The following is a 72,089-nucleotide window of genomic DNA, read 5'->3' on the forward strand; positions in this document are numbered from 1 at the left end:
TTGGGGAGCGGTATTATAACGGCCTCTCTCAGTGACTCCGGTAGGCGTCCCGTCTCGAACGCTTCGTTTAACATCTCTAACAGTGGGGGGAGGACCACTTCCATGTATACTTTGTAAAACTCACTTGGGAGTCCATCTGTCCCTGGGGTTTTACTAGTAGGCAGCTGCCTCACCACCTCCCCTAATTCTTTCAAGGTGATCGGGGTATCTAGTTCCTCTCTCTCCTCCTCGCTTATCTTGGGCAACCCCATGTCCTCAAACGTTTCTTCCATCATAGCGCGACTACTCTCCCCGTATAATACCTTATAATAATCCACAAACGCTTGATTAACTCCCTCCTGGGTGTCCACGCTACCGTCTTCTCTTTCTATAGTCCTGATTGTGACTCTGGGGCTCTCACTCTTATATAACTACGCCAAAAGTCTCCCCGGTTTATCACCTCCTGCATGCTGTCTCTCTACGTATTTTTTATAATTAAGGTTACACACTCTCTCCCAATATTCTGCATATTTTTGCTGTAGCCTAAGTGTCAATTCTAGCTTCTCTGCTGTATTGTCTCCGCCCCTTAAGGCCTCTTCTAATTTTTCTTCTGTCTCCTGCAGTTCGGCTAAAACCCCACCTTGTAGGCCCTTGGATTTCGCTATGGCTAGCCCCCTCATGACAACTTTAAAGGCCTCCCATAGTGTTCCCGCCGAATCCACGCTCCCAGTATTTGTTTCAAAATAATTTACAATCTCCTCCCTCAAGTCCTCCCTAAAAAAGGGGTCTCGCAACGCTTCCGCTCGAAGGCACCATGTCGGGATCCTCGCTCTCGGGGGGCAGTATTGCCATGCGAGAATCGGGGGCGAGTGGTCCAAAAGGACCCTAGCCTTGTACTCTATTTGTGGATTTCCGCTATCATTTTGGGTGATGTGAAGACATAATCCAGCCTCGTTGATAACTGCTGTGGGCAGAATAATGTGAATATTGCCTTTCCTGGGGGTGCCTCACTCTCCATGCATCCTCCAAACCAAAGTCATCCAGCAATGTCTGTAACGCCTTGGCTGCAGGGGCCGGTCTATCCATCTTCCCATCCGATCTGTCCACCCTCGGGTTCAATACGCAGTTGAAGTCCCCTCCCCAGATCATTGCGCTTCCTACGCATGAGCTCAAATTCGCACTCAATGTTCTAATGTACGCCGCTGTGTTCTGGTTCGGGGCATACGTGTTAACAATGCTTATCTCCCTGTTCTCCACCAGTCCCCTCAGTATAACCTCCTGTCTGGCTCAGCCACCACTTGCAATCGCTGAAAAGGGACTTGTGGCGCCACCCAAATAAGCACTCCTCTCGCATAAGCAGAGTACGATGAGCCCACCAACACTCCTTTCGACTTCCCAGCGATCGTGTCCATCCTCTCTCGTGTAAGGTGGGTTTCCTGCAGCAATGCAATATCTATTTTCTGCCTGCGCAGGTACAACATAACTTTGTTCCTTTTTAAGTAGCTGTTGAGGCCCCGCCCGTTCCATGTAAGTATCTTAAGGTCCCCCATGGCCTGTACAAGTTCCGTTCCTCCTCCCCCAGGTGCAGTCTGACTTTTAATTCCAATCCAATCTGTATAGGCTCGCATCCCATTCTAAATTCCCTTTAACCAAAAACACCCCAAACTTCCCATTCCCCCTCCCTCCCGCCTCCCGTCCTTTCCCCAACATCACTCCCCCCAACTGTTGCCCAGCTCCATCCCTGGATCTCGGGCTCCCTGTAACGCTCACCTGATTCCCACGGAGGCGCCGACCCGTTCTGGACTGCTACAACTTCTTCCACGGTAAAGCGTAGTGCTTGGAAGATGGACTGGACTGGACCCCTAAACCTCGTCTGTCTGGCCCGTAGAATAATCCTTCTGTAGATGGGAAAAGGGAGTTAACTGTCTGCTGGATTGTGTGTGAGATTTCCCCCTTTTTCCCCTTCTCACCCTCCTCGAACCCTAGCTGTGCCTTCCGCAGACTCTCACCTTAATTTCTGTATGGACGAGCTCTCCATCCTGCTTCTGACGCAGGGGCGCGTAGATTTCCAGTTACTTCACTGGATCTCGGATTTGGCGAGGATTCGATGTCTGCTTGCCTTTACCAAAATGCTGCCGTAAGTATATAGTTCAAAAGATCAAGTCTTATTTGTCCCTTGGCCTTTGTTTAATTTTCAGGGACTAGGTGAGGAATCCGTGTGGAGGAATGGATTCGCCGAGGTAAGCTCAGGTGAGTACCTTTATTGAAGGTGTGCCGTAGTGGTTTGCTCCGACACCTTAATGAGTGTGTCTTATTTCCCCGTCGGAGCCGGGGTACGGAAAAGCCAGAAAAGCCGCTCCGACCCGAAAAGGGAACTGAGGTCCCAACAAAATTCAGGTAAGACTTAAGGTGAGTAATCTGTCCTTTTGCAATTAGTTCGTTGCTCACCTTGTTTTGTCCTTTTTCTCTGTAGGTCTTGAATGCTGATGTCGCCTATGGGCGCTGAAATGGTTGCCGGCGCCACGTGAAGGTAAGTGGAAGCGGCGCGGCAGCGTGAGAAGCGGAGCGCTTCTAACTATTGTCTTTCTTTTCCGTAGGTGCTGGGATGCGGCCGATGTCGCCTATGACCGCTGAAGAGCTAGACAGCGCCACGTGAAGGTAAGTGGAAGCGGCGCTGCAGCGAGCGATGAGATGCGTTTCTAACCCTTGACTTTCTTTTGCAGGATCGACGGAGTGAAGAATCCGGATGCTGGATGAAGGTAGGTAATGTCCTAATGCTTGCCTTTCTCTCCTTGCAGGTGTTCCAGGTGCTGACGGGCGTGGCAAGAGCCAGGATGCAGGAGCCGACTCGGTGAGCGTCCTGCTGCAGATGCAGAATAACGCAAAGCACGTGTGGCCATCCGGGCGTGGTTTAAATAGCCTTGGAAGAGCTTCAGGTGAGTGTTCTTCCACTGGCCCCACCCGAGTAAGAAAAGAGTTCCTGAAAGAAAATAGTTCCTCCCCAGCCTTAGTTGGCTTGGAGCTTCAGACAGCATGGTCTGCCTCGGGTGAGTATGCAGCATGGTCTGCCTCAGGTGAGTTCACCAAAGCATTACCATATGTTCTGCCATGATGAGCCTGGCGCCAGGACAGATGCCTTTTATGAGCCTGGCGCCAAAGGCGCCAGGACAAGGTCCAAAGAGCCCCTATAGGGGTTTGCTGGGTCCTGCTTGGTGAGTATGAAGTCTGCTTCCGGGGACGCTGGGCCTGACCTGGCTCCTCGGGAGCAGGCATCATGACACTCCCCCGCTTCTAGCTCTTTCTGGCTCTCGCCTGTACTCAAAGCTCCGCAGGGTGAGGCCGCCCTAGTGGCCAACCTACTACTACTACAACTATAATTCGGGGGGTAGGGTGCTTTCGCCCTGCAGCTCCTATGTCACTTCGGGTTAACTACACATTGCTATACAATTTGCATATATGTATACGCTACTATATTCCAGTCCTTCAAGTCCGTTACAGTCAGCGGTATCTTATCAAAATATGAGCCTCCTACAGCCGTGCACATTAATCTTAATCTTCATCTAGGCACCCCTGGGGTGCTCACTCGATGCCTTAACAGTATGCATACCGTATCCCAGTTACATATCGTGTCCCTCTTGGGTCTCTTCCATGACTCGTTCCGGGCAGTCCTGCAGATCCAGCCACGTCGTTGCTTCTTCCGGAGTGTCAAAAAAATGCATTTTGCTCTTGTGCACCACCTTCAGTTTCGCGGGGCAGAAGCATACATTTTATCCCAGCCGCGCGCAGCCTTCTTTTGATTGCCACATTGCTGTACCGTTGCCTCTGGACCAACATAGTGTAGTGCATACACCATGATGGTGCTCGAGGCCCTTTCGATTGTTCCACCTATTCAGAAGTACTCAAGTATTTTCTCGCGGTCTTACTAGTTCAATATTTTGGCGATTATCGCCCGGGGAGTGGCCTCTGGTCTCGGCTTCCTCATAAGGGCTCTATGTGCACGTTCCACTGCGAATCCCTGCAGAGTTTTCCAGCCCCAATTCCTTGTAGGAGTAGGTTCTCGACGTAGTCTGTCGGGTCCTGTCCCTCCTCACCCTCCGGCAAGCCCACCACGCGAATATTGTTCCTCCTCGCTCTCCCTTTTGCTTCCTCCACTCGAGACTCCAGGTTAGCTACCTGTTGTTTGAGTACATGGATCTCCTTTGCGTTGTTAGTGCTTGTGTCCGTGTTGGTTTTCACCGCACCTTCCAGGCTGCTTGTTCGTTCCGCCAGCCCCCTGACATCTTGCCTCAACAGGGTAACTTCTATGCCTACTGCGTCTATTTTAGCCTCCAGGGAAGTGCGCAGGTCTGACATCGCAACCCCCCAAGAGTATTTCAGCTCCGTGATGGCATCTAAAATCTGATGGTTTTCAGCCACTATGGTGTCCTCCGCTGGTACCATCGAGCCTTTGGGCGCGATGGCCGCAGGAGAATGTTGCGTTTTGGCAAAAATATCCACTGTGGGTTGCTTATTCTTGTTGTTGCTCACGGCCCCTCGCACCGACATTCTGCGGCCTCCGTTATGCCTCGCTGTCTCGATTCAGCGTCCGCGTGCCTCCCCAACTGTCTTTTCCACCCTTATCAGCTACTGTAGTACTCTTCAAGCAGTCGTGCCGTCCGCTGCCTCTCACCGTGGCTTTCTGCTCATCGATGCAGAGCGAGCACTTCATATGTCTATCGTGGCGCGGCCTATCTATTCGCACCCCCGCTTCCCCCGGGCTCTTGCCTTCTGGGTCAGTACTCAGGCCAACGTGACACAAGGCTTACCGCCGCAGGGGTTTCGCTCCGTCTCCACTTCGCCATCATCATTCTTTCCCTGCCGGCGCCGTCTCTAGTCTGCCGCTCCGTGTGCTTCCGTTTTGTTTCCTTTGTTGTCGGCCATCTTGTGTGACAATGGACCAAGCAGCCGCCGTCTTCGCCGGGCGATTCCTCCAGAATTCCACTCACAATTCACTCGGTCTTTATACAGTGAGCAGAACACACGTTCCCATGCATGTATAGTCAATCGTGGAACCAGTAGCGCGTTTTTGTAGGTAGTTTTCACGGATCAAATGTGGGATCCTCCGGAGCTGCTCAGGAAGCACGTCCTACTCCATGGCTGCCCAAGCCACGCCCCAGACCATTAAATATATGTTAAAGAAGATCACTGAACCATCAGGAGCAAACTGGCATAGAGTCCTACCCTGGGCACTTATGGAGCTAAGAGACACTCCTCAATCATCCACAGGGTTTTCCCCATTCGAACTTCTGTTTGGACACAAACCTAGAACATTGCTAGACATAGCAAAGAGTGAGTGGGAAGACCAGGAAGAGGAAACACCACTTACAGATTATGTTATAGAACTACGAGAAAACCTAACCAAATTAAGGGAATTGGCCCAAGCAAATCTTGGCAAAGCACAACTAACCCAGGAGAAATATTACAACCGCACTACCCGGGTAAGGTCTTTCCAAAAAGGGGATAAAGTATTGGTGTTGTTACCTACCTCCTACAATAAAATGTTGGCCCAATGGAGAGGCCCATATAGAGTATTAGACATATTAGGCCCAGTCAACTACTTAATAGAACAGCCAGACAGAAAAGAGAAGTCCAAGAACTACCACATAAATCTGCTAAAAGAATGGAAAGAACCGAATGAAAACCCCCTGGAAGTCCAGACAATAAACATATCCCATGTCAATGATGTGTCCAAACAAACGGCACTGCAGTCGGTTCAATGGGGGTCTGAGTTGACAGAGAAGAAGAAAGAACTGCTGAAGGTAGTTACACCATTAGAACATGTATTTTCCTCTGTACCCGGCAAAACCAACCTAATAGAACATAAAATAGAGACCCTTCCAAATCAATTTGTGAGGGTAAGGCCATATAGATTACCCGAAAGCAAAAGGGATGCGGTCCAGCGGGAGGTAGAAGAAATGTTAAAGATGGGAATAATTGAACGATCCACAAGTCACTGGTCGTCTCCAATCATTCTAGTACCAAAACCGGACGGATCCACTCGGTTTGGTATGGACTACAGGAAACTAAATGGCATATCAACATATCAAGCCTACCCTATGCCCCGCATAGACGAATTGTTAGAAAAGTAAGGGGCTGCACATTATTTGACTACAATAGACCTTACCAAGGGTTACTGGCAGATCCCTTTAAGAAATGAGGACAAGGTCAAAACCGCCTTTGCGACACCATCGGGATTGTACCAGTTCACAGTGTTGCCATTCGGGCTACATGGAGCCCCAGCTACCTTCCAATCCCTAATGAATCAGATATTAGCACCGCATGGAGAATATTGTTCGGCTTACTTGGATGATATAATTGTATTTAGTAATTGTTGGAGCGACCATCTCGTACACCTACAGAAAGTGATAACAGACCTTGACACAGCAGGGTTAAAAATCAACCCCAAGAAGACAACTATAGGGGCCCAACATACCAGGTATTTAGGATACCTGGTGGGAGGAGGGGAAATTATAACTCAGTTGGACAAAGTTGATGCCATCCTAAAACTTCCTATGCCGAATAATCGCAAACAAATACGAGCATTCTTGGGGTTCGTAGGTTACTACAGAAGATTTATCCCCATGTTTTCTTCAGATGCAACTCCCTTGACGGAAGCCCTGAAATCCTCCTACAAACAGGATATTCACTCCGACCCTAAGGCTCTTCAAGCTTTCTGTTAGTTAAAACAAGCCATTTCCGCGCTACCTGTTCTCTGGTGTCCCAATTTTCAGGAGGAGTTCTTCTTGCAGACGGATGCCTCCGGTTCCGGCCTAGGAGCAGTACTTTCCCAGGGCACTGAGGAGAACCTGTACCCCATTGCCTTCATAAACCGAAAACTCTTGAGGCATGAAGAGGTTTATTCGACAGTTGAAAAAGAGTGCCTTGCTATTAAATGGACCATGGAGACTCTAAGATATTATCTACTGGGACGAACATTCACGGTCTTTACGGACCACGCACCCTTACAATGGCTGGCGCGTCAAAAGGATTCAAATCAGCGTATTTTGCAATCGTTTTTAACTCTTCAAGCTTTCCTTTTACAAGACCCTTCATAAACCCGCTGCCTTTCAAGTAGTCCCTGATTACTTATCCAGAAGTGTTGATCGTCCCGAACGGCTCGATTCTTCGGGGAGGGTTTGTGAACCTGAAGGTACAGAATGGCCTCAAACATCAGAGGTCGGCCGCGAGGCGGATAAACTCGGCCGCGAGCCAGAATCAAGGAGCGGCCGCAGTTCGAATGTACGCATCCGCGAGTCAGATAAACCCGACCGCGAGTTGGAATCAGGAGGCAGCCGCAGCTCGAAACGCGACCGCGAGTCGGACTTGGGCCACGAGTCTGATACACCCGAGGGGGAGGCCACCCTATGAAGTATGGCCACAGGGACTTGGGTATGGACAGATAGCACGGACGCCAAACAAGATTCAGTCATAATACCCGCTCCCCGCTCGTGCTTGAAATTGACAATCTCACCTGAAATCCATTCCGGCAGCAGTCAGGGCCAGGCAGACGGGATGGGAGAAAATACAGCATGGAAAATCACGAACAGAGAGAAAAGGGGCGAGGCTTGTGGGGATATTTATAGAGATGGCAACAAAGTCGCTTCTGATTGGTTAACCAGTCTCTGGCCGCGATATAAGGGTGAAACTGACAAAGGACTGTGTGTGCTTTTTCCATTCTCTTTCAGAACATTCGACCTGAGGGAGAGAGAGCCACACCAGGGACGCTCTGGGCCTATGAAGACTAACTGGAGGAATCTGAAGGTGCATCCATACCTAAGAAGGAACAGAAGACTGAATTAAGTTCTTCTTGAAAGATATATTTTTTTTACTTCACCTGAATAAAGGATTTTTATTTTCTTTATTCCCCCCTCCCTGCTTCATCCTTACAGTGTGGTATTGCATGACCTGCCAAATACTAGTAGAGGTGCATGCTCCCTGAATGGCCTCCAGAACTAAAACCTATGCAATTGTTTAGTTCCATCAATTAATCATGTGTAATGGGAGCTATTCCCAAGATGGTATTTGGGGTCTGTAGGGTGAAGGCAAGTTTATTGAGTGGCATCTAGATAGCAAGGGTAGTAGAAATGAGTTCTCAATTACCTCATAATGTACTCTATGGAGAAGGATCTAATAGGCATTCTGTCCCACTGATTGGAGGCCGATGCTCCTGCTGTTCTAGGCCGCATTCCAAGCCACCTGTTGGCCGGCTCCACAGCCTGCCATCTTCCCCACACCCTCCGTTCCTTCTTTTTATTTTGTATGACCCCCTTCCCCAGCCCCACTTAGCTGATTGTGGCAGCGATGGTGCCCACCACTGCAGCCGCAGCTTCCCTACCTCTTCCTTTTCTGGCCACTATGGTAATAGATGAAGGGCTACATACTACTACGGCGGCCATCTTGGCAAAGCATTTTCATTAATTGAACGGGACGCGCGCGGTGTCACATTCAATGAATAAAATTGCTTTTCTTTAACACCACGGATTACTGCTTTGGTAACCCGGGGTGGTAATGGCGTTCTTAATTCATTCCATGGGTCATACCGAGGTGACCTCTGGCTGCTGGGCATACCCCCGGTATGGCCCGTAGAATGGGTTAAGAACACCATATTATTGACTCTGACTTATGCTTCCCAATTTTAGAACCCTTTGTAATGTGTTATAGACCTCAGTAGAGGCAAAAATAGATATTTATGCATTCAAACATACTCTGTGTCCAGTCCCTCCTACTCCTCCATAACTTGTTCACAATCCTGCTCCTGCTGCAGGCCAGACTATACCAGAAAACAGCTCTAAAGATGCTGTATTATGCAGTTGTAGAGTTTGAAATCTCTGGAATGCAAGCTTCTCTTTGCACTCTGGCCCCCTCTCCCCAATATAAACTGACCCAGTGGCCTAACAACTAGCTTCTACTTTGGCACCTTACGGGCAGGTGAGGAGCTGCTCTCCTTTCAAATTGTCGCGGTCTAGCCTTGCTTTTCACTTATACCCATGATGCAAATGTTCGATCGCTGCTCCCATTTTTCCAGGTCATCCATTTTCAGTGCAAGGTCTCTCTCTCTCTTTGTTTGTTTGTTTGTTTTATTATTTATAATGCGCATCAGACCCGGGGGTATCAGGGTGCAGCAATTACAAGGATATGCGAAGCTTAGTTATAAGATACCTTACTTACAGAACATTAATTACAGGAAAGGGTATAAGTGTTACAGACAGCTTACAGAAAAGGTATATACAAATGTTTACAGATAATACAGGGTAGGCATAGGTATTTACAAATATTACAGGCAATGTGTAAAAGAGTTATGGTTACCACCGTGGGGGTAGCCAGTCGTGAGACGCGAGGAGGGATGCATTACATACAAGGCATAAATGTTGATTGTTTACCGATAGCAGAATGTCATTGCTAGTTGCTATACAGGATTCAATATCGTACATTTAGTGGTCATTGGATATCAGCCACGGGATGATGTTCTAAAATTTTGGTAAGATTGGTCTATTCTCAGTGTAGGAGGCAGGGAGTTCCGTAATTTGGCCGCTTTCACAGGGAAGCTGCTGCCTCCAATTGTGGAAATTTTGAATCTGGGGATGGACAGGCGATCTCCGTTTATTGATCTGGATGGTCTCAGGGAGGTCTGTTTGTGGAATCTCTCAGCAAGGTAGATGGGGGAGGATTTGTTAAGGGATTTGTGGGTGAGCAACAGGGTTTTTAGAAGGAGTTTGTCGTTAGTTCTGAGCCAGTTATTCTGACGACTGCTCTCGGAGATGTGATCTCTTCTGGAGATGCCTAATGCCTCTCTAAGGGCATTATTTTGTAGGGTTTAGATTCTTCTGATGGTGGATTTAGTCGAGCCTAGGTAGAGGGCGTTGCAGTAGTCCAGGTGGGACAAGATGAGGGCTCTAGCCAGGATGGTGCAACTACTGTTAGAGAGAAATGGCTTACCGGTTCGGATAAGTTTACACGTATAAGCCTTAGAGGACGCTAGCGAATTAACATGTTTGGCAAAAGAGAGAGTTGAGTTGAGATAAAAACCTAGTGTTTTTACCTCGTGTTCTACCTTGATGCTATTGCCGTCAATTATGAATGAGGAATAGTCAGATCCTATTTTTTTTAGGTTAGAGGGGGTGCCCAGGATGATGAGTTCTGTTTTATCATCATTCAGGCATAGACCATGTCATCGAAAAGGGGCTTGGTAAAAATGTTGTACAATGTGGGTGAGACACAGGATCCCTGAGGCACACCACAGGTGACACCAGGATGGCTCCAGGTCCTGGCGGGCCTCTGTTTTCGTCACACTGAGGTTTCCGGACAGCTGGTTGTTTTCTAAAGCCTCGATCTGGTCTTCAACCTTGACCATTCTTGCTTGAAGGTCAGTGGCCTTTTCAGTTAGGGTGGATTTAATTGATTATATTTCTCCTAGCAGCAGTCGTATCTCTGCCTTAGTTGAACTGTCTTGGTCTGCACCCTGGATGTCTGGCAGGGGTGCCGCCTGCTCCGACACCCTCTCTGTCAACCTTCGGAGGAAGCTCTGCCATCTAAGTTCGGTGAGTGGGTTCAGGTTGGGGGCCAGTACACTCGTTGGTGCCTTGCCCCTGGGCTAATATTCGCTGGTATGCTGCAGATCATCGCACGTTGTTTAGGTGGATTAGGGGCTGGTCCAGGCCTACCCTTAATGTGCCCTGTGCTGCAGTGCCGTCCTTAATTATCAAGTTACCCCTTAGTGCTCCACTCTTTTAAGCTGTTCCTCTGACTGGTTAGGTCCCAAACAAGGCTGCCAAGGTCTGTGTGGGGACCATCCACTTCTCAGGGCTGGACGGACGGTTGATTTCCCTTCTCCCCCACTCTTCCAATCTGTTTCAGAGTCAGAGTGTCAGGACTCTTTGCAACTACCAGGTTCTGAGGGACTGAGGCCTGGTGCTGCAGGCAGTGACAGATGTCTTGACCTTGTAGGCTTAAGCGTGCTGGCTGTGTTTTGCACTGGAACCTTTTTTTGCTGCTCTAGGCTGCCACCGAAACTACTGCCTCTTAGGTCCGTGCTGAGGTGGGTTTCTTTCAGCGGCATGCGCAGTCTGGTCGCAGTGTGTGGCTTGGAGCCTGGGCATGCTCGGGCCTTCCCTTCATGTGGCAGATGCAGAGGCTATCATGCTATGCTTTCACCAACTAGTTGCAGTGTGTCTACGGGTTGGGGGTTCTGCTGCACAATGGGGCCGCTCCCGCTGGGTCTGCTTTATTGCCAGTTATCTGTGGATCCGCCTTACTGCTGCTTTCTAGTCTTTATTCAAGGTCGGTCTGGCACCCTGACGGGGATTCTGCTTGCCATCCTACACTGTTACAGACCAGGCTGCTTCCTTCACTTTATAACCGCAACAGTCGTTGGCTCCTCCTTGTCACGGGCCGCATCTCCGTCCGGGCCGCGTTCGTCAGGACGGATGGCTCTGACTTGACTTTCTTTCGGTCCCAACGTGCTCGAGCAACTGTGGTACTATTTATGGTGTTTGCAGCAATCAGCACTTTGTTACATCCATTCTTCCATTTGTCTGCGCTCGGTGAGGGAGACGATGGCTAATGCAGCCATTACGTCTGCACCCCCGGTGGTCTGAGTCTTTGGAGTTTTAATCTTCAGATCAAAAGGACATAGAAGGGGATCCTGATGGTCTTCTACCGGCTCCTTGACCACCAGTACAGCTTTAGGTCTATAGACCATCTGTTCCGGTGCCAGTACAGCCTTTGGTACCTGGACTATCTGTTCCAGCACCTCCTGCACAGAGGGACTTGTCACAAGACATTTTGTCCACTTTGCAATCTCTCGTGACAGAATTGCTACAGCAACTACTGCCTCCATCCCTTCAAGGTGGAGCTAGGGGTAGTCCCTCCCAGCCCACATGAGGTTCCTCAACCTCGACCAGCGCTGGAGGAGTTCTTGCAACCAGTGGCCCTTAGAGACACGGATACTGGCCCAGACACTGGCACATCTCAAGGTACCTTGGTGTGAGAATCGTGAAGGTGTCTCACTTACAAGTCCCCGGGTTCTGTCATCCAGGTGGCCAGTACATGGCCATTGCTATTAGATCCAGTTCCCGGGGGTGGACCAGTGGGGAAGGATCACCTGTATGAGTGGTCTTCGGGGAGTAGAAGTGGGACATGGATGAGCGCGATGCAGTACTCCTTTCCTTGTAACACCTTTTCCCTATACTACCCTGTAGGACATTTAGAGACTCTCCCCACCCCCTTTTCCGACACAAACACTTTCTTACACCATAACAGAAAACGGATAACACCAGAGCCGTTTACCTGACATATCCCAACACACGAGTCTGGCAGAGTCAGGCAATTGACAATAACCACGCACACCAGACGGCCCTTTACCTTCCCCACAAAGATAAAAGGCGGAGCACGCTATGAGCAAGGCTGGACGCACAAGAACACAGCTGTACCGGACCGGCTTTACAAACGGAGGAGAAAGGCAGTGAGACCTGGAGGGACAACGAAGGGGGAACTTCCCTTGCCCTTTTCAACTCAGTCCTGCAAAGCCTCAGAAAGGGAAATCATAAGACCGGGAGTCACAGCTGGCGTGTGGAGAAACGGGTGCCAATGGTGCACCGGGGCCTCCCGCATTGAAAACACAGACAGGGAGGCACGTTGGCTACCATGGTACCGTCGACTCCAGTCCAGAAGCAAGACAAGCCAATGGGTTCAACACAGCCGGTGAGTCAGAGGAAGCTGATAGCAAACCGAACTGTGTTGAGCCCAATGTTGCAAGGGCAACATTATATGAACGTAAGGAACTCGAGAAGAGAAAACTTCTGTGTGTTTGAACTTTTGGAAAAAGCCCAGACAAGGGCCAGCTGCAGAGTGGTCAGGCACTGCAAGAGTGCTCATTCAAGGACTCTCGCTGGCCCCTTTTGCTTTGTGTTGAACTGCAAGTGCCATAGTGGTCCTACAGTGGTCACGTCAAATCCCTTGTACAATCAAACGTCTCTGACCCATTGTCGAGCAAAAGCTAGGGGAAGGGAACCCCGCTTTCTGATAAGATTGTGAACCCAACAGAGGAATGCCGAAAGAAAGCTAGGAGTAGGGAACCCACACTTTCTGATGACAATGAGCAAATCATGAACTGTGATACAAATTCATGAACTGTGTTAAAGATGGCTATGTGAACCCGACAGAGGGATGCCAAGGGGAAAGTTACTGAGAATCCTGCTTAGAGATAAAGTAAAGTGAATTGTATATGTGGCAAATGTGAACCCGGCTGAGGGATGCCTACGAGTTGAGGTGAAGAGTTATACATCCGGGAACAGTGTGTCGACGAGAGTGAACCTGGTTGAGGGTTGTCCACAGTGTTTGTTTGAAAAGACATTGAAGCTCCTGAATGTTATGAGCGATATTTGAGGCCCATTTTGCAAAGAGGATCCGTGCCCGGTGGAGGCAGGTCCTAGGGGCAAAGAGCAATCGCCCAAAGGTGCAAGATCACCAAAGGAACTTTCGTTTGTTTGATCCAGCAGACCTTCTAAGGCAAGAGACTTTGAGGGAAAGAGACTTGACCCTTGAAGTTTCTGGCATTGTGAAATAGACTTGTGAACCTTGTGCTGGAGAGGCCCAGGAGTGTGGTGTGCTCAGGAGTCCCGCCTTGTCCTGTGCTAAAAATGTGGGGAAGGCCATACCATCCTGACTTATCATTTATGTGAACACTTCTTTCTTTTTTGCTGAACATTGTCCCACACTCTTTTTTTACTTCGTGGTAAGGATTGGCAACATTTTCTTTTAGTATAAGCCCTTTTCATTTGACAAGATGCTACTAGGACTGCCTTATTATTTGATGGTCGTAGCTTGCTCCCATCTGCGCTTTAGGTTTAGTTTAAAAGTTTTTCTCACCCATGCATACTGTTTAATAAACACCCTTGAACTATAATCACTTGTCTGTCTTCACTGTTGCCACCATGAGTTCCTTACACTGGCTACCTATGAGTTTGACAGCTTGGTATCGGCAGATGGGGAAAATTCTGATGTGGATATACCCTCCACAAGTTCACCCCCTGATAAGGTTGGGTCTTTTCACGCCCTGTTGATGCGTGCTGTGAAGATTTTTAACCTCATTTCTGAGGAACAGAAGGAGGGGTTTCTGTTCCAAAGGAGGTAAGCTCCCAGGAAATCAGTTGTGGCCATCCCTCTGTTGGAAGACATCTGGGAGGATGAACTTGTGGTAATGCAGAACCTGTTTTCAGCTCCACTAAAGACAGACCACCTGGAAAAGAAATAGAGTTCCAGACGGTGCACCCAAGTGTCTGTGTTCACAACGATCACCTGAGTCAGTGGTTTCGGCAACAGCCAGAAAGAGATCAGCTAACCCTTCGTCCCAGTCTCTAGTCCCACCAGACAAAGATGGGAAGCAGCTGGATGCTTTCGGAAAATGCATTATTACCACAGTGGCTAGCACTTTCAAGGCCACAAATTCCCTGGCCATTTTCGCCAGGTATGATAGAGAGCTAAGGAACAAAATGAGGCCTCTCCTAGATTTCATACCTGACAACAAGAGGGAGGAGGGATTGGCCTTGCTAAATGAAGGGGAGATAGCGTCTGACCATGCAATCACTGTGGCACTGGATGTGGCGGACACAGATTTCCGCCAAATGGGGAACGGGGCTGTCCTATGGCATCAAGGCTGGTTGAACGCCACAAATTTCCACCCAATGTACAATCAAAGGTCATTTACCTGCCCATTGACAGTGTTGACCTCCTCGGTAAGAAGGACAATGAAACCCTCCAAGTGAATAAGACTGACACAGACACTGCCTGCTCCTTAGGTACCCTCCAGAAGCAAAGGCAGCCCTTTCTTTTTGGCAAGGGGAGACTCTCCAGAACCTGCAAGAGTTATCAACCGCAATCTTATCGGCAACTGTCTTGAACCACCTCACAGCAGGCCGAACGTGGGAGATTGCAAGCGTACAGGGGTATGCAGAGGTGGCAGGAAACGAACACCTGCACCCAGACTCCAAAGCAGGCCTGACCAGGATCCGTTTACGTACCCCCACTTCAGCACCCCAGTGGGAGGCCGTTTGTTTTCCGATTTGTTGACCAGTGGAAGAACATCACCACCGACAAATGGGTGCTCACTACTGTAGAGAGAAGACACACCCTCAAGTTTGTAGGAATGTGTCCCTCCATTCCACCCTTACACAAAAGGGAACTACAGCTGCCCATCTTACTAGAGGAAGTTCAGTCCCTACAAAAAAAAAGAGGGCTATAGAACCAGTTCCAACACACCTGCGGGGCTCCAGAGTGTACTCCAGGTACTTTCCAGTGAGAAAGAAAAGCAGTGGGTGGAGACCCATTCTGGTTCTCGGGGAGCTCAACAAATTCCTGAAATCCCCAAACCTCAGGATGGTCACGTTGCAACAGGTTCTAGAGCAGCGGGAACAAGGAGATTTTCTCGCCTCTCTAGATCTGGAAGACACATACTGCCATATGCCCATCCATCGGAAGCACACACGGTTCCTGCGCTTCGTGGTGCAAGTGAAGCACTACCAATTCAAGGCTCTGCCCTTGGGCCTAAAGTCTGCCCCAATGGTGTTCACCAAGTGCCCCAGTGGCCTCTCCTACACTGTACCCCTATCTGGACAAATGGTTGATCCGATCACCGTCCAACCAACTAGCCCTGCTGCATACCAACAACACCATTTGATGTCTGATGTCTCTGAGATTCACCAAAACCTTTCCCTGTCTATCACCATCTCTGAACGCTGTATTCCTGGGTTGTCAACTGAACACCTTACAGTGCCTTTCCACTCGTTCAGAGGAGAGATTCTCCAGCATGGGGTCTGGCATGGATTCACATGCTCGTGAATATTCCCTGTTGTCAGGCCGGGAATCCTCGGTAGGAAAATAAAAGCAGTATTGCTTTAAAAGCTTGAATACTAACTTTCACCTATTATCCAATCACTGAAGGCCAGGTCATACTGCACCCATCGAATGACGTTGTCTGCCTGAGTCCAGACACCGGCGGCCATCTTCAGATTTTTACTGCATGTTTCGGTGGAGGGAGTCCTCGAGTTTTGCTCTCAGCACTTTTTTCAATAAAATTCATTTTTTTCTATGTTCTTTTTGTAAAATTCCAAAGACTGCTGACGACTAGCCTGCTCTGGTAACGGGGCTTCGTTGCCAGTGGAGTTTCGAAGTCTACACAATGTGTCAAGCGGAAAGGCCTACCGAGGTCTACTTCATTCACGCCTCGCCATGTCGGAGTAAGGAAGAAGAAGTCTATTTAGGCTCTGTTCCCGGTGTGGCTTGCGAAACATCTATATGGAGGACAAGCACATGTCTGTACTGCCTGCATCCTGACCATGAAGAGGACCGATGCAACATCTGCTGACGTTTTTCAGCCAAGACAAAGAGGGACCACTACTGACGGTTGGTGGTATGGTTGAAAGAGGACGGGGGCCCACGTGTTGCCTCGGGCACACTTAAGCAATGCCCAGATTGGGCCGCACCCCAGAGCGCTCTCCACCTGGTAAGAGATCCAAATCGGCCAAGGAGGTACCCCCAGAGGTCTACAGTAAAGCCAAGCGCCATGCAGTTGGGGCGGCTAGAAACATCGCTAATGCAGGTCTTAGTACAGGGCACCAGTGCTCGTCATCGCCAGTCTACGGTGAGCTTGCCTGGGGCCGGCACTAAATCCTCAAAGCTTAAGTGGTTCGTCACGGGAAAAACCGAAGAGAAGACGCAATCCCGAAAGGAACAGTCTACGGCCATGACTACATCGACCAGACCATCGTCGGCTGTTGCTTCGTCATCGGCTGCAGTGGGCTCATCTTTGTCAAAGTCCAAATAAGGGAAAGAGTGGGCACTACTTCGTTAGTTAATTGGGTAGTCTATACTCGGTGAGGTATTTAGTCCTGTCGCCAGATCCCTCCCCGTTGCTTAGGGAGGTAAAAAATGTTAATATGATATTTGACTGGTTAATTGTCACCAGTCTACTGGAAGGACTCGTGTGGATATCCCACTAAATTTCTTCTTATTTACTTTGTATAGAAGTTGTCTTTTTGTATTTGATTTCTTCAATAATTCTTGAGAAAATCTTGATAATTCCGGTGAATTTATGGTAAAAATATTTTTATTCAATCATTTGTATTTTTGTGAGGCCTTTAGCAAACATTATACTGTTCAATGCATTTCGGTCAATAATAGACCTTCATCAGGAACTGTTAATAGTAAAGAAAAGAATAATTAACTAAAGTTTTTGTGTAATTTTGCATTAACAAAGAGATAATCATGTATTCTAAATTGTAACTATACACATTATGGAAAAAGTACCTGTGTAAAACGTTGCTTCAAATCTTTGGCCTGATTTACTATTTTTCCTTATTTGTAATTCCAATTTCTCTTCACTCAAGCACATTTGTTTACGTTAGCCGTTGCATGTCTTTTAATATCACTTCTTTAACTTCCTGGTAATATAAATAATAACCAAAATATATTCAAACCTTAACAAATAACCTATATGAATTATTCTGTTGGTTAAAGTTCACCCTCCCCACAGGGGGAGTCTTACCTGTTGTGTAGACCAAGGTAATAGCATCCGGGCACCTCGCTCGCGTGAAAACGCGATGCTGGTTGTCCCGTTTGCTTTTATATTAAAAAAATGGCGCCGGCACACAACGCAGTGACGTCATCAACGTGATGACGTCATCGCGCGCCGGCGGCCATTTTGAATTAGTCAAAAATCGTTGTTGGATGATTGTAAATGGTTATATTCATGTGTAAAGCTCTTTAAATAAATAAAGCCTTCTCATTGCTAAACTCTAAGGGAACTTCCTAAGGGAACTTCCTAAGATCCAACATACTTGATAATTCAATATAAAAATAAACATAAATTAAAGACATGATCTAGTAGCTGAATGAATATAACCATTTACAATCATCCAACAACGATTTTTGACTAATTCAAAATGGCCGCCGGCGCGCGATGACGTCATCACGTTGATGACGTCACTGCGTTGTGTGCCGGCGCCATTTTTTTAATATAAAAGCAAACGGGACAACCAGCATCGCGTTTTCACGCGAGCGAGGTGCCCGGATGCTATTACCTTGGTCTACATAACAGGTAAGACTCCCCCTGTGGGGAGGGTGAACTTTAACCAACAGAATAATTCATATATGTTATTTGTTAAGGTTTGAATATATTTTGGTTATTATTTATATTACCAGGAAGTTAAAGAAGTGATATTAAAAGACATGCAACGGCTAACGTAAACAAATGTGCTTGAGTGAAGAGAAATTGGAATTACCAATAAGGAAAAATAGTAAATCAGGCCAAAGATTTGAAGCAACGTTTTACACAGGTACTTTTTCCATAATGTGTATAGTTACAATTTAGAATACATGATTATCTCTTTGTTAATGCAAAATTACACAAAAACTTTAGTTAATTATTCTTTTCTTTACTATTAACAGTTCCTGATGAAGGTCTATTATTGACCGAAATGCATTGAACAGTATAATGTTTGCTAAAGGCCTCACAAAAATACAAATGATTGAATAAAAATATTTTTACCATAAATTCACCGGAATTATCAAGATTTTCTCAAGAATTATTGAAGAAATCAAATACAAAAAGACAACTTCTATACAAAGTAAATAAGAAGAAATTTAGTGGGATATCCACACGAGTCCTTCCAGTAGACTGGTGACAATGAACCAGTCAAATATCATATTCTCATCTTTGTCAAAGGCATCAACGGCCACCTCGTCGGCTGCTGCTTCGTTGACAGCCACCTCGTTGGTGACTGCTTCGTCAACGGCCACTTCGTCGGCGACGGCTACCTCGTCAATGGCCACCTCGTCGACGATTAAGGAAAAGCTGCTGGCAAAACCTGCAGCAAGGGTTTTGCTGCTGTCAAGACCCCCGATTACTGCTTAATTGACCGCCACTAGCCAGTCAATAAAGGTGCCAGTCATGTCTATAGCCCTGAGGGAAGTGGCTAGACCAAGAGACCAGTATGCAGAGAGCACAGTTGTTTCTTTGGCCATCCTGGCCCGGTATGATGGGGAGCTGTGGTTTAATGTAGGCCCACTCATGGAATTCTTGCCGGACGACAAGAGGACGGAAGCGTTGGTGCTATTTCAGGAGGGGGAGGTGGCCTTCGATTATGCCATCAGTGTGGCTATTGATGTTGCTGATTCTGATTTCCGCCAAATGGGAAATGGAGTAGCGCTCAGGCATCAAGGTTGGCTGAAGGCTACAAATTTTGGGCTAGATGTTCAGGCTCAGGTAGTGGATTTGCATTTCGACTGTGATAATCTCTTCGGGAAGGTGATGGATGAAACACTGCGAGCCATCAAAACGGACACGGAGGTGGCAAGGCCCCTAGAACCCTGCAGCAGCACTGCTCTTCTTCCTTTCGGTCCTTCAGGAGTATGTTTGGAAGATCCTCAAAGGGATGGGCCATCCTCTTCCTGCCATCAACCTTCCCACTCCACGGTGTAGATATCATACAGAGGTCGGTCGCAGGCTTTCGGTGGAGGCTTGAAGTGCCATCAGCGCCCGCAGGGAAAGCCGCAAGCAGCCCTGACTTGGGCTAGGGCCTGGGCCCCCACTTCCGCACCCCAGTTGGAGTCCGTCTGTCAAATTTCATCGATGCCTGGAGAACGTCAGCACAGAGGAATGGGTGCTGGACATTCTGCAGAACGGTTGCACGCTGGAATTCGAATGCAAGTGCACTCATAATCCACCGGTAAAGAGGAAGGAACAACACAGCTGGTGCGGGAAGTAGGATCCATGCTGGCAAAGGGTGCAATAGAACCTGTCCCGCTTGAACTCCAGAGCATACTCCAGATGCTTTCTAGGCTGAAAGAAGTTCGGGGGGTGGTGCCAATCCTGGACTTAAGACACCTCAACAAATACCTAAGGTCCCAAAAGTTCAGGATGGTCACGTTGCAACAAGTGCTCGGCAACTGGAGGAAGGGGACTTCATGACAACTCTCAATTTGGAAGATGCCTACTTTCACGTCCCCATTTCTCCAAAGCATCGAAACTTCCTTTGCTTTGTGGTTCTGGGGAATCACTACCAGTTCAAGGCGCTGCCTTTCGGCCTGAAGTCAGCACCAAGGGTGTTCACAAAGTGTTTGGCCCCGTTGGCAGAGCATCTGCGTCTAAAGGGCATTCACGTCTACCCGTACCTAGATTGGCACATCCAGTCACATTCTCTGAGCCTGGCAGCATAACACACACAGGACATACACCAATATGCACCTGCTAACAGAGCTTGGATTCTCTATCAGTTATCCGAAATCTTGCATAACGCCATCAGAGGATGTTCTGTTTTTGGGGGCACATCTGAACACAGTGGCGTCCCTAGCTTTTGTCTCGGAAGAGTGCGTGCTGCCTATTCTTGAGAAGTTGCATTGTCTGTCCTCCATTAAATTGGCAACTATCCGGGTCATCAAGTCGCTGCTGGGCATGATGTCCTCCTGCATACATCTGATCCTGTTCTGTAGGCTGCAGATGATGCCACTTGAGGAGTTTCTGGACTGCAGGTGGCACCAGGCCATGGGCAATTGGTCAGACAAGTTGAAGCTCAACCTAGAATTCAGACAAGCCCTCCAATGGTGGGGGGTGCACTCTCACCTTACAGAGGTTTCCCCATTACAGAAACCTCCTTTCCAGGCAACAGTCATCACGGATGCCTTGCTGGACGGATGGTGGGGCCCACAACCAGCAATCCCACGCCAGTGGCCTTTGGCTGCGGAAAGAAAAGGATCTGCACATCGTGTTCTGGGCCCTCAAGTCATTCTTGCTGTTGCTGAAAGGTCAGGTGGTGAGGATTTTCACAGACAAGACTACCACGATGTTCTACATCAGGAAGCAGGGCGAAACCTGATCCCCTGCTCTGTTGTTGGAGGCGCAAACCCTATGGCACTGGGTGATCCTTCAGAACATGTTGCTCGTACCATTTCACCTAGCGGGTGTAAAGAACACCATAACATATGCCCTCAGCAGAGAGCTTCGGTCAGATCACAAATGGGAGTTGCAGCAGGGCCAAGTAACCCGTATGTTCTGACAGTGGGGTTGTCCGGAGATCGATCTATTTGCCACAGCAGCAAACTCCAAATGCAAGCAGTTCGCCAGCAGGTTCCCTCAACCAGGGACTTTGGGGGAATGCCTTCTCACTCAGATGGGACAGTCAATTCCTGTATGCTTTTCCTCCGATACCCCTCCTGCTACGTATCATCAACACTTTGAAGAGATGCAGCTGCAAGATGATACTCATCGCCCCGACGTGGTGATGCCAGACAGGGTGCACGGACCTGTTCCGCCTATCGGCGGCACCAGACATCAGTCTGCCTCCTCTTCCCAACCTGCTCTCCAGAGTAAACTGAACCATCCTAAATCACAATCCAGTATCAATGAACCTTGCAGCCTGACTCCTGTGGCCTTAGATTTTGGCCACTACTATCTTCCGGTAGAATGTAAAGCTGTTCTTGCCAAGGCCAGAGCACCCTCTGCTCTGTCGTGCTATGGTCACAAATGGAAACACTTCACAGTGTGGTGCAGGATGCAGGGCATCACGCTGCTACATGTCTCTGCTCCTCAGCTCTTGCCATACCTGCTCTCATTGGCTAAATCTGGTTCGGCCCACACCTCCATCTAGGTGTATCTGGCAGCTATTTCATGATACGCCCATTCGACTACAAAGCCATTGTTATGGTCTCACAGACTGGTAAAGGAATTCATGAAAGGTCTCTTTAGGTCTTTCCCTCCAGTGAAAGCTCTGGCCCCGGCGTGGGAGCTCAATGTTGTCCTCACGAAGCTCATGGAACTTCCATTTGAGCCTTTACTCGTGCCCCTCGCAAGTTTCTTTCATGGAAGGCTACGTTCCTGGTGGCAATCACTTCAGCCAGGGGCATCAGGGAAATTCAGACTCTTTCTTGCAAAGCCCCCTACTTATCGTTACAAGCTACCACGGTGGTGCTCCGCGCTCACCCCTCCTTCATGCCGAAAGTCCCGTTTGAGTTACACCTCAACGAACATTTGCCGCTTCCAATCTTCTGCCCGAATCTGGTTTCAGCTGCTGAACGATCACTGCATACGCTGGACGTTGCTCGTGCCTTGAAGTTCTCTGTGAGGCCCGTTCAAAGGATTTCAGAAGACTTCTCAGCTCTTTGTGAACTTTGGTTGTGTGAATCAGGGGAAGGCACTGTCCAAGGCCTCCCTATCAGGTGGCTCTCTGGCTGCATCATCTGCTGTCTTCATCTGGCCGACCGACCCCTTCCAGGCCAGCCGAGAGCCCACTCCACCAGAGCCATCGCGGCTATGATGGCGTTTCTCTCTGGGGTTCCCCTGCTGGACATTTGCAGGGCTGCTGCGTGGAGGTCAACGCAAACCTTCACAAAATTCTACTGTGTCAACAGGGATTCCAGGGCGTAGTACAGAGTCAGCCAAGCAGTGCTATGCAACCTGTTTGCTTGAGGTGAGTTGGTCCAAGGGGCTAGTGTTGCACTTCTGTTGAGCCTTGCCACCGCCTGTGGTTGTGTTTATCTACTGCTGTGTAATAGTATTCATGAGCATGTGACTCTGTGCCAGACGCCATGCTGCAGAAGGACAAGTTACTTACCTTTAACTGTTGTTCTCCAGCATGGGTCTGGCATGGGGAAGAGTGACTAACAAGGAACGGCGAGTGCAGGTTATGGGACAGTGATAGGCTTACAGGGAACGTCTAAGTTTACGTTCCATTGTGATTGGGTCTCTAACATCAGGTGGACAACAAAGCCCTCCTCTAGTGCAAGTCATCTTCATAGTCACAAAATACACGACGATTCATTGGCTACACAAACTATAGGGCTCTCTGATATATGACCGTCTACAATTGGTTGGCATGCTTGTACCGTTCTAGAATATTCCACACGCTAGCAGCACACAGGCTGGTACCCCAGGTGCTGGGAGGGTCGGCCTGGTCATGCCTCCCCACCCATTAGCCCAACATCTATCATCACTCTTGCGGTCTGCCCTTCAATTAAGGCTTTGAACTTGGTCTTGCAGAAACTCTCTGTGCCTGAGAATAAAAGGAGTGTGGCATGGTCTTATCTTCTGGTTTCAGTGTAGCTCAACGCAAAGTCTATTTTCATCTGACCATGTGACTGGAGACCACGTTTTCGAGCTCTTAGTTGCATATAATACTATTAAATGATGAACTCTTGACTCCTTCAGTGTTTTTTATCACACCTCAACCAGAAGTTTGTTTCTTTCTCACATTCATGTAGCTACTTGACAGACAACCAGGCTCACGGTGGCCTTGACTCTTGGTGCTGGGCCTGCCAGCCTTTCTTGAAGTCTCCTTCGCCACTAGCTATTTTCCAACTGCGCCACACTCAAGCCCTTTCCATTCACAGGGTTCAAGTCTTGCTAAAGTGCATTGTGGAACATCCAGATTCTATACATTCCTATGTATATACATTGCGGCGATGCGCCAATCTATTCACTACGTAGCCATCCTCAGGATCACTTCGTCTACTTGCGTTACAGCATCTGTACAAGTGTAAAATGACTTTGCACTTTCGTCAACGTTTATTTGCAGAAGCATCTTCCTTTTGATCCCAAAACGTTGCTTATCCTCGACACCTCCTCTTTAGATCTTATAGAATGTCTATGTTCTTTCGTTTTATGTATCTTTTCAAGGTGCGTCAGTTCTGCTTCTCATGATGTCACCAGTCCTCTTTTTCATCCATTTTCACACTTCTTCCAGGACTCCGGCCAGAAGACCATCAATTCCTTGTGAATGCATATAGGCTTTTCTCAATGGATACCTTGTTTCAAGAATTCTTTGCGGTATAGGCATCCTCACTGGTACTGCACGTGACGCAATTTCCGGTTGCAACATATAGGCAACATGGGGGGCGGAGCTTCTGGAAGGGGTATTTGGCTCCTCCTCTACACTCCCCCTTCACATGCTCATCAATGCTCCAGGTCATAAAATTGCATTGTACATTCAAACTGCAGTAAATCCATCTTCCCACATACTACTTGTGGTTCTTCGGATACAGGAACTTCGTTCCCTCAGGTGCATGAATTCTGGCCTTCACGTAGTCTCTGATTTCTTCATCTGTCAGCTCTTTAGGTTGAATCCTGATTCGAGATCAATTACAATCTTCATTCCTACTGCTTTCTTCATTCGATTATGGAGTTCAGGTGAGCATCTGCTTTTGGAAACTCGCCCCGGCTGCACCCCAGCATAATCACACGTCAGCACCTTGCAATCTCTGGCCACACCCCACAGAAAACGTGTGCCCTCCCACGCAAGCCCAAGCCGTACAGCAGCAAAATCGTGCACCCCCTCGTAAGTGTAGGCTACACACGTTTAAAAAAACATGAATCCCCACACACCCTCTGGACCCAGCCTGCCCACATAACCACCCACAGCACATTTACCACTGTAGTGCACACACTATCCCAGGCACCCTCACCTGTGACACCCCCTGCATGCAGCCCCCTCCACAAGGGACTCCACCCCCTCTGCAGGCAGCCCCCCCACAAGGGACTCCAGCCCCCAGTTCCTGTCACAACCCCCTGCAGGCAGCCCCCGACACAAGGAACTCTACCTGCCACCCCCCCCTCATCTGTGACACCCCCTGCAGGCAGCCCCCTCCCCAAGGGACACCACCCCTATCCCCCCTCACCTGTGACACCCACCTGCAGGCAGCCCCCTCCCCAAGGGACACCACCCACCAGCCCCACCTCACCAGTGACTCCCCCCCTTGCAGGCAGCCCCCCTCCACAAGGGACTCCACCCCCTCCCACCTGTGACACCCCCCTGCAGGCAGAACCCCTCCACAAGTGACACCACCCCAGCCCCACTCACATGTGACACCCACCTGCAGGCAGCCCCCTCCACAAGGGACTCCACCACCCCTGCCCCCTCACCTGTGACACCCCCTGCAGGCAAACCCCTCCACAAGGGACTCCACTCCACAGCGCACTCACCTGTGACACCCCCTGCAGGTAGCCCCCTCCCTCCAAGGGACACCACCCCCCAGCCCCACTCACATGTGACACCTCCTGCAGGCAGCCCCCTCCACAAGGGACACCACCCCCCCAGCCCTTTTCACCTGTTACACCCCACTGCAGTCAAACCCCTCCACAAGTGACACCACCCCACAGCCCCACTCACCTGTGACACCCCCCTGCAGGCAGCCCCCTTCACAAGGGACTCCAGCCTCCCCTCACCTGTGACACCCCCTGCAGGAAAACCCCTATACAAGGGACTCCACCCCCCTCCCCAATCCTCCCCTCACCTGTTCCACCTCCCTTCAGGCAGCCCCCTCCCCCAGGGACATCACCTTTATACTGTACCCTGACATTTTGACACATCATCACTGCAATGATTGTGTGTTGTGCACATGGACCGATGTCTTGTGACATCAGCCAGAATATCCTCAGGAACATGCATCCTGCAAACCAAAATAAATGCATTCATCTGAGCCACATCCATGAGTGTGGCATCTGCTCACACACACACTTGCTGGCCGTAACCATCTCCCAACATACACATGTGACAAATTAATGTTAAAGTGCTGCCCATGTGACAATGTCATGTCATCAATCCCCAGGGACCAAATGTTTACCAATGACAGAAGCAAACATACCCTCAATGTGTGCCACATCAACAAACAATGGCCAGGTGTCTCACAGCCTGAGTCTCATTGAGCTGCTATTTTCAAAAGAGATTCCCTAACAAACACATCACCATTCCGGGCATGTGTGAAGGACATGGCATTCAGAGAGTACACGACTCAGAGACAGCTGCATTGTCGCCCCACCCACATCCATCCCAAACACAATGACGGCAAACAGAGTGATGCAGCACATGTGAAAGGAAATACCATTCAACAGTGCACAGCCATCCTTCCACTTCACACACCACCACCGGTCAGCCACATGTGTATACTGCCCTCCGAAATAAACCCAGCAACAATACACGCATGTAAGCAACAAGACACGTCTACCAATGGATAAAATCAGGGCTACTAAATGACTACCAAACAGGCACACAGCAAAAATAACTTCTACAATGACTGTGAGTAAATACAAAATTACAATATACAGTAGTATTAATGGCATACATACTGTCAAAAAATAAAAAAAGGTGTCCATGTACATTTTTCAAAAAAATATTCATCTACATGTCAAATATATGTACAATTCAAAAATAAAATAAATGTCCATAAAGTCTGGTTATTATTAATTCAAAAACTCACCCTAAAAACTATGTACAAACTAACCATGGAGGATTGTCCAATTAGTCCACTCCAAAGAAAAACAAATTTAAAGGAAACTTACACCTACAGAACTATGTACACAGGCAGAGGGCTAGTCCTCCTTGTCTCCAATCTCACTCAATGTCTGGACCAGAGCATCATCGAGCACTGTGCCCATTACCCCCAGGCGGGCCTCTGTTCATTACTGGAGGGCTTGCAGGGCCTCCAGCATGTTCCTCTCCAACCCCTACTCCACCCTGCATGTTGCCTCCAGGAGGACAGCCCGCCTCCTTGCCCGACGCAGTGCAACCTCCGCCCTGACCATTGAAACTTTTGCCTCCCGAGCCCGCTGCCTCTCTGCTCCGATACGCTGCCTGTAGCGCACGAACATGGAAGACATTCTGCTTCGCAGTTCCACATTTGCGTCCTGCCTGACACCGCATACCTGCCCCCTTGTGATGGTACGCCTGAGTAAAATAGCCTCCTCCTAAGAGCCTGCTGCTGCCATAGCGCCTGGTGCCTGCTTTGTCTGGCACCCTCCAGGATGATGAAATTACCTGGGGGTCTCTGGCTTGTGCCCTGCTCGTGGGTGTCTGCTCTCCCTCCATTGCCGGAGTGCCTGTTGTTGGCTGGATTGGCACGGTGACCACCTCCTCTGATTCACTGTCGTCTCCCAACTCATGCAGGGATGTTTGCTCCACCAGACAAGCCAATGTGGTTGGGACTGGTGCACAGGGGGCCGACTGGCACACAGAGGTGGAAGACAAGGAGGGGCTTAGTGGACAGTCCACGCAGCACAATTGAGACCAGGAATGGTGTTAGCCAGTTGAGGAGATGCCATACGTCATTATAATGTGCAAGCACACAAGTGCAAGCCTGCACTTCATCAAGTATCCTGCTGGTACACCCCCCCAACACCAACTAGCAGGGGTAGCACTCTATCCCAAATGGCAACAGCCCTCGGAATTGGGGTGTCGGTCTGGCTGGAAGCATCTGACACATGGGGCTGGGTCGGGGTTGAGGCATGCCGGCAGGTGCATACAGCTGTAACCTCTTGCCCAGGGACAGGATTTTGCACAGGCACCTCCATGGTGACCTGCACATCCTCATGCCCCTGGGGCAAGACTGCAGTTGTCACACCCACCTCAGCCCATGGGCTGGGTTACTATGGCCGCCGCCTCCCTCTCCACCCCAGCCAACCTGGATGACTCCTGAGCATCTTCCGCACTTGATGGCCTGTGTTGCCTCACCTGCCCCGCCCCTGCTGCTGAGGAGTCCACGTACACCTTCACCTTCTTGGGCTTCTCCTCCGCAGCTTTGGCCATTGGTCCAGACGTGGCACCAGCCTCCTTGCTCCCCAATGATGTTGTGTCCAGGGGGCATGGCTGGGCCTTGCCCCTCTGCCTAGTGAAGGCACCACTGCTGCCTTGCACCACAACACTGTCTGTGCCCTCTTCTTCCAACGCAACTGTGAATAAGGTGACATAGAACACAAACATCAGGGTACTGGACCAATGTGTGCATGGCAATACAAACTTGCACATCAAGTACACTGGTAAAGGGAACAACCATCATCCACCTCCGCAACACACATGTACATGCAATGTACACACATGCACATACATGCCTGTCCATCCCAACAATCACATCCAGGGGCATGGCACTGCCACAACCTCTCAATTGCGCATGGTACACACACACATGCATCATGTGCTCATACGCGTCATGCACACACGTCACCTGACAGTCCTCAAGCAGTGCGATGAGCAATCACATCCGAGTACCGTCAATGGCAATCCCGCCACATGACTACGTCACACATTGAAATGCACCTGTTTCATCGAGCCATGAGTGATGACCAGTCACACAATCACATCTTTGACACATACACATGAACACCATGCATGCAAATGGGATTGCCAACACCACCTCATCTGTCACACGGGCACATCTCAGACACATGTAACAAAACACGTGCACGTTGTGAAAGGCAACAGTGCAACACACAATGTAAATGTAATTGCATCAAAATTACACAGGGCTCACTGCACACATGTATAGCACTGTCTGGGTCATGCACACAGACATCCGTACAAGAGGCATACTTGCTGTACGCCTAAGGTTCACACTCCCAACATACATGAACATGCACTGTGGAGCCCAGCAATGCATGGACACTCACCTGACGACTCCAGACGTTGCTGCAACTCGCTGATCTGGGCGTACAGCGCCATTAGAACTTTTCCAAGACCCCCATGTTGGTGTTGTGGATCTGGCACCTGCGCCCCTCTCCGGTGGCACCGGCCTGGAGGAAGCGCAGGGCCTTGTTGTGGGTCCTGCATTTTAGGTCCTCCCAGCACTTGTGCACGTGTTTGAAGGTGCGGAATGCCACCCCCTCCGCGTTGATGGCATCCATGATCCCGTCCCAGATCAGCTTACGTCTTTCCTTGCCGACTTGCGTCTGTGCATTTAAGAAGGCATCATAATACCCAGGACATGCTCCACCAGGATGTCAACTTCCTTGGCAGTGAAGTTGACAGCCCTCTGCCTGACTGCCGTGGGGTTGCCACTTACCTCTGAAGATGTTGGTTGAGACATGACAACCCCCGAGGCAGGTGTGGGTGGGCAAGAGGGTCCTGGGGCTGGTCTGTGGAGTAGTGGTGGAATGGCACGTTGGGAGTCTGGTGAATCAGCTGAGGTGGTCACAAGGCCAAGGACAGGAGCACTGGCAATGGCTGGACAGCAGGCTCTCAAAATGCAGGGCAGGTGGGCAGCAGGCATACACAGTGGGCAGGCAGCAGCAGATGGCTCGGTAGGAGACAGCTCAGGGCAGTAGGAGGCAGGTAAAAACTCTTGTAGGCAGGAGCGTGGGTCTTCTGTGTCTATTGTGTGGGTAGCCGGAAACAGAGTGATGGTTACTGTGCGCGTTCGAAATTAGCGCGGACATGTGAAATCAGCGGAAAGGCCCTCAGCTTGTAATTTACATGACACGTGCTGGGCGCTGGCGTTCAGAATCGGGATAAAGAACTGTGTTGGAGCAAATTCGACCGTACGTGTGATTGGGAGTGGATGGACAAGTGCATTACAGAGATTTTTGTGGTGCCACGCAATTCGTTCACAACTGTGACAGTACAAAGTTCTTATTTTGGTGGGGGATTTGCATACATGCGTGCACGTTTCTTTTTTCAGAGGCTAATGGTGAGTCGCGTATGCATTATTCATACTCTGGGTGCCCCTGTGTATTGCGTACCTCCATTATTACCATTACAGTAGCTATCCGGGCTTCGTATACACATTTTTTGTGTTGCTAGGTGCCCCAGCGTATCGCATAACGCTTTTTCTTTTTACGTGAGATACCGAGGTGTCGCCTACACACATTTTTGATTTTTGGGATGCCTGTGTGTTACGCGTCTCGTATATTTTTTCACGTGGGGTACTATTGAGCCTTGCTGGACCACTGAAGTACGTTTACCATCACGTACACTGCCCCCTCACTCAGATTGCCCAGGACAATTGCTTGGTGTGCCTTCCACTGTACTAGTCCATCTGCACCATGAGTGGGAAGGCCCCAAGAGGGAAAGGTGGCAGAGGTGGCCGGGGTCTGGGACGTGCAGCAGAAGCTTCTGCCCCCACCTACAGGTGTAGGGGACTTGCAGGGAGAGCTGTGCTACCCCCCCATCAGGGTCAAGGAACTGCAGGGGCAGCTGCTGTCCCCACCAACCAGGGTCAGGTAGCTGAAGCAGTAGCTGCTGTCACCCCCCCAACCCCCCAGGTACATGGACACTCAGGGGCAGCTGATGTCCGTCCCTAAAAGGGGTAGGGCTGTACAGGTCAAGCTCCTGTCCCCACCACCCAGGGTCAGGGTACTGCAGGGGCAGCTGCTGTCCCCACCAACCAGGGTCAGGGAGCTGCAGTGGTAGCTGCTGTCATCACCCCCCAGGTATACTGACACTCGGGGGCAGCTGATGTCAGTCCCTCAAAGGAGAAGTGCTGTACAGGTCAAGCTCCAGCCTCCACCACCCAGGGTCAGGGAACTGCAGGGGCAGCTGCTGTCCCCATCACCCAGGGTCAAGGAGCTGCAGCAGTAGCTGCTGTCAACCCCCAGGTACACAGACACTCAGGGGCAGCTGATGTCTGTCTGTCCTTCAAAGGGGAAGGGCCGTACAGGTCAAGCTCTTGCCCACACCGACCAGTGTCAGGGAACTGTAGGGGCAACTGCTGTCCGTCCCTCAAAGGGTAAGGGATGTACAGGTAAAGATTCAGTCCCCAGCATCAGTGGGAGATGCCATGGTGCAGGCCACTAGTGGTCCAGCATCTGGTGCCCTGAGTGGTCCCAGCCACGCAGGGTCTGCACCATATGCCAAGAAGGCAAAGCATGCACAACAGGAAGAGGCTCAACCTGTATGCACGGCACAGGATACTACCACATTTAGGCAGAGGAGCTTCAATGATGATTAACTCCTGATCCTCGTGGACTACGTGGGCAGACACCACCATGTCATGTGCACGCAGCCAAGGAGCACACAGATGCCTGCTCAGTGTGTGGTGCACTGGCAGCGAGACACGGATGACATCAACGCCTTAGGGAATGAGAGGCGCACTGCTGCTCAGGTCATGAAGCGGTGGAATTACCTCCACCGTCGCACCAAACACAAGCTGGTTGCCAACCACAGCCTCTGCTCTGACAACGGGAGGGGGGTCACCACAGGGGCAGGAGCTCACACCACATGAAGAGGCCATGAACACAGTGCTTCATGTGGATCAGGTGCAAGGTGTGGGAGGCCTGCCAAATTACGAGGACACGGCCGGTGAGTTACCAACCGTGTGCATCCTGAGTATGTGTATGTAGATTAAACACAGAAGTATGATTGTGTTGCATTTGTGCCTGCATTTGAATGACTGCCCTGGGTGAACCATGTCATGGTGTACTGACTGGTGCACAGTGTCATGCAGAGTGGATACAACCCATGTGCCGTACACCAGTTGCACATGGCTTTGTGACAGTAATCATCACCAACCAGCATACACAAAAAACGTTTTCAGCATGCCACCACAACGTGGCATCTGGTTAGTTGCATCAGTGTTGTTAGTGACTCTGCTATGCCAGACAAGTGCTTGTGTCCATTAAATTGGCAACTATCCGGGTCATCAAGTCGCTGCTGGGCATGATGTCCTCCTGCATACATCTGATCCTGTTCTGTAGGCTGCAGATGATGCCACTCGAGGAGTTTCTGGACTGCAGGTGGCACCAGGCCATGGGCAATTGGTCAGACAAGTTGAAGCTCAACCTAGAATTCAGACAAGCCCTCCAATGGTGGGGGGTGCACTCTCACCTTACAGAGGTTTCCCCATTACAGAAACCTCCTTTCCAGGCAACAGTCATCACGGATGCCTTGCTGGACGGATGGTGGGGCCCACAACCAGCAATCCCACGCCAGTGGCCTTTGGCTGCGGAAAGAAAAGGATCTGCACATCGTGTTCTGGGCCCTTAAGTCATTCTTGCTGTTGCTGAAAGGTCAGGTGGTGAGGATTTTCACAGACAAGACTACCACGATGTTCTACATCAGGAAGCAGGGCGAAACCTGATCCCCTGCTCTGTTGTTGGAGGCGCAAACCCTATGGCACTGGGTGATCCTTCAGAACATGTTGCTCGTACCATTTCACCTAGCGGGTGTAAAGAACACCATAACATATGCCCTCAGCAGAGAGCTTCGGTCAGATCACAAATGGGAGTTGCAGCAGGGCCAAGTAACCCGTATGTTCTGACAGTGGGGTTGTCCGGAGATCGATCTATTTGCCACAGCAGCAAACTCCAAATGCAAGCAGTTCGCCAGCAGGTTCCCTCAACCAGGGACTTTGGGGGAATGCCTTCTCACTCAGATGGGACAGTCAATTCCTGTATGCTTTTCCTCCGATACCCCTCCTGCTACGTATCATCAACACTTTGAAGAGATGCAGCTGCAAGATGATACTCATCGCCCCGACGTGGTCATGCCAGACAGGGTGCACGGACCTGTTCCGCCTATCAGCGGCACCAGACATCAGTCTGCCTCCTCTTCCCAACCTGCTCTCCAGAGTAAACTGAACCATCCTAAATCACAATCCAGTATCAATGAACCTTGCAGCCTGACTCCTGTGGCCTTAGATTTTGGCCACTACTATCTTCCGGTAGAATGTAAAGCTGTTCTTGCCAAGGCCAGAGCACCCTCTGCTCTGTCGTGCTATGGTCACAAATGGAAACACTTCACAGTGTGGTGCAGGATGCAGGGCATCACGCTGCTACATGTCTCTGCTCCTCAGCTCTTGCCATACCTGCTCTCATTGGCTAAGTTTGGTTCGGCCCACACCTCCATCTAGGTGTATCTGGCAGCTATTTCATGATACGCCCATTCGACTACAAAGCCATCGTTATGGTCTCACAGACTGGTAAAGGAATTCATGAAAGGTCTCTTTAGGTCTTTCCCTCCAGTGAAAGCTCTGGCCCCGGCGTGGGAGCTCAATGTTGTCCTCACGAAGCTCATGGAACTTCCATTTGAGCCTTTACTCGTGCCCCTCGCAAGTTTCTTTCATGGAAGGCTACGTTCCTGGTGGCAATCACTTCAGCCAGGGGCATCAGGGAAATTCAGACTCTTTCTTGCAAAGCCCCCTACTTATCGTTACAAGCTACCACGGTGGTGCTCCGCGCTCACCCCTCCTTCATGCCGAAAGTCCCGTTTGAGTTACACCTCAACGAACATTTGCCGCTTCCAATCTTCTGCCCGAATCTGGTTTCAGCTGCTGAACGATCACTGCATACGCTGGACGTTGCTCGTGCCTTGAAGTTCTCTGTGAGGCCCGTTCAAAGGATTTCAGAAGACTTCTCAGCTCTTTGTGAACTTTGGTTGTGTGAATCAGGGGAAGGCACTGTCCAAGGCCTCCCTATCAGGTGGCTCTCTGGCTGCATCATCCACTGTCTTCATCTGGCCGACCGACCCCTTCCAGGCCAGCCGAGAGCCCACTCCACCAGAGCCATCGCGGCTATGATGGCGTTTCTCTCTGGGGTTCCCCTGCTGGACATTTGCAGGGCTGCTGCGTGGAGGTCAACGCAAACCTTCACAAAATTCTACTGTGTCAACAGGGATTCCAGGGCGTAGTACAGAGTCAGCCAAGCAGTGCTATGCAACCTGTTTGCTTGAGGTGAGTTGGTCCAAGGGGCTAGTGTTGCACTTCTGTTGAGCCTTGCCACCGCCTGTGGTTGTGTTTATCTACTGCTGTGTAATAGTATTCATGAGCATGTGACTCTGTGCCAGACGCCATGCTGCAGAAGGACAAGTTACTTACCTTTAACTGTTGTTCTCCAGCATGGGTCTGGCATGGGGAAGAGTGACTAACAAGGAACGGCGAGTGCAGGTTATGGGACAGTGATAGGCTTACAGGGAACGTCTAAGTTTACGTTCCATTGTGATTGGGTCTCTAACATCAGGTGGACAACAAAGCCCTCCTCTAGTGCAAGTCATCTTCATAGTCACAAAATACACGACGATTCATTGGCTACACAAACTATAGGGCTCTCTGATATATGACCGTCTACAATTGGTTGGCATGCTTGTACCGTTCTAGAATATTCCACACGCTAGCAGCACACAGGCTGGTACCCCAGGTGCTGGGAGGGTCGGCCTGGTCATGCCTCCCCACCCATTAGCCCAACATCTATCATCACTCTTGCGGTCTGCCCTTCAATTAAGGCTTTGAACTTGGTCTTGCAGAAACTCTCTGTGCCTGAGAATAAAAGGAGTGTGGCATGGTCTTATCTTCTGGTTTCAGTGTAGCTCAACGCAAAGTCTATTTTCATCTGACCATGTGACTGGAGACCACGTTTTCGAGCTCTTAGTTGCATATAATACTATTAAATGATGAACTCTTGACTCCTTCAGTGTTTTTTATCACACCTCAACCAGAAGTTTGTTTCTTTCTCACATTCATGTAGCTACTTGACAGACAACCAGGCTCACGGTGGCCTTGACTCTTGGTGCTGGGCCTGCCAGCCTTTCTTGAAGTCTCCTTCGCCACTAGCTATTTTCCAACTGCGCCACACTCAAGCCCTTTCCATTCACAGGGTTCAAGTCTTGCTAAAGTGCATTGTGGAACATCCAGATTCTATACATTCCTATGTATATACATTGCGGCGATGCGCCAATCTATTCACTACGTAGCCATCCTCAGGATCACTTCGTCTACTTGCGTTACAGCATCTGTACAAGTGTAAAATGACTTTGCACTTTCGTCAACGTTTATTTGCAGAAGCATCTTCCTTTTGATCCCAAAACGTTGCTTATCCTCGACACCTCCTCTTTAGATCTTATAGAATGTCTATGTTCTTTCGTTTTATGTATCTTTTCAAGGTGCGTCAGTTCTGCTTCTCATGATGTCACCAGTCCTCTTTTTCATCCATTTTCACACTTCTTCCAGGACTCCGGCCAGAAGACCATCAATTCCTTGTGAATGCATATAGGCTTTTCTCAATGGATACCTTGTTTCAAGAATTCTTTGCGGTATAGGCATCCTCACTGGTACTGCACGTGACGCAATTTCCGGTTGCAACATATAGGCAACATGGGGGGCGGAGCTTCTGGAAGGGGTATTTGGCTCCTCCTCTACACTCCCCCTTCACATGCTCATCAATGCTCCAGGTCATAAAATTGCATTGTACATTCAAACTGCAGTAAATCCATCTTCCCACATACTACTTGTGGTTCTTCGGATACAGGAACTTCGTTCCCTCAGGTGCATGAATTCTGGCCTTCACGTAGTCTCTGATTTCTTCATCTGTCAGCTCTTTAGGTTGAATCCTGATTCGAGATCAATTACAATCTTCATTCCTACTGCTTTCTTCATTCGATTATGGAGTTCAGGTGAGCATCTGCTTTTGGAAACTCGCCCCGGCTGCACCCCAGCATAATCACACGTCAGCACCTTGCAATCTCTGGCCACACCCCACAGAAAACGTGTGCCCTCCCACGCAAGCCCAAGCCGTACAGCAGCAAAATCGTGCACCCCCTCGTAAGTGTAGGCTACACACGTTTAAAAAAAACATGAATCCCCACACACCCTCTGGACCCAGCCTGCCCACATAACCACCCACAGCACATTTACCACTGTAGTGCACACACTATCCCAGGCACCCTCACCTGTGACACCCCCTGCATGCAGCCCCCTCCACAAGGGACTCCACCCCCTCTGCAGGCAGCCCCCCCACAAGGGACTCCAGCCCCCAGTTCCTGTCACAACCCCCTGCAGGCAGCCCCCGACACAAGGAACTCTACCTGCCACCCCCCCTCATCTGTGACACCCCCTGCAGGCAGCCCCCTCCCCAAGGGACACCACCCCTATCCCCCCTCACCTGTGACACCCACCTGCAGGCAGCCCCCTCCCCAAGGGACACCACCCACCAGCCCCACCTCACCAGTGACTCCCCCCCCTTGCAGGCAGCCCCACTCCACAAGGGACTCCACCCCCTCCCACCTGTGACACCCCCCTGCAGGCAGAACCCCTCCACAAGTGACACCACCCCCAGCCCCACTCACATGTGACACCCACCTGCAGGCAGCCCCCTCCACAAGGGACTCCACCACCCCTGCCCCCTCACCTGTGACACCCCCTGCAGGCAAACCCCTCCACAAGGGACTCCACTCCACAGCCCACTCACCTGTGACACCCCCTGCAGGTAGCCCCCTCCCTCCAAGGGACACCAGCCCCACTCACATGTGACACCTCCTGCAGGCAGCCCCCTCCACAAGGGACACCACCCCCCCAGCCCTTTTCACCTGTTACACCCCACTGCAGTCAAACCCCTCCACAAGTGACACCACCCCACAGCCCCACTCACCTGTGACACCCCCCTGCAGGCAGCCCCCTCCACAAGGGACTCCAGCCTCCCCTCACCTGTGACACCCCCTGCAGGAAAACCCCTCTACAAGGGACTCCACTCCCCTCCCCAATCCTCCCCTCACCTGTTCCACCTCCCTTCAGGCAGCCCCCTCCCCCAGGGACATCACCTTTATACTGTACCCTGACATTTTGACACATCATCACTGCAATGATTGTGTGTTGTGCACATGGACCGATGTCTTGTGACATCAGCCAGAATATCCTCAGGAACATGCATCCTGCAAACCAAAATAAATGCATTCACCTGAGCCACATCCATGAGTGTGGCATCTGCTCACACACACTTGCTGGCCGTAACCATCTCCCAACATACACATGTGACAAATTAATGTTAAAGTGCTGCCCATCTGACAATGTCATGTCATCAATCCCCAGGGACCAAATGTTTACCAATGACAGAAGCAAACATACCCTCAATGTGTGCCACATCAACAAACAATGGCCAGGTGTCTCACAGCCTGAGTCTCATTGAGCTGCTATTTTCAAAAGAGATTCCCTAACAAACACATCACCATTCCGGGCATGTGTGAAGGACATGGCATTCAGAGAGTACACGACTCAGAGACAGCTGCATTGTCGCCCCACCCACATCCATCCCAAACACAATGACGGCAAACAGAGTGATGCAGCACATGTGAAAGGAAATACCATTCAACAGTGCACAGCCATCCTTCCACTTCACACACCACCACCGATCAGCCACATGTGTATACTGCCCTCCGAAATAAACCCAGCAACAATACACGCATGTAAGCAACAAGACACGTCTACCAATGGATAAAATCAGGGCTACTAAATGACTACCAAACAGGCACACAGCAAAAATAACTTCTACAATGACTGTGAGTAAATACAAAATTACAATATACAGTAGTATTAATGGCATACATACTGTCAAAAAATAAAAAAAGGTGTCCATGTACATTTTTCAAAAAAATATTCATCTACATGTCAAATATATGTACAATTCAAAAATAAAATAAATGTCCATAAAGTCTGGTTATTATTAATTCAAAAACTCACCCTAAAAACTATGTACAAACTAACCATGGAGGATTGTCCAATTAGTCCACTCCAAAGAAAAACAAATTTAAAGGAAACTTACACCTACAGAACTATGTACACAGGCAGAGGGCTAGTCCTCCTTGTCTCCAATCTCACTCAATGTCTGGACCAGAGCATCATCGAGCACTGTGCCCATTACCCCCAGGCGGGCCTCTGTTCATTACTGGAGGGCTTGCAGGGCCTCCAGCATGTTCCTCTCCAACCCCTACTCCACCCTGCATGTTGCCTCCAGGAGGACAGCCCGCCTCCTTGCCCGACGCAGTGCAACCTCCGCCCTGACCATTGAAACTTTTGCCTCCCGAGCCCGCTGCCTCTCTGCTCCGATACGCTGCCTGTAGCGCACGAACATGGAAGACATTCTGCTTCGCAGTTCCACATTTGCGTCCTGCCTGACACCGCATACCTGCCCCCTTGTGATGGTACGCCTGAGTAAAATAGCCTCCTCCTAAGAGCCTGCTGCTGCCATAGCGCCTGGTGCCTGCTTTGTCTGGCACCCTCCAGGATGATGAAATTACCTGGGGGTCTCTGGCTTGTGCCCTGCTCGTGGGTGTCTGCTCTCCCTCCATTGCCGGAGTGCCTGTTGTTGGCTGGATTGGCACGGTGACCACCTCCTCTGATTCACTGTCGTCTCCCAACTCATGCAGGGATGTTTGCTCCACCAGACAAGCCAATGTGGTTGGGACTGGTGCACAGGGGGCCGACTGGCACACAGAGGTGGAAGACAAGGAGGGGCTTAGTGGACAGTCCACGCAGCACAATTGAGACCAGGAATGGTGTTAGCCAGTTGAGGAGATGCCATACGTCATTATAATGTGCAAGCACACAAGTGCAAGCCTGCACTTCATCAAGTATCCTGCTGGTACACCCCCCCAACACCAACTAGCAGGGGTAGCACTCTATCCCAAATGGCAACAGCCCTCGGAATTGGGGTGTCGGTCTGGCTGGAAGCATCTGACACATGGGGCTGGGTCGGGGTTGAGGCATGCCGGCAGGTGCATACAGCTGTAGCCTCTTGCCCAGGGACAGGATTTTGCACAGGCACCTCCATGGTGACCTGCATATCCTCATGCCCCTGGGGCAAGACTGCAGTTGTCACACCCACCTCAGCCCATGGGCTGGGTTACTATGGCCGCCGCCTCCCTCTCCACCCCAGCCAACCTGGATGACTCCTGAGCATCTTCCGCACTTGATGGCCTGTGTTGCCTCACCTGCCCGCCCCTGCTGCTGAGGAGTCCACGTACACCTTCACCTTCTTGGGCTTCTCCTCAGCAGCTTTGGCCATTGGTCCAGACGTGGCACCAGCCTCCTTGCTCCCCAATGATGTTGTGTCCAGGGGGCATGGCTGGGCCTTGCCCCTCTGCCTAGTGAAGGCACCACTGCTGCCTTGCACCACAACACTGTCTGTGCCCTCTTCTTCCAACGCAACTGTGAATAAGGTGACATAGAACACAAACATCAGGGTACTGGACCAATGTGTGCATGGCAATACAAACTTGCACATCAAGTACACTGGTAAAGGGAACAACCATCATCCACCTCCGCAACACACATGTACATGCAATGTACACACATGCACATACATGCCTGCCCATCCCAACAATCACATCCAGGGGCATGGCACTGCCACAACCTCTCAATTGCGCATGGTACACACACACATGCATCATGTGCTCATACGCGTCATGCACACACGTCACCTGACAGTCCTCAAGCAGTGCGATGAGCAATCACATCCGAGTACCGTCAATGGCAATCCCGCCACATGACTACGTCACACATTGAAATGCACCTGTTTCATCGAGCCATGAGTGATGACCAGTCACACAATCACATCTTTGACACATACACATGAACACCATGCATGCAAATGGGATTGCCAACACCACCTCATCTGTCACACGGGCACATCTCAGACACATGTAACAAAACACGTGCACGTTGTGAAAGGCAACAGTGCAACACACAATGTAAATGTAATTGCATCAAAATTACACAGGGCTCACTGCACACATGTAGAGCACTGTCTGGGTCATGCACACAGACATCCGTACAAGAGGCATACTTGCTGTACGCCTAAGGTTCACACTCCCAACATACATGAACATGCACTGTGGAGCCCAGCAATGCATGGACACTCACCTGACGACTCCAGACGTTGCTGCAACTCGCTGATCTGGGCGTACAGCGCCATTAGAACTTTTCCAAGACCCCCATGTTGGTGTTGTGGATCTGGCACCTGCGCCCCTCTCCGGTGGCACCGGCCTGGAGGAAGCGCAGGGCCTTGTTGTGGGTCCTGCATTTTAGGTCCTCCCAGCACTTGTGCACGTGTTTGAAGGTGCGGAATGCCACCCCCTCCGCGTTGATGGCATCCATGATCCCGTCCCAGATCAGCTTACGTCTTTCCTTGCCGACTTGCGTCTGTGCATTTAAGAAGGCATCATAATACCCAGGACATGCTCCACCAGGATGTCAACTTCCTTGGCAGTGAAGTTGACAGCCCTCTGCCTGACTGCCGTGGGGTTGCCACTTACCTCTGAAGATGTTGGTTGAGACATGACAACCCCCGAGGCAGGTGTGGGTGGGCAAGAGGGTCCTGGGGCTGGTCTGTGGAGTAGTGGTGGAATGGCACGTTGGGAGTCTGGTGAATCAGCTGAGGTGGTCACAAGGCCAAGGACAGGAGCACTGGCAATGGCTGGACAGCAGGCTCTCAAAATGCAGGGCAGGTGGGCAGCAGGCATACACAGTGGGCAGGCAGCAGCAGATGGCTCGGTAGGAGACAGCTCAGGGCAGTAGGAGGCAGGTAAAATCTCTTGTAGGCAGGAGCGTGGGTCTTCTGTGTCTATTGTGTGGGTAGCCGGAAACAGAGTGATGGTTACTGTGCGCGTTCGAAATTAGCGCGGACATGTGAAATCAGCGGAAAGGCCCTCAGCTTGTAATTTACATGACACGTGCTGGGCGCTGGCGTTCAGAATCGGGATAAAGAACTGTGTTGGAGCAAATTCGACCGTACGTGTGATTGGGAGTGGATGGACAAGTGCATTACAGAGATTTTTGTGGTGCCACGCAATTCGTTCACAACTGTGACAGTACAAAGTTCTTATTTTGGTGGGGGATTTGCATACATGCGTGCACGTTTCTTTTTTCAGAGGCTAATGGTGAGTCGCGTATGCATTATTCATACTCTGGGTGCCCCTGTGTATTGCGTACCTCCATTATTACCATTACAGTAGCTATCCGGGCTTCGTATACACATTTTTTGTGTTGCTAGGTGCCCCAGCGTATCGCATAACGCTTTTTCTTTTTACGTGAGATACCGAGGTGTCGCCTACCCACATTTTTGATTTTTGGGATGCCTGTGTGTTACGCGTCTCGTATATTTTTTCACGTGGGGTAATATTGAGCCTTGCTGGACCACTGAAGTACGTTTACCATCACGTACACTGCCCCCTCACTCAGATTGCCCAGGACAATTGCTTGGTGTGCCTTCCACTGTACTAGTCCATCTGCACCATGAGTGGGAAGGCCCCAAGAGGGAAAGGTGGCAGAGGTGGCCGGGGTCTGGGACGTGCAGCAGAAGCTTCTGCCCCCACCTACAGGTGTAGGGGACTTGCAGGGAGAGCTGTGCTACCCCCCATCAGGGTCAAGGAACTGCAGGGGCAGCTGCTGTCCCCACCAACCAGGGTCAGGTAGCTGAAGCAGTAGCTGCTGTCACCCCCCCAACCCCCCAGGTACATGGACACTCAGGGGCAGCTGATGTCCGTCCCTAAAAGGGGTAGGGCTGTACAGGTCAAGCTCCTGTCCCCACCACCCAGGGTCGGGGTACTGCAGGGGCAGCTGCTGTCCCCACCAACCAGGGTCAGGGAGCTGCAGTGGTAGCTGCTGTCATCACCCCCCAGGTATACTGACACTCGGGGGCAGCTGATGTCAGTCCCTCAAAGGAGAAGTGCTGTACAGGTCAAGCTCCAGCCTCCACCACCCAGGGTCAGGGAACTGCAGGGGCAGCTGCTGTCCCCATCACCCAGGGTCAAGGAGCTGCAGCAGTAGCTGCTGTCAACCCCCAGGTACACAGACACTCAGGGGCAGCTGATGTCTGTCTGTCCTTCAAAGGGGAAGGGCCGTACAGGTCAAGCTCTTGCCCACACCGACCAGTGTCAGGGAACTGTAGGGGCAACTGCTGTCCGTCCCTCAAAGGGTAAGGGATGTACAGGTAAAGATTCAGTCCCCAGCATCAGTGGGAGATGCCATGGTGCAGGCCACTAGTGGTCCAGCATCTGGTGCCCTGAGTGGTCCCAGCCACACAGGGTCTGCACCATATGCCAAGAAGGCAAAGCATGCACAACAGGAAGAGGCTCAACCTGTATGCACGGCACAGGATACTACCACATTTAGGCAGAGGAGCTTCAATGATGATTAACTCCTGATCCTCGTGGACTACGTGGGCAGACACCACCATGTCATGTGCACGCAGCCAAGGAGCACACAGATGCCTGCTCAGTGTGTGGTGCACTGGCAGCGAGACACGGATGACATCAACGCCTTAGGGAATGAGAGGCGCACTGCTGCTCAGGTCATGAAGCGGTGGAATTACCTCCACCGTCGCACCAAACACAAGCTGGTTGCCAACCACAGCATCTGCTCTGACAACGGGAGGGGGGTCACCACAGGGGCAGGAGCTCACACCACATGAAGAGGCCATGAACACAGTGCTTCATGTGGATCAGGTGCAAGGCGTGGGAGGCCTGCCAAATTACGAGGACACGGCCGGTGAGTTACCAACCGTGTGCATCCTGAGTATGTGTATGTAGATTAAACACAGAAGTATGATTGTGTTGCATTTGTGCCTGCATTTGAATGACTGCCCTGGGTGAACCATGTCATGGTGTACTGACTGGTGCACAGTGTCATGCAGAGTGGATACAACCCATGTGCCGTACACCAGTTGCACATGGCTTTGTGACAGTAATCATCACCAACCAGCATACACAAAAAACGTTTTCAGCATGCCACCACAACGTGGCATCTGGTTAGTTGCATCAGTGTTGTTAGTGACTCTGCTATGCCAGACAAGTGCTTGTGTCTGAAGCATGTGTTACACATCATGCACTGCATGTAATAGACAGTCCATCCACACATGTACATAGGTGGTTCCATGCTACAGATAACTTCAATGAACACTGGCAGCCGGCCTGACAGTGTGCCATGAGTGACATTGCATTTTTCTACAATGTGCACATCCCTGCTGCAGCTATTGCACTGACCCTGTAGTCAAATATTTGTCAGGATTCATCCCTGTTAACCTCCCACACTCAACACACACTCCAGGGGTCCATGCTCCTGTCCCTCTTGTGTGTCACTGTCTACTCTTCCTATCTCCCAGTGCATGTCATTACTCTCTCCACATCACACACCTGGGACTCTACATTCAGGTCATGTCCACATTGTGTGCACTCCCTGTGCCAGTGGTACACTGCTGTTTCATGTAATTGCAGTGGACTTGGCTGTGATTGTGTGTGCATGTGTTCACATGTACTGTAATGGCATGTTGGATAGCCACATGATGATGCACATTTAGCATGTTTTTGTCAACTGTTTGCTGTGCCATGGGACAGAATGTGCTTTCAGATATCCATGTCTGTTGGCATTGTGTCCACTGGCTACATGGTCAGGGACATGGGATGTTGTTGCAAGTCTGCATACACCATGATCTGAAAGCTTCTTGTACATAGTGTGTGTATGCAATGTATGGCCTGGTAACATGCACCGCAATGTGTTGCAGGACAGCATTGTGATAGCAATGTATTTTGTTGATGCAATTAACATGATTCTTCATGTCTTTATATGTCCTTGTGCAGGTGATGAGGCACTATATGCAGGGAAGGAGTTAGAGGAGGAACGGCAGTCTGAGTCGGAACAGACCACCAGTGGAGGACGTGGTGTGGCATCCCATGAAAATCCACTGATGCTACAGTCCATCTGGGGTATGGCTCAGTATGACACCGACTCCTATCAAACCAGTAGCTCTGGTGTTGAACCGGAAGTCCAGTCCTCTATGCTGTAGGAGGTGAGTGCACCAAGTGTTGGAGCTGTTGTTGCCCATGCGTCTGCAGGGTGTCAGGTGCCCTTACAGGGCCAGTCAGTGCTGTCATGTCCGTCAGTGTTGGTTACTGCTGCAAGGCCACACTCCACAGTATTGGTTTCTGGTCCTGGGCCAGATGTCCAAGGGAGGGATGCAGTCCTGCAGCCACACAGTGGCATCACATCAAGGGCCATGGGCCCCGCACACGTGGTGGACATGTGCAGGCTGGGGAGACAGTATGGGAGCAGTCGATGTTGCGTGTTGCAAAACAACAGGGTGCTGCCTATGAGATGTTGGCATGGATATGGTGGCCAATTCCAGGATACCACTAGAAACACAGGTAGAGCATGAGCTGCAGGCATTGCCGTCCACATGCCGCTCACACAGGCTACACATGGAGGCCAACAGCAGGAGCTGATGGGCCAATCTGAGGTCTCTGCAGGCATCCCTGCTTGCAGAGGGTCTGGCCCACAGGGAAGCCCTGAGACAAGAGTTGTTGACCCTCAGAGCTTCAATCGAAGTGCAAGAGGCAGCCCACATGACACAGTACCAAACGGAGATGCAACTATTGAGGCAGTCCATCTCAGAAGAAATCCATGCATCCCATGAGGTGTTGCATGAAGACCTCTGAGGCTTCATGTTGCAGATGCATTCATCTGTGTCCCACCTGGCCGCTGCCAGTGAGGACCAGGCCAGGGCACTACATGGCCAACCTCCCTTACCACTACCACCTTCTGATTCTACCCAGGAAGGTGGCCACAGCAGAGACATGCCTCCCAATCCAAGATAGCTGAGCTGTCCATGAGCCCATGAAGGGAATTGTTTTTTTTAACCTCCACCCATGTGGGAGTTGACGTGCACCCTGCCCCTCCTCCCTCCTGGGTGGGTACCCACCCCCCCCGGTCCAAGAGTGACATTTTTATTCTTGGTTTAATATTTTTTCCATCTTTTTAACACACCCCTGGCCAGATGTTGGCATATCATATTTTGTTTTGCACTTTCCTGGTTGTGTTCATTTTTCATTTTTATTTGGATTTCCCTTAAGGTGTGCCATTAACTACTCAAGGACTACACGTGTGCTGTGGTGTACATGCAGGCATGCCTAGTGAAGTCAACTAGCATGTTTGCATGGTGGTGCACAGGATGGCATGTGCAGGTAATTATAGATTTGTTTCATTTAGTGACTGAGTCTTGTGAGTTAAAGATGATTATTTATTTATTTATTTGCATTTGTCAAGCACGCTTGCAGCCATAAGGCATGGAGGCACTGTTACAGAAGATGAAAGGACTTGTGAGTTACAAACAGGTGATCAGAGGTCTCATGGTTACACAGTGGCAAGCAAAGGTAAAGGAAAGGACTTATACAGATTCACAATGAGGGGAGAGGCAATTTAAACAAAGACCCTGGTTTTGATAGCCTTGCGGAAGGCTAGGTGTGACTCAATCAGGCTAAGGTGAGGTGGCAGTGCGTTCCAGTGCGTGGCTGCTTGGGTGGGGAAACTAGAGCCATCAGCGCGCACCTTTCGCGTTATGGGCGTGACAATTGTGTTGGCATAGCACGATCTTAAGGGTCTTGTGGCCGTGTGTTTGTTAATTCTGTGTGTAAGGTATGGAGGGGCGAGTTCATGAACAACCTATTTGGGAGACTGCCTTGGAAAAATGAGATCACTATCACCAGAAGAATGGTGGGATCTGGCACTCTTGGGGGAAGGGGTTGCTTTTACTCTAGCTATATTAAACATGGTTAATTTAATTATATGAAGGAGGAAGGTTGGAGAGAAATGTCTTGGGACAGAAGATGTGGTAAACTGTATTGATAGAAACATTAAAGGAGACAACTGACTTGGTCACTGGCCTCTATGAAGTTATTGGCTAACCTAAAGATTTAGGGGTAAGAACAGCACCACAAGAGGATTTTTGAAGGGTATGCCCATACTAAAGCTGAGTCTCCGTTTACATTCTGTTTCCTTTAGTTTTACCATCTCTCTGCCTCCTTTTTCTTTTCCTTTTCATGGATTGATTTTTTTGATTGATTTTAGTGAATGAAAAATTAATGATGATGATGTTAGGATGTAAGTTAAATAATTACATTGTTAAAGGTCTATTTGCTTTCTACATATGTTTGCATAAAACCAATAAAACTATATATTTTTTAAAAGATTATAGGTTTGGTATTCTGTTGCACGGGTGTGCTGTGTCAATGGTACGTCACAATGGCTGTTTTAATGTGTTCTCCCATGTTGTTCCAGTAATCTGTGATGTGGCAGTGACTGCTGTCTGGGGGGGGGGGCACCCTGCACCATTTGAAGTCCATGCTCCTCATCCCCTCCACCAGACACTGTCCTTCCTGTACCAAATTAGGAAACACATGTAACGCTCACCTGATTCTCGCAGAGGCGCCGGTCTTGACTGGGCGACTACCGTATCTTCAAAGGTGATGTGTAGCACCCGGTTGGCTCTTTGGGCTGGACCTCTGTGCACTGTATGCCTGACGTGTAGAGTAAGATGTCTGCAGATAGAAAATATGGGGTTAATGAACTGGGGTTATTGGGGTGTCCCTATCTCTTTCCTCTTCTCCTCTCCTGTAGACCCCCAAAGGTTAACGCTCTCACCTTAGGTAAGTGAATGCCGAGCTCTCCATCTGCCTCAGGGCAGGGTGCTGTAACCAGTTTCTTCACTGGATAGGTAGCGCAGGCCTCTTGACTTCAGAGGACTGCTGTCTGTCGTTTACTGCACGAACGGTAAGTTTCGAGTCATTCAAATGTCTTTAAAGTCTTTAGTAATGATGTCTCTTGTTTTGCAGGGTTCCGGCGATGGCGGATGACGGGCTGAAGTGAGTTGAAGATGGAGCCCGTGTGATGAATAGAAGCGCCTGGAAGCACGTAAGTAAGCGCTTGTTGCCTGCTTCACTATGCGCTCTAACTGTCTTTTTATTTTGCAGGTACGAGTTCGGAGCGGCTGCAGGGTGCCGGAATACCCACTAGATTAGATGTGGAAAGGAGTAATGGCACGTGAGTATTAAAGTTCCCCAATGTCTTTAAACGCACCTTGTTTTGTCTTTCAGATGCGGGATGCAGCGCCGAAGGCCTCCGGAGCGCACAAAGAGTAGGTAAGCCTTTGCCTTTCAGATGCCGGAATGCTAACCTGTTCTTTCTTGTCTTTATAGGTGTTGCTGAAGACTGGATTCAGGATGGTAAGCCTTTGCCTTTCAGATGCCGGAATGCTAACCTGTTCTTTCTTGTCTTTATAGGTGTTGCTGAAGACTGGATTCAGGATGGTAAGCCTTTTTCCTTAGGCCCAGGACCGGATGCAGAAGACACGATGAGCGTTCTGCTGCAGAGGTTGCAGAATAACGCAAAGCAAGATTCATCCACCGGGTGTGGTTTAAATAGCCTCCTGTAGTGCTTAGGTGTCTCCTTCCACAGCCACGCCCAAGTAAGAAAAGAGTTCCTGGTAAGAAAAGAGTTCCTGCCTTCCAGAAGAGTTCCAGTGTTCTGAATCTAGGGAGTGGCTCCAGCCCCACCCAACAGGAAAAGTAGTTCCAAACAGAAGAGGATCAGAGGCTCAACTGGCAGGCAAGTAAGCAGCATGGTCTGCTGAAGGTAAGTCCACCCAAGCATTATGAGCCCGGCGCTTCCAGCGCTGGGACTGGGCATATTTATGAGCCTGGTGCCACTGGCGCCAGGACTGGGTCCAAAAGGTCCCAATTGGGACTGGTTGGCACTCGGAACCTGGGTTATGGATCTGCTTCCAAGGGAGTTGTGAAAACCCTGACCTTTTGGAAGCAGAGATCATGACAACACACTGTTAGGGAGAATTCTCATTCAATGGCTAATTTCCCTTACTTAGTGAGTCCCTCAGCAGCTTTGCTGGATTTCTGGAATTTACTTTTTTCCACTTGGTAAGAGTGTGAGCTTTTCCCCCGCTCTTACCTGTGTTTTGCCATGTGTATCTCATCTGTTTTTGTGATTCTGGACTCTGGATCACACCACTTCAGTGGCCCCTTTCTCTTGTATGTTAGACATCACCTTCAGTGCAGTGACACAGGGTTGTCTTCGAGACTTCCCAACGACTCAATTCTGGGGCTGACTATTGTCCCCCAGAAAAGGGTAAAGTTGCCATTAACTTTACATAGTCAAATAACCACAGATCCAGTACACTCCATCTTACATGGAGTATTGGAAAGGGTTAATCCTTAGCCCTTTTTATCTGTCCCTCCTGGAGCATTGTTTTGCTCTTTTAACATTTAGACTTGGCTAGTGGCAGTGGTATCTACCCTAACTTTTCTACCACGATTATACTATATAAACGTGGTATTGTTTTAGGCTATTATATTAGCCTCGAACATAAACCCGATTGACCAAATACTCTTTCTTTTGGCTCCGGTCTGGTTTATTCGCCATTTCTTTTTGTTAAAGTCCTTCTTGTGTTTTACTTTGTGCGGCAAACCAGGTTTGCCTTCTTTGTTCACCGTCTTTTGGCAGGCTTCTGCCAAGAAGCCCTCCTCTGGGCGCCTGGGTCTCTAGGTGGGCTGAATGTGAGGGAGGGGTGTAGTCACGACCTGCAAGGAAACCCAAGTCGCCTTTTGCCATGACTAGCTGAGGTGGTTGTCCGCGCTGGACAACCCCCCTGCTGCGTGATTGACATCCAGGCTGTGTGAATGGAGTATTTTCCCATAAAAGGTAGGACTCTTGGGCTGGAAGTCAAAGTCACCACACTACAAGGACCGAAGAGAAGCGGAGAAGAAGACGACTGCTGCAACTACCCCGTCCCGGTGAAGCCCTGCTGCAGTCCTGAGCTATCTACCCTTCGACGACCAGAGAAGATCCAGTCCGGAGTCTTCTTCCCTTGAGCCTGGTGGGGTCAACCAGCTCATCTTCCACAGCCAGAGGATCCTCTTCGTGGTCGAAATCGCTGCACACTGCTGTAGTGGTCCGGATAGCCACCTGAAGAGCCTCTCCTGTTTTAAAGGAGCGCACCTTTTATTCACCGTCGCTGCTGCTGGCTTCATCCCTGTGTGGTGCAGACCCCTCCAGACGTCCTCCTTCTTGCCGAAGCTCCAGGAACCGTGGGTCTCCAGGAAACTACCAGCTTCTTCCTTGAACAAGGTACTGTGTTCTGCTTTGAGGAACTAGGGTGAATCCCTTTTCGCCTCCTCCAAGTCTTGCCCTTTTCTTCCCTCCTTCTTATAACTTTTGCTTCCTCTCTTGACAATATCCAAGTACTCCTGGCAACGTTGAATCTTGAACTGTCTGACTGTGTGATCCTCGATAACAGGAACCCGGTTCCGTTTGACACTGGCTCCGGCCTATTGACTTTTGTATTTCTGTCAGTGAGTGTTCTCTGATTCTGTCTGCCTTGACAAAAGTATTGCCTTTGATTTTTGCCCCCAACTCTCTCTGGTTAGCCCAGGTGCTAAGTGTGTTTTTTTTCCCCCGGTAACATATCTTACCGCGCATACGTGTTTCTTTAATACGACCGAGTTGTCAAAAAGTGATTGCATATGTATTCCCGGTAACGTCTTTTGTTTCACAACACAGGTCCGCCAAAACCTAAGGTACTTACCTTGAATTAGTCTGTGCCGAGAGAATTGGTTGTTGGTAGTGTATTTTATGTGTGGTTTTGAATTATTAGAAATGTGCATTTTACAAATGGTTTAAAAATAAATGTACTTATATTTTTTACCTGAAACCTTGAGTCAGTGTTTGCTTGAGTCACAGTAATTGTGGTCCCTTTGTGTAATCTCTGCTAGCTCATATACTCTTGAGATAAGCCTGGCTGCTCCGCTTATGCTACCACCTTAACATAGTAGTACAGGCTTGTACCAAAGGTGAACTTGTATTACCACTTGTCTTAATGGTGTGTAGTGGTCCCTAAGGACCCCTCACAGGATTCTGCCTAACACACACTTACTGGTTAAGGTGATGTGGGATTCACACTATGCAGGCACAATCGGCGGGTAAGCTTTAGCACGGTCTTGCATGTTGAGCATGTGTCATTGGTGTGCATGTTTGCTGCATGTGTCAGTTGTCTTATGTCCTTTGCAAGCTCACATGCCGTTATGGTAATTTGAGTGGTGCTCATGTCACTGTGTAACCTACCTATGTGTATGCCTCTATGGGCGCACCGACTGTGCTGTGCAGCATGTCATTGTACATCTGAAGACCAGGCAGTGTACTCCTTGATCTGTCATTTCATTGTTATTCCCTCTCTGTGTCACTATGTCTCCCTCTTTCTGTTGTGGTACACTGTACACATGGACAAATCACAATCGATTAGCATTCACCGTGTCGCACCCTGTGTTGCTCCTGCACTGTGTGTTCTATGCATATTTTCTTCCTGTGATCAAGTCTGATCATGTTTGTGCTGTTACTCTGCATTGCATTCAATTTATGTAAAGTTTCTCCCGATGGTGTGCATTGTATCGAGTTCCATGGACAGGTAAGTGCATGGCATTTGCTGACACTTCTGTGGTGTTTGCATGGGAGTGGGGCACTGTGTGTGTTCACTTTGGCTTGATTTACCTTGTGCTAAAACAATATTGCATGAGGAGGGCATGATGCACACCGGGGTGATTCTAATGATGGTGATGGTCTTGTTCATCAGATGGCTAGCTGGGGCCACTGTTCCCTGATTATGATAACTGTGTTTTCTATCTGTGTGGTGGGCTTTCATGGTTGTTTGAGATTGTGTAGCATGGGCAGCAGTTTGTGGACTGTGTCAGGTGCAGATATTTGGGCTGAAGTGTGCCTCATTCAACTTTTATCATGTCTGAGGGACACATCAGATCCCTAGCAGGGTTTGTGGGATTGGGGAAGTGTGTCCCATTTGGCAGGTCCAAATTATGGATGAACTATTAGGGTGTTCTACAGCATTGTGAGGCCACAAACATCTTGCTATGTCTGATAGTAATTTGTATGAAAGAACAGCCTTTAAAGTCCAAGGTTTAGTACAAGCAACAGCCTAACACGTGTTTCGAGCCTTCCACGGCTCTTCATCTGAGGCTATTATTAAACATAGGATACAATAACAAAATGGAGTGTGCAACATTCAATAATATAGTGACACCATACAGTAACATAAGCAGGACAAATAAAGGCATAGCATCCAGGGGAAAAGCAGGGGATGAATGAGCCAAAATTAAATGTATGCAATTTGCAATAGGGTTAATGCAAGACAAAAATGAAAATCGAAAGCATATTTGACAAAAGAAAAAATTATAAACGTAATAAATTTAAAGCCATACCAAAAGTGCTGTAAATCCATTAGGAGGTGGATGTTGAAATATTCAAAATAGAGAGAAAAACAAATTTGTGCTAGGGTTACAATTTATTAGATGGAATGACTGCATCAGCACAATCAAAAATAAATAATCTAGTGTAAATTTACACTTTATAAACCAGACACCAAATAATCTGAGGCAGTATTACCTTAATAGGGATAGAGCCTGAAATTTAAGCTCAAGGGACAATGCCCCAAAAGTACTCTGCGGAGGAGAAAGAAACAATCAATCAATGGAGAAATGGCCAAATTGTTGCAATTTGAGGGATGAAAAAAAAGGGTAATTAATTAAAGTATCTGAAGGCTTCGCAATTACGGTTAAAGCTGCAAAATAAAGGGAAGGAAAGGGAAGAAAAGAAGCGAACTGTATCAATGGATTGAAACTAATTTAAGTTAATATTTACCAGGTAGTGAAAAGCGACTGGTTAATGCAACAAAAAGAGCACACGCAATCAAAAAGAGTTACCCATTAGTAGCGCTAAACTGAGCAGGCTTGAAGAGGTTAAACCTCCGGCTTGAATGAGCAATAACACTGAATTACAATTCCAAAGTGAACGCAGGGGCCATGTAAAACCGTCTTACCTGGTCGGCTGTTTAGACAGACTGAAAAAATCAATGCGCTGGTCGCGAAGCTAGAAAGAGGACTAGATAAAAGCATCAGGTCAGAAAAACATGGCATAAGGAAGGAACCAACAGAGCTGCCATGTTTGAACTGCCTAAAAATACAAGGCAATTCAATGGATAACTAAGGGATATTAAATGAAACTAAAATTGTCTATAAAATGCTCATTGCACACACGAGAGAAAAATGCAAAATAGAAAGCCACTAAAGAATGAAAAAGAAAGTAAATTATTTATTCATTTCTTTTCCTCTTTTTTTCTTTTTATCTTTTCCCTTCTCCTCCCCTTTTTTTCTTCTTTTCTGCTTTTTTTCTTTTTTTTCTTGGAAAAAAAAAAAAGAGAAAATAGTAGGTGGAAAGCAAAAGTGAGGGCAAAGTGGGTAATTACTAAATTAATTGCGCGCACGTGTAAAAAATCAAGAGAGTACCATTAAGCGAAATGGAGAATTTTGGATAAATGAACCGAGGGAACATCATGAATTAAGAGGCACAGGATACTGTCTGTGAGTGCGCTGCTGCAAGAACATGTACAGGTTGCACAAGGAGACCAATTTACAATAATTAAAATAATGGCCCCATGGGTAAAGAGGTTAATACAAATGTGTGCCAAAGAATAAGAGGTTAGGCACATAAGAAACAAAGATTCCATAATACAGTGAGGGCAGTGGCACCAAATTGGCAGAGACAAAAAATAGGGCCAGCCTGCTGTTACAGGAAAGTAGCAAATTCATGGTCCGAATTTAATCCATTAAAGACAGTACGCTATTTACAGAATTATCATTACCTGGAAAAGGTATATCGATGATGTTCTTACTATCTGGGAAGGCACAAGAGAAGATTTTGAGACATTTTTGCTCTATCTAAAAAACAATACTTTTGAAATTAAATTCACGGGACAGATGGATATGTATGAGATCATGTTTTTAGACTTACAAATTAACATAGTTTCAGATTCAATTCAGACCTGCACCCACAGAAAGGCTACTGCTGTTAACTCTATTTTACATGTGTCCAGCAGCCATAGACGCAGTGTTATTCACAATATCCCAAGAGGGGAGTTCCTTAGATCCAGAAGGAATTGCAGTCAAGTTGACACCTTTAAAATAGAATGTAGAATGTCAATTGGCAACAGATTTCGGGAAAGAGGGTATCCTAAACATCTAATTAGGCCAACTTTTGAATCCATTGAAAAGGTGGAAAGACCAACACTACTTCAAACCAAGACAAAAGTGGACCAAACAACGTATCCTAAATGTGTGAACTTCATCACTAAATACTCACAAGACAGCAAATTTCTATATCAGATTTTGAACAAACATTGGCATATTCTGCTTCTAAACGCAGACCTGACCAACTACATTTTGGAACGACCAAATATTATCTTTACCAAAGCTACTACCCTTAGAAATCTTCTAAATCCCTCTTTCCTTAAACCTGAGCCAATCGGACAGGACCATTGGTTAACATCTAGTATTAAACCAGCAGGTTTTCACAAATGTGGTTCATGCAATTTTTGCAAATATGCACTATCACCAATCAAAGTGTTTAAATGCCATGGAAGACTTCAAATCAATATCAAGGACTTTATAAATTGTTGTTCGAAGTACTTTATATATGGCATCCAATGTGTTTGTAAGAAAATGTATATAGGCAGTACCATTCAGGAAGTCCGTTTTTGAATACGTGAACACCTCAATAACCTCAGCAGCCAAGATATCGGATTACTACTAGCCGTTCACTGGCAGGAACATCACCAATTGGACAACACCATAGACATCAGATATATTGGATTACAGCAGATCCAGAGAGTTGAAGCTACGCCAACAGGAAGCTAAAATGATTTGTAAATTACGTTGTCTTTCACTCGGCCTCAACAAGGAACATGAGCTCAATGTTTTTTTTTTTTTTTTAATAGCCCGCACCAGACACTGCCAAATGGCCCACCTTTAATCATTAGTACCAACCAAGGCACAAAAATGCAATATCACCTTAATAATAGTCACACACACTCAAAATGAGTAATTATCAGTTCACTATATTTGTAACTAGTATTAACATGCATCTATTGATCCACCACTAGGAGAATTAGACAGCACGCTACTAACTGCATATCAATAACTTTAGTTCTAGAATTCCATTTAATTTTATGCCACACAGCTCCAATGTTAGATGTTTTTTCCTTCAAACAGGAAGATACTGATAACATACTCATATGGGTACTTCCCAACCGATGGGTTAATCCCCATCTGTACCATTTGCTTGTTTGGCCGAGTATCACATAAATCAAATTCATCACTTTTAAATTGATTGCAACATGCTTGCTTTAATATAACACATACGGGCAAGAATAGTGAAGTTACACTGACTAACAATTACCGGCAGAGTAACATGTTTAACAGCAAGCCACCACACACAAACAAAACCTTCTTTCATTGGGTTCACGTTACTTTCCAAATACGTTAGAGGCAGCAAATCCATGCCCTTTGCAATTTCCTGTCATTTTCGGGTCGCTTAGAAACCCAGGTCATGTGATACTTCACATGACCAGGAAGTATCACCGGTGATGCAGCGGATTAGCGCGAATGCGCGCCGGATTGGTCAACTTTTCAGGTTTATTGTACCTAACGCAATGAACATAATCGGGCCAATTCATGGAATAAATGTGCGCCGAAAAGGGGAGCGCAAGCGTGAAAATCACAGCGCAAGCGTGAAAATCGCAGCGCACGCGTGCCAAAGCCGCGCACATCGATTCATGGAATTCAGTGCACGTGTAAATCCTGGGATGAGCGCTAAAATCATGGGTGGCGCACACGGGCACACACGTCATTACGTGCACAGGGAAAGCGCACATAGCGCAGTGCACACAAGAAAAGTGGGCGGAACACGGGACGTAACACACGGAATGGGGAACAACGCATGAAAATGTGGGCGTTACGGGGAAATACAGGAGGTAAATGCTTGCAACGCCCACATGCGCGCCAACAACACGTATTCATGGAATCGAACAGGGGAAAGGCGTGCGCCAAAAAAGATGCGCTAATCCGGAAACACATACGCCTGCAGGAAGCGGGCGTGAGCGGCCCTGCGCAGCATAAAAGTATGCGCAAACAACAAACAAGCTCAGACGCGACGATGAATATACCGTTCCTCGCAGCAGTGGTTGTGGGACACCGCAGGAGGAGGAGGATAGCGAGGCCCCGCATTTTTTACCCAAGACCAGCCTTTTTGCGATGCCTGATGACCAGGTGTATGGGAGGTACAGGTTTCCACCACACACAATCCTCGACCTGGTGAGTGAGTGGGAGGATGACCTCACATCACCCACCCTGTGCTCGCAAGCACTGAGCCCCTTGGAAAAGGTGCTCAATGTACTGCACTTCTTGGCTACTGGTTCATTTCAGCGGACAAGTGCCATAGTGGGGGGTGTGTCACAGGCCACGCAGTCATGCTGCCTACACCAGGTGTTGGCCATCATGACTGCATGCCCCTCAGTCTGCAGGCACATATACATGCCCAGAACACCTGCAGAAAGGCAGGCCGTGGTCCAGGACTTTTACGGGGTGGCACACTTCCCCAAAGTGCTAGGCGCCATTGATTGCACTCATGTGGCTCTACGTCCTCCCAGGGCCACTGAGCACATATATCGAAACCGCAAGCACTGGCATTCAATCAACGTGCAGGTAGTATGTGATGCCAAGGGAATCATCACTTCAGTATATGCCAACTATCCAGGGTCAAGCCATGATAGTTTCATTTTCAGAATGTCACCCCTAATCCGGGACCTGGAAGCTGGGCGGCATGGCGACACATGGCTGATTGGTGAGTATAAATGCCTCTGCACATGCATGCATGTCAGATAGTAATATGAAAACCCCACTAATGATAGCCATCAACACCTCCCCAGGGGACAGTGCCTACCCTCTGAGCACCTACATGATGACGCCAATTCGGAACCCCACCACACCACCCGAGGTAAGATACAACACAGCCCATGTTGCAACCCGGGGCATAGTGGAGCGCACATTCGGAGTGCTCAAGTCATGCTTTCGCTCCCTTGACTGCTCTGGTGGGCAGGTGTTATATGCGCCCCCCAGTAGTGTGCAGGATCATAGTGGCAGCATGTGTCCTGCACAACGTTGCAACCTGCCGGGGCGTGCCGGTGGACATGGTGTTGCCCCCACATCCCCAACCGTATGCACGGCCGCTGCGCATGGGAGGTGAAAGAGCATGTGGTGAGGCAGTCCGTACCCAGCTGGTGGCAAATTACTTCACCTAAAATCCCACCCCTGCGGTGTGCACACAGCCCTGGCACATACCAGCTGACAATCAATGAAGATGACAAAAGGGACAGTCAACTGTCGCAACCATATCAGCCTGAGATTGTTCACCTGGAAGTGTTACATTGTGTGCCTCCCTACCTACTTAAAGACACCCAGTGCTGTGTCACAAAAAGACACATTCATGCAGCATGAATGACTACCCCCCTTGCAAAATACCACATCAAAATAGTGCCATGTCACCCAACCCCTCCCCATCTCAGCTACCCAATGCACCATGGCATGGCATGCAATGTGAAAGCAACCAAATGAAAGCACAACACATGACACAAGTGTCACAAAGTGCACTGTCCCTAATGTAAACACACCACAGACCATATGCTCTCAGTAATCAATAAGAAACGGCACACATGAACAAATACTTACCAGCAACACAAGACATCAGTACAGGATGAAACAGTGCCAATATATGACAGCAAAAAATCAAAGTACTGTAAGTGTAACAACCTGACTAAGGCAGCACATCGACCCCTTCCAACTGCAGATTGTTGCTGTCAGGCAAATGTGTCGGTGTACTGCATACAACATGAACTGCATCTGCAAAGGAGATTGGCTTGTTAACACATGAAAAAGCTACATGTATATAAGGATAAAGACATGGTTGCACAAGCAAATATCAATCCACCATACAGTGGAGAATCGAACAACAATCCCCACTAGGGATGTACACACAGTTTTGACTACAGACTGGCCACACAACTCATGGGAGCCCAATGTCACTGTGTAAGTTACTGTCACTTGGTCACACCCTTTGCAAGCCCATGGAAAGGGGAAGCAGGAGGGGTGTGTGTCAGGAACCCAAGCATCTAACCCAAAGACAGGACAAGCCTGTATGTGCCCAGCTGGAATACACAGTGGATGCCTACGGGAGCCACACAAAGCAACACACTGTAAAAAAATAAAAAAAATAAAAATGGCCATGTGTGGACCAGGGGGATGGGGGGAGGCCACCCAGGAGGGATGAGGTACAGGGTGCACCCCAACACCCACATGTGTGGATGTTGAGGGAAACAAAAAAAACCTCCATGGGCTCATGGCCTGCACGGCTATGCTACAGTTGGAGAACTGTCGTCGCTGTCATCACCCTCTTCTGCTACATCAGGAGGTGGCCGTGATATGGGAGGCAGACCATGCAAAGCCCTGGTATGGTCCTCCATGGCAGCAAGCATGCGGGTGTGGAAGGTTTGGTTCTGGAGGATAATGGTACGGAGATCCCCATGCAGCACCTCACGGGTAGCACGCATTTCTGCCTGCATGGCCTCGCATGATGCCCAGATCTCCTGACGGGTTGCCTGGAGCTCAGCTGACAGTGTACGTGTCAGCTGCTCCAGCTGCTGTTCTGCCTTTGTACTCCGGGACACCTCAAGTTCACCCAGAGTATCTCTGAGGGAGCTGTGTTCTAACCGGAGGGCTGCCCTGTGGGCCTGTGACTCTACAGATATGGCTGTGCGCAGAGTCTCCAGTCTAGCCCAGTCTAGCCCGTCGGTCCCTGTTGGACGCCAACATGTCCTCCCTGTGTGAGTGGCAAATGGAGTCTGTTGCCTGCTGCTGGAGCTCCATCTGCCTTTCAGGGCGGAGAATGGAAGTGGCCACCCTATCCATTACCTGAGCCATAATTTCACACGATGCCCCCTGTTGTGCTGCTATACTGTACATGGAGTTCTCCCACACAGTATTGCCTGGTGGCGCACAGCCACAGCGTTGGCGGGCTCCACACCTGGTTGGGGCAAGGCGATGTGCACCTTACTGTGCTGGCACTGCCTGAGGCTGCAGGACTGCATTCCTCCTTTGATCTGCTGGCCCAGGAACAGGAGCAAATATTGTGGAGTGTGACCCTGCATCCAACACTGAAATCCTCATAGAGGGGTCTACCCCCAGTGCAGTTGGGTTGGACAGAACAGCATCCCTGCCAGAAACACTCACCTGCGACGGCACATATGTCTCAATGTCCGATTCAGCACCTGATTCATAGAGGTCTCCGGAGGTGTGCCCAGAGACACCTGTGGACAGCATGGTCTGTAGGACAAATGGGTTTTCACCCACCACCACCCCACGTCCTCCAGTGGTGCCCGGTTGTGGCTGTGATTCCTCCTGGGTCTGCACCATCTCCTCCTCCTCAACAGCATCAAGTGCCTCATCACCTGCAAAAACGTGAACGATAACAAAAGGAAACAGGCATGAGCACCATAGCACACACATAGGCCTGACGAGGCAGAGATCCGGTACATAAATTACACATGTCCCACATGACAATAACCCTGGCATGCATGCACTGTCAATGAGTTGGAAGGGGAGGCAAAAAGCAGACACTGAGGACTCCAAGATGGAAAAGCAACACATGTGCTGCATGCTGGATAGCACTGGCATCACACATTAGCCTGTGAGTGGCATGTCCAATACACATACATGACACATGCCAGCACACAGATGGCACGTAGCATAGCCCTGGTACATTTGACAAGTACAGCCATATGGTAGGAAATAAGTACTGTCACCCATCCATGTGAGATGGACATCATGAGATAAAACATGCAAAATAGTGTGACAAAACGCACGCTGCAACAAATCCAGTGTTCACTGATGCATTGATGGCAGGCAGATGGATACATCAATGGTTGGTTACTTCAACATGACAGAAGACAAGTCATGTTCAACATTCAAACAAGGCCCAAAGATGATTGTGTGGAGGCCATTACTCAGTCAGCCTGAATGGTTAAATCATTCCCATAACAAGGTAATAAATGTGGCCCATTGTGGGGTGTAATCTGTGACAGAAGTATGTTACATTTGTAGCAGTACAGCAAATAAATGTGTGGTAAAAATGGCAAGGATTGAAACAATTAGGCTGAATGAACAGGAAAACATTTTGAACAATGTTGTTGCAAGATGACAGTTGAAGTGCAACTGCAGTAATCTGGTGCAAATTGGCAACTGTGGTCAGAAGGGATACTGTTATACCCAAACCCAAGGCTGGGGAATGGTTTGGAGGGACCACATGGGTGACCCATACCAGTCATGACTACACAGCCTCACCTGGCACTCAATCAGGACACATCACCCAAGCAACATACACATGGATTGCACACACATGCATGGGCACTCACCGGACAATGCTTCAAGATCTGGTAGCTCTCCCATGCCTCGGATCTGATCCTTTGAGATGAAGCCTCCAGCGACAGACTCATGTTCAGTGAGTTGGTCGTCCTCTGGTGGAGACCCACCGCCAGTCACCAGAGTAGAGGCATGATTGGAAGCCAGCTTGTTCTTTGCTCTGCGTTTCAGGTCATTCCACCGCTTAGAGCAATCATCAGCTGTGCGCGTCACGAATCCAAGGGAACTAATGCGTGTCGCGATGGTCTGCCAGTGGGCCCTACGTTGAGCAGACGTAGTCTTGCACTCTGCAGTCACCACCATTTCGCAGTTATGTGCCAACACATGGGCCACAAGTGCTTCTAGTTCGGCGTCATTGAAACTAGGCTTCCTTGACGTGCCGGAGTGTGTAGCCGTGTCTGGGGTCCCAGCCTGTACTGCAAGAGCACCCTTCTTCTTGGAAGGTGGTGCGGATTCTGAGTGGCCTACGCCGCTCTGGTTGGTAGGGGCAGAAGTGCAGGTGGACTGGGCACTGGAAGTTTCCAAAGGCTCCTCCCTCTCCTTCCACAAACAGGTTAGCTCCATGGCATCCTCTACGGCCTACACATGCAAGCTTTTAAGGGCAGCCAAACCCTTCTTATCCACCCAGAGCTGCATCACATTAGCCAGAGCCCTTGTATTATCCAAACTGGACTACTGCAACTCCCTATACATAGGAGCTAGCAAACAGGTCACTAACAAAATACAGACGCTACAAAACAACGCTCTCAGAGCAGCTCTCAGCATCCCCAAGAGAGAACACATCCCTAACTTTAGGAGAGCCCATAACTGGCTCAACACCACAGACAAAATCCTGCTCAAAGTTGCCTCACTTACACACAAATGCCTCAACAACGCTGCCCCCGCTACCTAGCTGATAGAATAAGTAAACACACTTCCATTAGACCTACCAGAACCTCCAACGCCAATCTACTCACAGTTCCCAGGTTCAAACACACCAAAATGGGTGGCAACAGCTTCCAGGTGAAAGCAGCCCAACACTGGAACTCCCTACCACCCCATCTAAGGTCGCCCCAAACCTACACACAATTACATACACTGGATAAAGAGCAATGACCACTAAGACCATCCAACCCACCACCGCTACTTAATATATAAATATGGATATGTGTAAATTTGTAACTAATGCAACCTTCTTTGATCTTATTGTAATTAATGTAATGCATTGTAACATGTAACCAAGCTGTGAATAACCTTGTTGCTCCTGCGCCCTCATACCCTCGGGTCTGGTGCGCAATACAAATGAATATTCTAAACTAAACAATGACCAAAGGTCTCACTGCAGGCATTGGCTGCAGGGTGATGTTGGCAGGACCAACCTCGGTGTGATGAACTTGGACCGACACTGTCCGGCTGGGAGACTTGGAGATGGGGTGGATTGAGCTGCAGCTGCCCCTGCAGCCTCCTCACCCTGGCTACTTGGGGCAGCAGATGACATTGCTGCCCTAGATCCACGTGGCCTGGTGACAGCAACTTTCACCGCCACACATGGCTTAGACTTGGTGACATGGAAGTCAGCCTGGGAGTCATCCTGTACCGGTTCAGTTGCCAATATGGGCCGGTTTAACAAGGGCTGAGCTGGGATGGTGTCAGCTACATTTCCCCCAACCATTGGTGGGGGGGCATAGGTGGCCCCGATTGGTCCTCCACACACTGGCCTCTTGGGCCACCCTGCACATCCTGGCCACGTCCCCTACCACGCCCACCTCTTTGAGCATGGCCACCTTTGCCTCCCTTACTGCTTGGTCGCCTCCCAACCATGGCACTGATGTTGTTGTGCGTATGGGAGTTGCAGTAAACAATTGTCCTGGGCAATTGGGGTGAAAGGGGTAGGGTACTAGATGGAATTCGTACCCTAGTGCTCTAGCAAGGCTGTCTGTGACCCCTGGGGGAAGATGATGGGTCACGCAACGCACAGGCACCCCGAAAACAATATTAAACGTGCACGCAACCCTGGTAGACCACATGCGTGGAAAAATGAACCTGCACTACGCTGTGGCACACAGAAACACAAAAATAAGTGTACGCGTGATACACGCAGCCTACAATGACCTCTGAAGGGGTACGCGACAGACGGGGAAAATACGTGCGCGACTCACCGTCTGACTGGAAAAAGAACGTGAAAAAGACGCGCGTGTGCGCGTTGGCAACACCCCCGCCAAAAAGAAGAATTGAACGCTGTCTGAGTAAACAGAGAGTACGAACTGGAACCGTTGTGAAGTAATCGCGTGTGAAGCGACAAGAAGTACAAGGATCACCCGCTCGCTCTCCACAAAAGGCACGTTCGAGAAAATGGCGTTGTACGCGTGCCTTTTGAGCCAGCCCACACGTGCAACGTCACTTACGCGCGTACGCGCTAAGGCCATTTCCTCCAATTGCACGCAGTGACACCCAGACATGCAGTTATTGCACGTGTACAATCAACATGCACCCTGTTGAGGGCAACGCCCTTGCACGTGACGTCACAGATGCGCATACACGCTAAGGGCGTTTCCTTGAATTACACGCTGACGTGCAGTTTTTTCACGTGCTGATTCACTATGCATCCGTGTTGAGGGAAACGCCTGTGCGCGTTACTTCAGACGCGCTTACGGGCTAAGGGCCTTTCCTCGAATTACACGCTGATGTGCAGTTTTTTCATGTGCCAAATCACTCTGTATCAAGCTGGCCACGCAACAACACATGGAAGTCCACGCTCCTGCCCAAAAGGCCATTTTCCTGCCCCCCAGACCCCTGAGCACGCTCCCACCTGCCATTTTCTGCTGCCTGCCTGCCTGCTGACCATGTGCCCTGCTATTTGGTGCCTGCACGTCAGCGATCTACAGGGTCCAGTTGCTGTGTCCACCCCTGCTGGAACAGAAGACTCCCGACTGGGATACCATCGCTCCACAGCCCAGCCCCAGGACCCAGTTGCCCACCCACACCTGCCTCGGGGGTCGCCATGTCGGGGCAAACACCATCCGAGACCACTGGCGACCCCCAGCCAGAGAGGCAGAGGGCTACCAGCTTCAGCGATAAGGAAGTTGGTACCCTGGTGGAGCAAGTTCTGGGGCATTATGATGCCCTCTTCACACCATCACGCACCAACAAGGAAGGACAGGAGAGGATCTGGGAGGACGCAGTGGTTGCCATCAACGCGGAGGGGGTAGCAACCCACGACATCAAGCACGTCTGGAAGCGCTGGGAGGACTTCAGGGCCAGGACCCTCAGCAAGGCCCGGCGCCTCTTGAAGGCAGAGGATGCAGAGGGGTGCCGGGTCAGCCTGAGCAACATCCAGATGAGGGTCCTGGAACGCATAAGCCCAGCGCTCCACATCCAGATCCTTCAGCGGAAGACTCGTCTGGAGTTGAGCGGTAAGTGGCCATGCATTGCTGTGTGAAACAGGGCATATTGCAGTGTGCTGGTAGTCAGCTACTTGCCTGTATGTGTGACATAGGCCATGTATGGATGTGTGTGTGCAGGGACATCATGGTAATGCATGCAAGACCAGTCATGCGTGAACCACATGGATGGTGCATGTGTTCCAATGCAACATGGGGAGTAGCATGCGGAATGCACACATGAATGCATGCCTGTCTCTTTTCTTGGACATGGATGGGGTGGGGTGTGAGAGATGGGTGCTGCTCTCATGTACATGTATGGTGTACATGTCTGTGTGTCTGAGAAGCGTGTGTGTGACTTTGAAACGCCATGGATGCATGACGCATTTCTGTGATTCACTTATGCAGTCTAGTCATCCTTGTATTCACCGTGTCTGTGGTGTACAAGCCCTGATGCATGACCCTCCGGTGATGCGTGTGCATGTGAGTTTGAAGCCAACATTTCTGTTAATAGAGGCCCTTGTACATGGATGCTGATGTTGATTGCAGGCGCCGTGCCTATTTCTGCATGTGTGTTGTCTGCATTGACCCATGTGTTGTGGAGGGACAGGATGGAAGTGATGTTTGACAGTGCCACTCATGTGTTATTACTTCCTGCCTAGGGGACTATTGTACAGTACCCTGATGCTTGTGTCCTATGTCTCCCTCTACACAGCGTCGAGTGAAGAAGAGGGCGGAGACGGCGCTGTGGAGCAAAGCGGCGGGGATGCCTCCACCGTGCGACGACGCAAGGCCCAGCCACCCTCCCAGGAATTGCCATCATCTGGGAGAGAGGGGACTGGTGCCGCATCTGCCACTATGGCTGTAGCGGAAGGGCCGGGTGAGCCCCCACAGGGGCTTGCAATGGCGGAAGACGGTGTGGAGACATCCAGGTTGGTGGCCTCCAAAGAGGAGGAGGAGGCCGCTACTGAGCCGCACATGGGGCCTGGTGGGGGTAGTACCACTGGTGCAAGTGGTGCAGTCCAGGGCCAGGGGCAGGAGGCAGCACAGGTCGCCATTGAGGGGCCTGTGCATGTCACTGTCTCTGACCCTGTGACTGCACCACCATGCACCAGCAGGGATGCCCCATTACAGGCCCGTCCGCTGGTAGGGGGGAGGCCCACGTCATCTGGCACTCCACTGCCTGCGGACGAGGAGACCCCTGACCGTATGGGTTCCGTCCTGATTGGTTTTGCGTTGCGCACACGTGTCATTCGTGATGACGTGCGTGCTTCCTGGGGGGACTACGCACGCCATCACGAAGAGCTGCGTGGCAACATGGCACAGTTGGGAGGGGTCCTGGTCGGAGGGTTCCTACATGTGTCGAGCACTCTGGCGGCCCTCTCCTCCTCTGTGGAGACTATGCGCCAGTCTTTCTCCCTGCCGTCTTCCGGCCTAGATTCTACCAGGGCCCCCTATGGACCTGGCCCGACCAACGCAGCCAGCTTGGTGGAGCTCCCATCCCTGCCACAGTCGGGAGTCGGAGGTCCAGCAGGGGTGGACACCCCACCAACTGGAGACCAGCAGATGGAGGATGTGCCGGCATCATCGGGCAGGGCACATGGACAGCAGCAGCAGGCTTAAGGTGGGAGCGATGATGGCTCGGGGCCATCAACATCAGAGGGGCAGGCATCGGCTGGAGGGCAGGAGGACCCTGGAATGGGAGTGTCTTCCGTGTGGCAGCGGTTGGGCCAGCGGATAGATGCACCCGGGACATCACAGAGTGAGCCGTAGGACTTGCCCGCCGCCATTGTATATAGTTAGTGGTAGGTTTCCTTTCTGTTTTTATTTATTTTGGGGTGCTTGGACAATGAGTCTGGGCCTGCTGGCAGGTGCCTGTCACTGCTGTGTGGGTGGGGGGACATGAGTCGGGGCCTGCTGGCAGGTGACTGTCAATGCTGGGTGGGTGAGGGTGCAGGGGGACATGAGTCAGGGCCTGCTGGCAGGTGACTGTCACTGCTGGGTGGGTGAGTGGGTGGGGGGACATGAGTCGGGGCCTGCTGGCAGGTCCCTGTCACTGCTGCGTGGGTGGGGATGCAGGGGGCCATGTGTCGGTGCTCACTTGTGCATGGTGACGTGGGGTGGTGGGGGGGCATGGCAGTGTGGATGGGCTGCCTGCGGGGCATGGCCAGGGGTGAAGGGTAGTCCCCTGTGTTGTGGGCTGCCTGCAGGGCCTGGGGAGGGCTGAGAGGGCACACACTGCCAATTCGCGTTGGGGCACACCAGGAGTACACCTACCCCTCCTGTAGCAGCGAAAATGCATGTAAAGCTCCCCGTGCACCCCCGAAATACACGCACACCCGAAATACACGTACCCCACTCCCCAAGGTCTATCGCGTGTGATTCTCCACGTGCACCCCTCGGAATACACGTACCCAGCTCGCCCAACGCCTATCGCGTGTGAAACTTCCTGAGCACCCCCAAATGCACTGTCCCGGCCCTGTGAACTGGTGCAGGGCTAGCGCAGCTCTTTGCGCTGCATTAGGGATTTCAATGCCTTATCCTTGCGGAAGGGGCGTTCCTGGGGGCGTAACTAGCGCTGCAGGATGTTCTCTGCGTCAGCGCTCAAAATGGCTTTGATATTCCATGAATAAGCGGTGCGCCAGAATGCTGTTTAGCGCACACGGCTGGCGCATGCTGGCACCCGCTGCTCGGGTGCGCTGCCTCTGCGCTGAAATCTATGAATTACCCTGATTATTGTAACAATTATATTAGGCTGCAAAAGCAATATGACTTCTTGCGGACAACATTCTGGCATTCCCAGTAACCGGGTCACGTGACTTGTCACATGACCAGGAGGGAACTACTTTATTGCCATGGCTACGGTTTCCTTCTGCCAATGCAGTAGGATTTGCCCGACAGCTTCCACCATTAGATTCTTATTCAGAATTCTGCCGGTAAGTCTGAAATAACTTGTTAGCCTTTAATAACAGCGCCAAACGAAACCATTTTTTCATAAATATAGATAGGCCCAGAGAATTACTCAAATGTATTTACTATGTTCACATACTCTTTAGATTACGGCGTAATCATTTGAGAAGTAATCCTGCGCTGCCTAACTATGGCGGATCGTCTACAACCATTTGAATGACATTTCAGGTAAAAACATTTTTAAAATGGTTCAATAAGCAACAAGCATATATATATTATAAACATTGCTCATACAGCATGTTTAACTATCAGCGCACCAATTATATACAGTAACTTCACTGATGTATGTCTTCATGTTTAACTTTTCCTTAGCTAACCCAACTCAAACAACTAATGCAAAGTTGTCTCAGAAGTTTTCTGAAATGATTGAGGACAACGGTTACTCCGCTGTATCTGAAAAGACCGTTAAAACTAATCGAAACAACCATTCGATCAGACGCATGTCTACCCAAGGCATAAGGTACCTAACTATCACTTGGCAATGAGCACACACAATTTTATCTTCTACGTGAAACAGCACTAACTCACACACAAGCGTATATGGGATTATCCGAGTGACTTTAATGTTATCTTGACCATAGATATTGGTCCAAGCTGAAATGGCATTTTGTCACAATTTTCCAACTGGCTCCATGCATGCTTCCTTGCCCGCATGTTTTAGTCTTAGGTGAAAATAGCTCATATCAGATACTTGATGCATGTCCAGGCGTAAAATTTGTTCTTTTCCAAAAAGGAAATAAAAAATATGAATTCCAATGTATTACTGGCATGCTCTATAAACAACACTTTATGCAGAAAATGTATATCAATATTGATGCGGTATTTGCTATATCTTGTCCAGTTTATCACTTTTACTTATTATATATTTTTTTCTTTCCTTTTTCCCCTTTCTCTGTTTGCTCCCTCCCCACTTTTTTCCGTGACAGGAATTGATAACAAATGTAATGGCTCAAATCAATGCAATTGTTGTATCAATAGGTACTACCATTATGCCTTGAAGACGGCCTAGTCAGTTTGAAACACGTGCTGGCGTGACGTAGTTTCATATGTGTTTAATGAGGCAAATTACAGTCAATGAGACAAATTTCTGTTGTATTTGACACTCACTATTTGGTTTTTACAATGTACTGTACTAATACTCAGTAGGAACTTACTCTCTGGTTGGAACTATGACAAGCTACTAAGTAGCGTAGATGTTAAAACAACACAGCTACCAAGTGGTATATGGTCTAATGTGCAAAATGTCAATACTACTATGAACAAACAACATTTCAAGTGTATGAAACCAATACTACTTTACATTTGTGGTTTTCACCAGACAGATGCCTGCATATCGATACAAACCTTTATTTAATTACTCTGTCTTCTACTTGTAATTTTTTCAATCAAACTTAAACAAACATCCCAATGTGGCATTACATTAGGACTGCCGGAGCGCAGTCAATTAGGTTAGCGCCTCTCACGTACACGCTTTCTACAAAGGTGATAGTGGAAGATCACCAGTCTAACCATACGGCTGCAGCCACTTATGCAATCACCCCACACATTAGAAGATTTTCTATTTCAGTTGTGCGCATTCACGACTTTTGGGCCAGTTTTCCACAAAGTGCATTTTTCAAGTATTTACAGATTAGTCTTGCTTCCAATTGTCGTAAAGGTTAGTTTGCCCCCTCTCGGAGGTAAGGACACTTTGCATAGGCCAATGAAATGTATGTCATCCTTACAGTCTAGTTGATGAGTTTTTTGCCACTGGTTGGCTAAAGGATATTTGGACTCTTGACTACCAATTGTAGCCAAGTGCTCGCGAATGCGAATCTTCAAGGGGTGAATAGTGCTCCCGATATATATTTCAGACCACAGGTACAGATTATACAATACACAACAAATTTAGAATTACAGTTGATGAAAGAATCAATTGTGTGATCTCCTCTAGTTCCAAAGGAGACCTGTGATGTTTCCAAAGTAAATTTACACATGTTGCAAAAGTCACATTTATGAAACCCAGTGGCTTGAGCTGAATGTAGCCAAGTCAATTTAGGAGAGGGCATACTCATAAATGAATGACAAAGTTTATTTTTGAGCGATTTGCCTTTGTTAAATGTTATACTAGCAGTCGGATCTAACCAGTTGACGATGTCAGAATCAAGGTGTAACAGGTGCCAGTGTTTCCTCAGCACATTATGGATCTTGTGACTGTCCGAATTGAACCTCGTGATTAACCTAATTTTCTGAGTGACGGGAGACTTGTCATGAGTTTTAGGAACAAGCAGGTCTGCTCTCTTTAGCTGGCGTACTGAAGCTAATGTTTTATTGAGACAGCTATGATGTTAGCCTCTCTCAAGGAAGCATGATTTAATGGTGATACTTTCATTGTCAAAATCCTTGGGATTAGAGCAATTCCTCTTAGCACGGATGAACTCACCTTTTGGAATGTTAGCCTTTACATGATTTGTATGACAACTTTCTGCATGCAATGTTGAATTGACAGAAGTAGATTTACGATAAGTTTTAGTGACTAAACTATTAGGGGTTAAATCAATTGATAGATCCAAAAAATCAATATGCGTTTGGCTCGCAGTGGAAGTAAATTGTAAGCCCCACTAGTGTAAATTTACACCTTATAAACCAGACACCAATTAATCTGAGGCAGTATTACCTTAATAGGGATAGAGCCTGAAATTTAAGATGAAGGGACAATGCCCAAAAAGTACTCTGCGGAGGAGAAAGAAACAATCTATGGAGAAATGGCCAAACTGTTGCAATTTGAGGGATGAAAAAAAGGGTAATTAAAGTACCTGAAGGCTTCGCAATTGCGGTTAAAGCTGCAAAATAAAGGAAAGGAAAGGGAAGAAAAGACACAAACTGTATTAATGGATTGAAACAAATTTAAGTTAATATTTACCAGGTAGTGAAAAGCAACTGGTTAATGCAACAAAAAGAGCGCACGCAATCAAAAAGAGGTACCCATTAGTAGCGCTAAACTGAGCGGGCTTGAAGAGGTTAAACCTCCGGCTCGAATGAGCAATAACACTGAATTACAATTCCAAAGTGAACTCAGGGGCCATGTAAAACCGTCTTACCTGGTCGGCTGTTTAGACAGACTGAAAAAATCAACGCGGTGGTCGCGTAGCTAGAAAGAGGACTAGACTTACACCGCTTTTGGTATGGCTTTAAATTTATTACGTATTCTTTTGTCAAATATGCTTTCGATTTTCGTTTTTGTCTTGCATTAACCCTATTGCATACATTTAATTTTGGCTCATTCATCCCCTGCTTTTCCCCTGGATGCTATGCCTTTATTTGTCCTGCTTATGTTACTGTATGGTGTCACTATATTATTGAATGTTGCACACTCCATTTTGTTATTGTATCCTATGTTTAATAATAGCCTCAGATGAAGAGCCGTGGAAGGCTCGATACACGTGTTGGGCTGTTGCTTGTACTAAACCTTGGACTTTAAAGGCTGTTCTTTCATACAAATCCCTTGGACTCCCGATTTTTATTTTGCTATACTTGGCGCAGTGAAACTGGGACTTGTTTGTGTTGCATTTGTACTTACCTCAGTGGAATCATACTGGCAGTATATCCACACTACCCAGATACCTGCAGCCTTGACGCTCTTTGTCTTATTTATACTTAAAAGCGCTGTGGATCGTGACTTTTTCTGCCAATTTGTTCTTTCCTATGTCTGATAGTATGTGTGATATTTGGTCAAACAGCACATCAGGTTTTGGGTTGTTAGTGGATTTTCTTTCATTTCTCATGCATGCGGCAGCGTGGTGTATGCAGCTTCTAGTGCAACGCATATGGGTGCATGGTGGTGCTGCATTGTAATAGATGCAGCATTGGACCATTGCTATGCGGTGACAATGAAGTCTGCATTGACCATGGTCTGGTGGTTTACAGTGCTCTTTTAGCATGATTTAATTGTTGTTCAATTTATCAATTTTCTTTGTGTTGTCTGCTTATGTCTTCCATTGCGGCTCCATTGGTTTGAAGAAGTACTTTGTACCATGAAGCATGGTTCTGGCGGAGGTGCAAGAGGTGAGTGGCTCAATGAATGGCAAGACATCCACTGTATATTCTCCAAGAACTCATTCACAGTACATTTGGTATGCGCTTGCAGCACATATGTCTTGCAAATGCACATGACTGACTGAACTGACTAGTGACAGGCTCTTCAAACACAACCCTCTGCGGCCCCTGACACTCCCCATCATCATTATTCATTCTCCTAATTCACTCATTTCTCCCCTAAAGTCATCAACAGAGTTGACAAGTCCATGAAGGTGTTATCCCTATTGGTGTCCCACTGCTCCTACAGAACCATCATTGCCAACATCTCCTCTCTCTGTCAAATGCTCTTGGTGATCTATGCAAACTCTCCTTTACTGGTGTTTAGTTTCCATCCTCCATCAGGCACTCACTTGTGGGCACCATTGTTACTATGACATTTGCACAGTCTTCCTTACCACCAACATACTGGGGAATAGCTTTATACACCTTCCAGGAGAAACTGCTTGCCAAGTTGGTCCGCACACAAATGTATGCACATGAGGGCATTCTTGGGGATGTACATGGACACCAGTGTGGATTGAAACTGTCCGGAGCAACAGGCACTGATCTACAAGGGTCACATGAGTGAATGGTACCATCCCTCAATTCATAATGCCCTGCAGTCCTCCTCATCCTTGATGTCTCATATGATTTTCACACAGTGATGCATTCCTTCCTCTTTTTGATGCTCCATGAATGGACAGTGGACTTGGTTAGGGCATTGCAAAAAATCAATTACATAGATACCCCATACTGTGTTCTTTCTTCTACCCTACTTCAGCTGCCACCTGTGACATCATGCAGGTGTCCATTCCTTTTCCATGCATCTTTGAAATATACATTTGCCTGCTGCAACGCATATTTGAACCATTGTCCAACTGATTCATGTCAGCACTGTTCCTAGTGACACACTTGCACCCTTATTCACCATGTCTGCCTCACAGCCATCCTGGACTGGTGCCCTCCAAATGACCTTGGCTTGTGCGCCATTTACAAAATTGCATGTCCAAATTGGCTCCACTGCAGCCTACTTCTGGCATTGACTACGTCCTTCCTACATGGGCTCACTCCCTGCACACTGATCGCAAGGCAGGAATGTTGGATTCGTCTTCGACTACCCCCTTCCCTTGCTGCCACATATTTGTGTGATTGTCAAGGAGTCTGACTTGCAGCTCTTGATGCACACAGTTAATGTACACTTCCACAACATCACGCAGAGGTGCAATGTTACACGTGCTGTGGTACTCTCCATGCTACACTACTGCATCATCCGACTCATGAGTGTTCCTTGTTCTACCCTGCGACCCATACAGCTTACCCAGATTATGTATGCGTGATTCGTCATTTGACTCGGGGCCAGGGCCATCGTCTCTCCTTCAATATGAATGGTTCTGAGGCTCACAGACTCTGCACGTATTACATTGTAATACCGGGATATCACCCACAGGGATGTCTGGGTCCCGGTATCGTCTTCAACACTTCATGATGATATACTACCCTTCTGTACTCCTGTATTCCTCAGGCAACTACTCCCTGTGTGGGAAGCACTTGCGTATTGGAAGGGATGGTGGTGGGTCCATTTGCTCTGCGTGATGCCTTCTGTGTAGTAGACTCAACCCCCCCCCAAACCCTGCACATTGAGCAAGTACTCCTTAAGGTCACATTGATCATGTAGTCCTTTCTCTTCTCCACTTCCATCTCCCACTGTGTTCCATGTTATTGATGCAGTAGCGTGCTTCATGTCCATGTGCCTTATGTGTCCCTGGTGCCCTGACCCACCACATGTATCATGTGAAGTACTGTGTATATGGTATATGGTGTACTTTCTCACGATCAGCATCGACACGTGATAAGTCACTTCCATTAGTGTATTATTTTCTTGCCTTTTCTGCACAAGATGTTCTCCGTGCACTCATCCCAACCTTTAGCCTTAACGGCATCACCTGTACACTGCATGTTGTAAACACTGACAAGGCATTGTCATGATTTCTTGGAAGTATTGATTGTCAGATCTGTGTTAGTGAATGACTGTGTACATTCACCTGTCCCCAACCTGTTCTCCTGTGTGCCCTTGAAGAAATGTTGATATTGGATGAATGCCTGAGATATGTACAACACATTTGTTAATTGGTAATGTGCTTCCATGACTGTGTGGAGTGCAATGTCTAGATAATATGCTGGTAGATATACAGACATTGGTATTGTTCAGAGGGTGTCCCATGTTTTTTTAGTAACATTTTTGTCATATATGCTGTCTTCACAGTTTCATGCGGCATATGGAGTAAAGTGTGCATTGTGTATGTGACAACGTTAATGATTGTGGATGTGTTGCATGCACATTTGCTGCATGTCATTGATGTGGACAGGCAGTGTGTGAGACATTCTTGGGTGCGAGTGTGTGTGTATTGTGTGTTTGTATTGCATGCAGTGTACAGGTGTTTCTGCATGTGTGCAGGGACACATTTTACTGGCTGAATTGGGACTTGTGGTTTGCATGTGTTTCAGTTCACTGAGTGGTGCCCGTATGTATTGAAGTACTTTTGGGCATGTATGTGGTACATAACAATGTTTTATGTTTTTCTTTGTCTGCAGTTCCTTATGTTTCGTTGATAGGTATTTCATGTTCGCAAATTGAAGTGTGAACTGGATGTCAAGGGTAAAGGTAAGATGTTCTTTTCCATTGATTGTTATGTAAGGTTACAGTTTTAACAGATATGTTAGTTGTCATCCACTAATGCAGCTTGTGTACACTACTGTGTGTATGGTGCACAGGGTTCAGGAATCAAGCTGTGGTGTGGTTAACCTCATTTCTTTCTGCCCACCCATCCCACATGCAGAACTAAAACTTTCATTCTTCGATGGCTCTTTCTAACAGTGGTGCTTAACAGAGATGCTGGCTATCCCCATGGTGATTCTACGTGTAGATGGCTGACTTTGCATGCGTGATTGGCACTTTCACCTCTTGATTGAAGTGTGATGTGGATGACACAGTACTTTATTTCAGGCTACTCTCAGATGCATCATCTTCATT

Source organism: Ambystoma mexicanum, chromosome 3q, assembly GCF_040938575.1.
Source record: "Ambystoma mexicanum isolate Mex_15411 chromosome 3q, UKY_AmexF1_1, whole genome shotgun sequence".
NCBI lineage: Eukaryota > Metazoa > Chordata > Amphibia > Caudata > Ambystomatidae > Ambystoma > Ambystoma mexicanum.